This window comes from Girardinichthys multiradiatus, chromosome 1 (genome assembly GCF_021462225.1).
Source record: "Girardinichthys multiradiatus isolate DD_20200921_A chromosome 1, DD_fGirMul_XY1, whole genome shotgun sequence".
NCBI classification, from domain to species: domain Eukaryota; kingdom Metazoa; phylum Chordata; class Actinopteri; order Cyprinodontiformes; family Goodeidae; genus Girardinichthys; species Girardinichthys multiradiatus.
The window spans coordinates 11821176-11880638 of record NC_061794.1 but is presented as its reverse complement, the minus strand read 5'-3'; the positions used below and the strand labels follow the sequence as shown (position 1 = coordinate 11880638).

At 39.3% G+C, this 59463-nt stretch overlaps 2 protein-coding genes across 4 annotated transcripts; one reads left to right on the top strand and one right to left on the bottom strand.

Annotated features, from left to right (window-relative positions):
- Window positions 1-1123: 1123 nt before the first annotated feature.
- On the top strand, window positions 1124-18467 carry LOC124862697 (potassium voltage-gated channel subfamily KQT member 2-like). Its single transcript, XM_047356800.1, has 9 exons — window positions 1124-1128; window positions 1300-1449; window positions 2265-2434; window positions 8916-8933; window positions 9731-9836; window positions 12332-12463; window positions 12932-13000; window positions 13689-13782; window positions 15576-18467. Exons 1-9 carry the CDS (start codon window positions 1124-1126, stop codon window positions 16431-16433), a joined length of 1602 nt encoding a protein of 533 aa, XP_047212756.1. The 3' UTR covers window positions 16434-18467.
- Window positions 18468-25700: 7233 nt separating this feature from the next.
- LOC124873325 (neurotrophin receptor-interacting factor homolog) lies at window positions 25701-58226 on the bottom strand. 3 transcript variants are annotated; one of them, XM_047373889.1, is made up of 2 exons: window positions 57147-58226; window positions 25701-26066 (listed from the first exon to the last, which is right to left on the bottom strand). In XM_047373889.1, exons 1-2 carry the CDS (start codon window positions 57766-57768, stop codon window positions 25978-25980), a joined length of 711 nt encoding a protein of 236 aa, XP_047229845.1. In that variant the 5' UTR covers window positions 57769-58226; the 3' UTR covers window positions 25701-25977. The 3 variants fall into 3 exon arrangements, with proteins under 3 accessions (XP_047229845.1, XP_047229861.1, XP_047229854.1); XM_047373905.1 differs by having other exon boundaries at window positions 25701-26163; window positions 57147-58224; XM_047373898.1 differs by lacking the exon at window positions 25701-26066 and adding an exon at window positions 48273-48679 and having other exon boundaries at window positions 57147-58223.
- Between the last annotated feature and the right edge of the window lie 1237 nt (window positions 58227-59463).

The following is a 59463-nucleotide window of genomic DNA, read 5'->3' as shown; positions in this document are numbered from 1 at the left end:
GATACAGCACTCTGGGAACAGCCTATTCGTTCAGAAATTTCTTTCTGTGTCTTACCCTCTTGCTTGAGGGTGTCAATAGTGGCCTTCTGGACAGCAGTCAGGTCGGCAGTCTTACCCATGATTGGGGTTTTGAGTGACGAACCAGGCTGGGAGTTTTAAAGGCCTCAGGAATCTTTTGCAGGTGTTTAGAGTTAACTCGTTGATTCAGATGATTAGGTTCATAGCTCGTTTAGAGACCCTTTTAATGATATGCTAATTTTGTGAGATAGGAATTTTGGGTTTTCATGAGCTGTATGCCAAAATCATCCGTATTAAGACAATAAAAGACCTGAAATATTTCAGTTAGTGTGCAATGAATCTAAAATATATGAATGTTAAATTTTCATCATTACATTATGGAAAATAATGAACTTTATCACAATATGCTAATATTTTGAGAAGGACCTGTATTTGTCAGGCTAGATGACAACATTCAGTTACAAAGGTACTGAAGAAGATCTCACCACTTTTAAATTTTTCAAATGGCAGAATTTGGGGCATTTAGTAGAAACACAAACAGTGAGAGACAAGATAAGAATGATAAATATATTAGAAAACTGCTACAGACTAGCTGCTAACGACACTGAAGTTAGCATTAGCTTCCTATCAAAGCTACACCAAAGGGCTACTTCATAGTAGACAATTTCATCCCATCTTGTTCCTGTGACTGCAGGAGGTTTTATCGTCTCCCCTTTGTGAGCTGTGTGTATCATTACACCCCTGACACATTGTTTTCAAATTTTTAACAACAAAAATCAGCACCGCATGGTGTGCATTTGTATGTAGTCCCCTTTAATCTAATTCTCCTGAATAAATTCATCTTTCAAATGCCTGTGCTGTAGCTTGGCTTTTAAAAGGTGGAAAATGTTGAGCATTTCTGAAATTGTGTGACAAGGTATTAAACTGTTCTGCAGTCTCACCTAAAGAGGGACACCTGGCTACCCTGAATATTCACAAAGAAGCTGTTCTTTGACCACCTAGCTTCCAGCTTCACTTCCACAGAATTTGTTTGGAACACTTTAAGAGCTGTGCTTAAATTTTACCACACTGTTTTTGGTAAAGAAAACATGTGATATAACTGACGATGTAGTGACACTTTATCATAACCCACCACTTACAGATAAACATTTCTTGAATACTTGAATGTAAAAATTTTACAACAATTTGGGCAAAACAATTTGAGCAAAACACTTAAAAAAGGTAATATATCAAATCAGTATGACTAACAACTATGTCCGTTGTACTCCAGTTACTATAAAGTGCTACTGGCATCATATTATGGCACACACTTGTTTTTGTTACTGTTTCCTCTGCTATTGTATCTTTTTGTGTCTCCTCTACTGCTCACCACTCCAGTAGTGAAAATGCACACAAAGACAGACTTTGTGGGTGCTGCCCAAGAACTCTTAGGTATAGTTGCTGCACAGATACTAACAAACTGCACTGCAAGTTCTTGTGTTTCTTTCATTTCCCACCCTGTTTCCTTCTTTCTTTAAACAAAAGCTAAACCAAAAAGGGTCAAAGACAAGCACATGTGTTTTAAGTGAAGATTGGACTAGATAATTTTTTGAAGTATGTTGAAGTTCTGTCAGCGAACTGTACATAAGAAGAAAAGCTTCTCTCCCTCAACCTTTTACATTTTTTTTTCCTCAGAGAAGCTGCAGATATACACCCCCATTTATGTCCCTGCCACTGTTGATTTATGGTTTTGTTTAGTAATGTCTTTATCCAGTTAATTTGCTTGCTGCCTTTTTTTGCCAGATCAGCCCTTGTGAAACTGTTCAGCAGGCAAGCTGCATACTGCTGAGTACCTAACAGTTCCAGAGTATCTGAAAGAGCATACAGTAGCAGCGTGATATATTTTTAGTTTTTGCATGATTTGTGTTCACTTTTTTTGCTTTACATAGAGTGAGACCACAGCTCTTCCTTTTGGGGTCACAGTGCTACTTTGCTTCACATGCATGCCCGTTTGTAGCTTCCTGCTGCTTGCCTGACCCACTGAATGCTCCACTATGCTCGTATGTGGACATGGCTCCTTCTGCTGTAGGACATTGGCCTTTTTGCATTATTTCTGAGGTAAGAGAAATGGTAACTAACGTGCTAAATTAAAGGATTAGTAAGAAAAGACATGATAAATACATTTTATTTGTGATTTAGTTTGGGCATGATGTAAAGCAATAAATCATATTCATTAAATATTTATTCGTGTTACTTGCTCTGCATAGTCGTAAAGCCAGTCTGAAGGACAAGGTGTTTCCCAGTCCTTCCAAAGTCCCTGTGGTTAAGGGGAAAGCCCTCTCTCCGGGGGCAGAAGACGGGGTCGAAGCAAGCCCAAGCAAGGTCGCCAAGAGTTGGAGCAGAGTCAGGGGCAGTACCTCGCGCCAAAACTCAGATGGTAAGAAAATAACAGAAAATATACAGTCTAACAGAGCATCACAGTGCTGAGATGAAGTTGATGTTCATTCGTTTGAGTTTTTTATTTATTTAGATTATTGAACAAAAGGTTATTTGTATTCATTTACTGGTTATGATAGGAGTGACCTATCTCATATCATTATGAAACAATAAACTGTATATTTAGAGAATATATTGGTTAAAAGGGTAATTAATACAGCTTCAATATATATACTATGCAGTGCTGTGATTTTGCACCCTGGAGATTTCTTCAGTCTTTGCCTTTTTGTCACACTTTAATATTGCAGACCATCTAACAAATCTTAAGTAAACATGAGTAAATACAAATTGTAGTTTTTAAGTTATGATTTTATATTTTATGTTAAAAAGCTATCGAACCAACCTGCTGTGTAAAAATTTAAGTTGTTAGTAGTAACTGCCGTCAGTCATTTTCTAACAACTTGTTAGGGTCTTTCAGGAGCAGCAAAGCAGCTTTAGACCATCCCACTATCACCACCATGTTTGACTGTCAGTATGATCCTTTTTTCAATTACTTTGTTAGTTTTACCATCAGATGTAATGTAAAGTTCCACTTTTGTCTCACCATTTTACAAAATATTTTCCTGAAAGTCTTCAAAAAATGTTTTTGTAAGTTAGACAGACCTTTGTGTTCTTTTTGGTCAGCAGTGGTTTTCACCTTGCAACTCTCTAGTCCAGTCTCTTTTTTTATTGTTAAATCATGAACACTGACTTCAACTATAAGCAAATAAGGCCTGCAGTGCTTTAGATGTTTTTCCAGGTTGTCATAAGCTGTCAAAGTGCTCTTGGAGTAATTTCAGTAGGTTAGCTGTTCCTGGGAAGGTTCATCGCTGTTCAATGTGTTCTCCAATTGTGGATAATGACTGTCACTGTAGTTCACAGCCTTAAAGCTTTAGAAACAGCTTTAAAACACTTTCCAGACTAATGAATGTCAATAACTTTGTCTCTTATCTGTTCTTGAATTTCTTTAAATCTGGAGGTGACGTTTTGCTTTTTGAGCTCTTTTGTAATTTTTCGACTCTACAGGTCATAAGTGATCAGGCCTGGGTGTGGCTAGTAATAATTTACCAAAAATGTAGTTAATCACAGGTAATCTACGATTTAGCAAGGAAGACAATTATATTTGAACATACCATCAGATTGGTTTGGATTGCTTTTCAATAAACAAAATCATGATTTGAAAAATACTTTTTGGGTTTACTCTGGTTATCTTTGTCTGACAGTAAAATTAGTTTGAGTGACATTTAAGAGTGACAAGGTCAAATACAGAAGAAATCTGGAAGGGGAATCTTACGTTTTTAGCAATGTAAAAGAATAGTCAACAACAAACAGCTCAGTTTTCTGTAGGTTCCTCCTCCAGAAGAACTTGAATAAAGTTGAGCTGACAAAAACAAGGTAAAAAGAAAGACACTATTTCAAAATTGTTCCCTTGGCCTCTCCTTTTGTAAACTGTTTTAGCATGAGAAGATACAGCACTCTGTGGTTCGAGTTTACTCTTGAAGGGTGCAAGCATGTTTAGTATGTTTACTTGAGAATAACAGCCTGACAACTTGGTGCACATGCGGCAGACAACTAGATCCTGCACTCAAGGGGAAATATGCAACATCCTGTGCATAAGGTTGCCAAAGAGTAGTCTAAAGCCTCTCAGTTTACAACAGCACGGGTTTACTTAAGAAAAGAACGTTGTTTGATGTCATCAAAATTAGCAAAATTTTGAGTGAGTTAATGAAGACCCTTAAATTAAAAATTTATTTTAAACTGTACATGCCCACTTGAACGTTTTCACAACACTAAAGCAGCTGTCTTTGAAAGATTTGTCACACTCTGCTGAAAACAGATTGAGAAACTTCTCTTTACACACACCTGTACCTTAATGACATCCCATTCCTAATACATAGGCTTTCTCTGATATGGAGCTGGCCCTACTCTTTGTATCTATAATAGCTTCAACTCTTTAGAGTAGATCATTACACTAGGTTTAGGGATGTTTTTACAGGAATATTTGACCATTCTCCCAAGAGAACATTTGTTAGGTCAAGCACTAATGTTGGAAGAACTTGGTTTTAGTCAGGAACATGTGCAAGCTGTTCAAGTTCTTCACACCAAACCCACTCATCTATATCCTTCTAATGGAACAAAGCAGCTACACACACACTATATCCCCTCTGCAGCAAACTTCGCACTTGTAGCCCTGTTTATATGACGACTGGTATACCCAGACTCGCCAGTTTGATTACAAGAAAGAGAAGAGTGATTTGTCATTTCACAGAACATGTCTTTACTGTTCTAGAGTGCAGTGGGAGCGTACTTTGCATCACTGTACTTTGCATTGCACTTGGCAATGTAAGGTCTGGTAGCCTAATCCTATTATGGTACCACACTTAAATCTGCTGAGCTCCTGAGAGCGACCCACTCTTCAACAAATGTTTGCTTTATTTTATACATATGCTCTTGAAAGTGATGAAAAACCTAAGTTCAGTTATTTAGAGCAGTGTCTTAATGCTGCTGAAATTGTATATCTTAGCACACAGAGAGAATGACAGAACAAAATGCAATGGCGGGCTTCAATGTCTGGCCAAAGAGTTGCGGACGCAAAGTGTCTACACAGCAGAGCTGGAAACCTTTGAGAATTTCCAAGTCAAAGCAAATACAAATGTGTTGTTCAAAGATTATAGGATTACAAGCAATTGTTTAAAAAACATCATTGTGCCTTGTCATCATTTTATTTGAAGAAAAGACAATCCAATTACATCCCAGCAAGACTCTTTTATCCAGTTCAGTCCAATAAGAATCCCGTTCAATCCAGTCAAGCATACAGTAAAGACAAAATATCTTTCTTGTTAAGATCAAAGGGTCTTCTAGAATATATCAAGTTCAGAGGTCAAATAGAAAACAGTGAAAAACTGAATTGATGCGTCAATGGTGATGGCAGCCCACTGCTTGAGTGTTTTCATAAAAAAATTGTGTTAAACTCTTAACTCTTAGTCCTTTTCAAGAAAATGAGGTAACGGACAGGAATGAGAACATTCCTGAATTACTACTGCTGGTCTCCAAAAGGGGAAAATGAAACAAACCAAAGACAACAGAAGGCTGTTTCACAAGACTGGCTGTTTATATTGTGGACACCAGTCATCATTCTCTGCTAGACCACGGGTATGCATCCTGCGCTTGTGACCACATCTGGCACTTTGGCTAAATATTAGATAAAACTGACAGTATTTTCTAACTATTAAGTTAATGAAAAGCTTCATTGCAATATCTGAATACAAACTTCACCACAGAAGGATACTAATGGAACAAATATTTTGTATTTAGACTGTAAACTACATCCTTTATGTCTTCATTCTTGATAAATATTGAATGTTACATTCAATAAAAATGCATTTGTTTTCTTGTCAAATCAACTGAAATTAATTTTTTTATTTCTTTATTTTTTGTTATTTCTTTCCATAACTAATAGCATTTAACTACAGCAACAATGAAAATCAATTTAGTGTGAAAATTTATTAGCTAGCTGAAAACACAAAGTAGACAAATACACATAAATAAGGCCAACAACTTAAAGGGCAGTGGTAGTTCTTGCATGAATTGCACCCTGGGTATCACCCCACATGCAACAGAAAAATAAAAAACTTGTACACACACTCTTGATGATAAGGGAAAGTAGAAATCCACCAAATTCATATACCTGTTAGTTACTTGCAAAGTCATGGGAATGGGGTGACAGGTGCCTATCTCTGACTATGCCTATCTCCTTTAGTGATTGAGAGGGGATGTGGTTGAGGATACACGCTAGATAGGCTGACAATCCATCAAATTGCAACACGGGGTAAAAGACAAAACTTCTTTCATGTCAATTAGCAGAACCTTACTACGGTGGCTGACATGTGCAAACGTGCAGCAAACAGCACACACACACACTGCAAACATAAATGATGCAAACTTCAAAACACACAACACAAAAAACAAAGGCTTCTGCAAAAGAAAAATGCTGCAATCACAGAAAATACAGAGAAGCAAAAACCTGCAACCAACAAAGAAAATGCAAAGGAGAAATTCAACAGCAATTTAAGAAAAACTGTAAACTCGCTCCACAAAAGGACGTGCGCCAGACCACTAGAGGGAGTCGAACCACTAATAATACCAAAGTAAATATGCTACTGTTGTATAATGTTGTAAAAGATTAAGACCACTTGTTTAAAAAAGACATATAGGAAAACGTACCTTTTTTTCTACCTCCAGTTTTTTCTGGGCGTCCCGGTAACATCTTTGCTGAGGGGCTTGTCCCATTTGACTTGGTGGTCGACCCCCCGAATAGTCTGGTGCACTTTCACTTTGTGGAGGGAATATGCAGCTTTTCTTAACTTGATGTTGTTTTTGCTATTTGCAGCATTTCCCTTTGCATTTGTTTTGTTGGTTGTATGTTTTTGCTTCTCTCTATGTTCTGTGATTGCAGCATTCTTATTTTGCTGCATTAGTTTTTTGTGTTTGTGTGTTTTGGAGTTTGCATCGGTTAAGAGCTTGGAGTGCTTTTATGTGTTTGTAGCGTGTTCAGCCGTTTGTTGCATGTTTATATCAACTACCGTACCTTATAGCCAGTCCATCAACTGCAGCCTTAACTCCTTAGAAATTACCAGATCATAGCCTGTGACTCAAATACCACCTTCAGCATCAATAGCCACTAGTGGGTGTAATGGTACACATATTTTATGAACATTTAAGGTACAGCCCTGTCAGTTTGGTACGTACGGGTACCGAGCAAATAAAAAGTGACACCAAATCAAAACAGAGATGATTTCCAGCTACCACTAAACTGTGCTATTTTGGATCATTAAGGTTTCTTATTCAGCTGCATTGACAATGGAGAAATAAAGTTGGACCGAACCTAATCTTTACATCAGTGTTTTTCAATAGCAAATATTTATTTACAATAACTCACTCTACACTGAACTGAATTACTCACATTAAACAGTGTCAAGCAGATTGTTAACATAACAGCTAGAGAAAAATCAGCTGACATCCAAATTGGCTGCCTGTAGCATCCAGAAGCCCAAATTCCACACAGGGTACCAGATGCAAGTTTAAGGGAATCCTGTTAATAAGAGGGCATTTTCCCAACAACTGCACATGCTGCATTCACATATGGATGGGACACAAGGTTCTTTAAATATCAAAACAATTCCAAAGTGATTTAAACATGTTTGATTCTCAAATATGGACAGAAATCTTATTTAAAAAAATTAACTATTATTAACTATTATTACTTTAAATATTAACACTGAACATTTTCGAGTGGCTATATTGTCTACCTATCTAGGCATTAGCTATGCCATACTACCTTTTTCACTGAAAACAATAAAATCAAATGTGCAGTCAGTTCTATACTTTCTACTTTTTTGGGTTTTAGAACATAATAAAATCATATTAATTTCAGAAATTGAATTTGTTTTTTTTTCTGCTTACGAATAAAAAAAGACAAATCACACATTTCAATTTATTTTTCTTGATTGAAGCCTGCCGAAATTGTACCGAACTGTCACTTCAAAACCTGACATGTACAGAACCAGGATTTTTGTATACTGTTATAGTATAGTACAGTGTAACATATAGTAAATGTTCATATAGTATGGTTCATATAATTCATATAGTAACATATAGTATGGCGTTCAGCCATATCAACCCATATCAAAATCTGCCACTGTTATCAGTTCAGCATTTTAACAGCTCAAGACAGGAAGCTGTGTGGAAGTCTGCTGTATTCGTTTGTTCTAAAAGCAAATCCTTGTTTCCTTTAGTTCTAAACCCCCAAAAAAGAAAATAGAAAAAAATCACATTTCTTTAATTTAAGAATAAAATATTAGTTAAGTATATATTAAGCTTGGTAGTCTCTAGGATCATCCAGGATTAACAGCCTTAGACAAATGTAATTTTCTAGGTTAGAGGGCAAAAATGGCTGTTTGCATTTAAAGGGCAACTGACTCTTTTGCAAGACAGAACATCCATACATCATCCAGGGCACCGTATCACTGTCAACAAATATAGATCTTTTCTTCATCACCTCTTTACCTTTTCTGTTAAACAGTTTGAACCAACTCTCATCAGCTGTTTGTCTTCTTCTTTCACCTCATGACATGTTAAAGTACTGATTGAAATGCAGGAAGAAGACTTTGGACTGAAGAGTTCTCCAGGTTAGACAAGTCACCATGACATGTCTTCAGTTTTACCTCTGTTTTAATCTGTAATTTTCTTCAGTGAACAATGTTTTGTAAAGTTATAGCAGCCACTTGATCACTCTGAGACAGAAAAGGCAATTTAAACATTTATCAGAAGCTACTGAGTGGATTCCACATATTTACAACTGATTTGTCTACCATTGTCATCCAGCTATAGAATCCATAACAAATCTTTTCCCCCTCATGTCTCTCCTCTTTTTCTCTTTGCAGCAATTGAAGGTTTAATAAGTAAGATATTGGTAGTATTTTTATTGGTTGGCTTTTACATGGAAATTATCAAAAAAAGAAAAAGTTGTCTTTACGCGGTCTGAGAAAACTGCATGCTAAAATCTGTTGACTTGACATGAACCCCTTTATATTTTTCAGTTGTTTATTTTCTCTTGGTTTTGACTGGAGGCTGTAAAGGCATGAGTATAGCTGAGAGCATGGTATGATTCCAATACCTTTACTCAATAGATTTGTTGAAAAACACCAAAATAATGATAAAGCTTGCTTTTTCCCCAGCAAATGGAGGCTAAGCTAATAACGGGTTCAAGTCAAGCATTAAGATAACAACAAACTGACACAGATATGTTATAGCCAAAAGTCCCGCTTTATTTTGCATGAAAAGACCTCACTTTCACCACAAAAAATGTCAACTTATTTTTGCAATTAGGTCTTGACACCTTTATGACACCTTTAGCATGTTAAGTTTAGCCTTCTGGCTAATCTAAACATGTGAAATCTAATGCTGACATTCTAATCCAAGAATTGGTGGCAGGAATAGAGAACTTGTCATTAAAGGTCTCAGTAGTTTTCTTTATCACATCAGCACTATCCTTCAATTCTGCTGCATACCAGTCCTTTATTCTGTTGTTTCCTCAAAGCTCGCTCATTGCATTTAGAGCAGGCTAACTGGCTTAAAACCAATATGTAGCCTGTAAGGATAAAAGCAAGAGCTATGCTTTGCATTTGTTGTTCATAGTCCACATGTGAAAAATAGAAATAGAAATTTTCCTTTGAGTCTGTTTGTCTTTGCTTTCCAGAGGCAAGCCTCCCCGGAGAGGAAATTGGTGATGATAAGAGCTGTCACTGTGAGTTTTTCACCCAGGAATTACCTCCAGGATTGAAGGTTACGATTAGGGCTGTTTGGTAAGGTTGCACTTTACTGAGGATTTCCTTTTAAGGTTTTACTATTTATAACAAAACAGACCAATACTACACAACTGCAGACTCCTAGCAGACCCATACAGCTCTAACTCAAATCCCCATAGTGCTGTGAAAGTGTATTCTATCTCTTACAGATTTCTTCTGCCTTTGGTTTTTTGTCAAACTTAAATGTTTTAGAGCATAAAACAAATTTCCACATGAAATAAAGATAACCTGAAGAAATTTTAAAAACTGTTTTAAAATGATGTCTTGTTAATTAAGGGAGAAAAGCTAAGCAAAGCAGCCTGGCAGTATTAGTAAATATAATTTAATAATTTAAGATTTTGTGGCCTGTAATATTGACAGTAACCAAAAAGGAAATGGGTAGACATGCAAGCAAAGGTTTCATTATCAGTTATCAGACTCCAGACGGCTGTGTCAAGAGCTAATAGATTACATATATCGGACACCTGCTCTACTGCTACACCATGTTGCCCCATTGTTAAATCATGAACTTATTGTGATTCATTACATTTTTGGCTTAATTCAGCTAGCTGCACCCAAATATTATTGTTGTCAGACCTGTAGAATCAAGAAATCCCTAAAATAGAACCTGTCTGACAACATGAAATACAACAGGTTAAAAGATCACATAAAGCAAAACATCATATCCTAATCTAAAGAAATTCAAGCAGAGAGAAGAAACAAAGTCATTGACATTTATCAATCTGGAAAGGTTTATGAAGCCATTTCTAAGACTTTTGGATTCCACCGAACCACAATGAGAGCCATCATCAACAAATAGAGAAAACATGAAAGAGTGGTGAACCAACCCAGAAGTGGCGCATCAGCGACTCGTCCAGTAGGTCACAAAAGAACCCAGAACAACGAAACCAAGGTGCCATTACTGTTTCACATCAGATCAAGCTGTTTTAGATTGCTTGTTTTTCTTAACAACTTAAATCATAATTTTAACACAGTTTTTGTATTTAGGTTGTGTTTGTCTTATGTTAAAATAAGTATGACAGAAAAGCAAAAACAGAAGAAATCTGTAAGTGTTGTTTGTCATACCGCTGACCATGTCTACAACATTCCTCTAGCTGTCTTACATATTGTAAATATTGTAATTTTGATAACTGCGTTTTCAAGTATAGTCCATGCTAAGGTATTTATCACCATCTCAGCTTGATGTCTCATCCATAGATCAATATTAAAGGAACATGTTCAGATACGGATATTCTGGACAGACTATCTTTGAGGGCTTCTAAATAACTTGCTTGAGTTACATACCAGTTTATTGGTTGTAAATCTCATGATGAGACAATCCTTACTGCCTAAAAACAAGGTATCTGGATTTTTATTCATGAAGATGCTGCACCTCTTATCCAAAAGGTGTCTTCAGTTTTGATCTTGGGTTGGGAGTTCCAGGCCTATAAGTTGCTGGTAAAACAATATTCCTTTAATGGGTCACATTAGTCACTGACCGATTTAGCAATCCTGTGAGTTGTTTAGGTGATCGTAACTCTTCTTAAGAGGCCAATATGTGAACTCTCATTGTTACATGTTTCTGGGTGTTAATGGCTGTGAAACCATCTAGTGAGAACAGTCAAGGTTGTGTTTAACAGATGGAACCTGAGCTCCCTCCTCTGTTTAATTTGGTTTCTTCATTTTTAAAAAGATGGCTCTTTCACTCCTCTAGAACATCAAGTTTAGTCACGTGTGAAGTATGTGTGTCACTTCGATCCACCTATATTTTGAATACTGTGTGTAATTGGGATGTAGAGATTAGACGTCACACCTTCTATGTCAGGATAAGGTCACTGTCTTAATTTATTTGTATTCATATTTGACAAATACTTGACTCTGGAGATGAAGGTTTAATGCTCTATGAGTGCATGTGGGTGGTCACAGAAAGTAAGCCAAGTTCTGCATAGCGTAGAATGACATAAGTAATGCTGTTATTGGGTCATTGCTGCCCTATTTTAGTGGCATTCGCCTAATTTTTGTTGCAGTGCTTTAATTGTCGGGAAAATATGCAGTCTTGTCATTGCAATGCTGATGACGCAGCATGTTTCCGCATGTAGAGGAATATCCTTGGTACCATGACTTATAGTAAGGGATTAAACTGTGTTTGCTATTGTATCAAGTGCATAGGAAGACATTACGGAAGTGGTATTTATCGAAGGCATCCTATCTTTTGATGCCTACTGTGATAGGGCTATTACAGCTTCAGAAAACTGTTTTAAAATTATATTGTAAGTCAGTTTTTCATAGTGGGCTGGCATAGAAACTATTTGAAGTGTTGCTGAAAGAAAAACTGAAGTGCAGCTTCCAGATCTTTTGCAAGCTGTGTTCCTGTCAGTCTGTTAGGTCTGGGACACCTTACCAGAGCAGTGTTACAGCAGATCAGCTCTGCCAAGTTAAAATAACTGCTGTGAAGTGTCTGATAAATTCACCGTGTCACATGGTATGTGAAAACGAGTTGTCATTCCCCACAGTGTCATGAAGTTTCTGGTGTCAAAGAGGAGGTTCAAAGAGAGTCTGCGGCCATATGATGTCATGGATGTGATCGAACAGTACTCTGCAGGTCACCTGGACATGCTGTGTCGCATTAAGAACCTGCAGTCCAGGCAAGTGGACGTTCACTATTTAAGTGGCTTTATGTTTAGTCCTGTGATAAAGTTGAAATATGGACTTCACAGTGGATACACACATGTTGTGACACACACCATTGATTTGCCTGTTTCATTGGTCCAGCTACATGTGCTGTATTCAGATCTGTATTATACCTGCAGCTTTTATCCGGTATCACAGTACAATTCACTCCTTCACAAATGTATTCAGTTTAACATTGTCGTGTTCTTTTGTATTAGTTTTATCAGCCTCCTCAAATCCTGATGCCCTGAAGGTGTAACTTGCACAATAAAATATATTCCATCACTGAAATGCATACAGTTTTCATCCATGCAGCAAGTCAGACTCACCTTGTGTCCCTGTGTGTGTGTGGAATATATTGAAACTTGTTCTCCATAGCTGATGTAATTCACACTTTGCTTCATTATGCATTGCGCTCATATCGTCTCTGTGTGCCTTGCCAGGATAGATATGATTGTGGGGCCCCCTCCCCCAACAACACCTCGCCATAAGAAGTCCACTGAAGGTCCTAGGTTAGGTTATTAGACTGCACCTTTGGACCGTTTTACCAGCATTTATTCTCTGTGTATCATAGTTGAAATATTGGAGCAGTTACATGCTGTTTTGCCATTTTGACTGATGGACCCCTTTTGAGCTTAGGCCTCTTGATTTGTCTCATTAAGCTAGTTAGAGAACATATTGACTGATTTTAAGGCATCATTTTCAGGATGTTTGTTTTGTTAAAAATAGCATTTTATTATCTACCACACAGAAGAGAAGAAAAACCTAACAATTATGTAAAGAAAAATGTTTATGTTAATGAGCCACATCCTATGGCCTCACTCAACAGGGGTTTGAAGTGCTAGATGCTTGTTCTCCTAGTGGAGAGACAGATGAAGAGAGATTCCCCCATAGGATGCAATGGAACTGAAGCATGATCAGCATAGCAAAGGCATGCCAAGTGATGCATTTTGGCCCCAGACTAAATATGTCTTATTGCAGTCTCATAATGCATGGATCCACACATTTCACTAGAAGCCACTACTTTTTAAAACGCCATCATTTATGTGGAGCTTGAAGACGAGATTCTTTTCTCATTATTCATGTCAGACTCATCCACATTTTTGCATTTTTAACATTATAAATGGTAAATCTCTCAAGCTTTCTGGCTGACATGGAACTTTTTTTTTTGTCTATGACTTAACCTTTTTAAAATCCCAGAGTTGACCAGATAGTTGGTAAAGGTCCCAAAGTTGAAGGGGAGGCTGCAGAGGATCAGAGCATGATGGGGCGACTAGTCAAAGTGGAAAAACAGGTAGGTTAACGACTGCACTTTTTATTTATTTACATAATTTTCCACAAATATCAACACCCATAGAGAAAATGTATCCATCCTCGTTTTGCAAAAGTTTTGTATTTTTATTTTTAAAAACCTAAAAACAGAAAAAATACAAAATACAAATTACAACAAATTTCTTATAGTACATATTTATCAAAAACAATAAGTTAGGGGTTTTTTTTCTCCAAAAAGTCATGTAACATTTGCGGCTCTAAATGTGTTTTATTTATCTAAACCGAGTGCAAACAGGTCTCTTGGGATTGTAAAGGTTGCAGAACCCTGACCTAGACCAACAGACCTGGCAGGAATACCATTTAATTTCCCTTTGGGATTAATAAAGCATTTTTGAATTGAATTGAATTAATCATAGAAGCATCCAAAAACTCTGGAGGAGCTTCAGAGATACACAGCTGAAGTGAGAATTACTCCACAACTCTGGGCTTTTTTGAGGAATGGAATGAAGTAATGTTTTGTTGAATAAAGCCATAAGACGTTGTAGTAATTATTATGATTATATTACTTAATATTTGACCAAATAATAATTTGGTATGTTAAGTGCTGTCCTGTGAATACCAGCCCAATATGGCTGTGGTATTACGACAATAGAAAAAAGGGTGATTCAAGCTCTGGCATTACTGAACAGCAAAACACTGCACAAATGGAATAAATTCACACAATTTCTTAAAATACAAGAATTTATTAATCCATGTTTTAATCCATGGCTGGGGGCTAAACAAAGCACACCTTCTTCCACATGTTTACAGCAAACATGTGGAAGAAGGTGCTTTGGTCAGAAATTAAAATCACACTTTTTGGCCTTTTTGCATAAAGCTGCGTGGCTGAAGACTAACACTACACATCACCCCGAACACACTATCCACTCTGATAAAACATGATGTGGGGATGTTTTCCTTCTGCATAGAAAGGGAAGCTTGGCAGAGTTGATGGCAAGCTGGATGGAGCTAAATACAAGTTAGTCATGAAGGAAACATGTTAGAAGCTGCAAAAGACTAAAGACTGGGCAGGAGATTGACCTTCTGTCAGAACAACTACCCTGAATGTCAGGTGTTAGAATGGCCCAGTCAAAGTCCAGAGCTAAGTCCAATGGAGAATTTTGTGACATGGTTTGAAAATTGAGGTTCACAGTCCCTCTCCATTTAAATCTGACAAAGCTTGGGTGCGGCGCTGGTGGTGTGGTGTTTAAGTGCCGACCATGTGCAGAGGCTGTAGTCTGTAGCGGCTGCCCCAGGTTTGAGTCCCGGACCCGGCGACCTTTGCCGAATGTCTCCCCCTCTCTTTGCCCTCTTTCCTGTCTACCTACTGTCAAAAATGAAAAATTAAGGCTTGTAGTGCTGCAAAAAGAATATATATATATATATATATATAAAAAATCTGACTAAGCTTAAGCTTAAGCTGCGTGGGCATAAAATGTTCAGTAGCAACATTATTAATTAGTTACCTAATTATAGATTTTTACATTTTGTAGTTTATGGCGCAAAGCTGGTAGAGATATATGCCAAAGGCTTGCAGTTGTCACTGTAGCAAAAGATGGGAACTGAAAACTAATCCATACCATGTATCTGTTCACAGTTATGCATTTCTTTGTATGGGTCTACCAACACCAACATAACAAAATGTCCAAATTTTCAAGGGGTTTTATATGTTTGTGAAGTATTTGTATGTGTATCTATACGGTTTATTTTCGTGTTGATTAAATTATTCCAGTTCTGAGTTTAAACTTTGTCTCATGTGTCTTTGTCTTCCTGTAGGTGGTCTGCATGGACAGGAAGCTTGATTTCCTGGTAAATGTTTATGTGCAGCGTATGGGCATCACTCATTCAGAAACAGAGGCCTTTTTTAACTCCAAAGAGCCGTATCCAGCACCGCCTTACCACAGCCCAGAGGAGACCAAGGACAAGAAGGATGAAGAAGAAGAGGTGAAGGTGGAAAAGAAATTCAAGACAACTTCATCAGCAGCAGATGTCTCACGCTCTGATGGGTCTCTGGGAAAGAAAGATCCTTTACTTGGTCAGTCTGTGGCAAGGTCAGTAGGCACTTCATCTGGCACCAACAGCCGCCCTTCTACGTCTTGGCAGCAACAGCTGCAGCATCCTCTCAGCCAGCCCGCCTGGGGCAGCAGCTTGGCCAACACCCCTTCACCAGTCGGATGTGGTGGTGATCAGTCGCCCACCGTCTTCCGCCTTCCTCCTCCACCTGCTCCGATGCATGACAGATCCTCCTGTGGCCCGTGTGTGAGCGGCAGGGATAGCAGCTCACAAAGCAGAAGGCGCTACAGGAGGCACAGGTGTCATCAGGATGCCACCGCCGTGGAGAGCGACACCTCTCTCTCCATCCCATCTGTTGACCACGAGGAGCTGGAGCGCTCCTTCAGTGGCTTCAGCATCTCTCAGGCCAAAGAGGACTTCTTCGGGCCTTCTTGCTTTACAGGTTCAGGAGGAAGTGGAGCAGTGGCTGAAGCTGGAGGCGGACATTCAATCTGCGCCAGGGTCCGACCTTTCATAGCTGAAGGAGAGTCAGATACAGACTCTGACCTGTATGCGCCATCACCTCTGTCCTTCACCGGAGAGGCCTCCTGTGGAGAGAGGGGCTGGCCAGGACTCAAGTAGGTCAGAGGACTGCTCTGCCCAGGCTGGTCAGGCTGGTGGTGACAGATCAGTGCCAAGACGATATCATCAGACCTCCTATCCAACTAACTTACTGTCCACTATGATGATGTTTTAGTCAATTCTGAGTGGATGCGAATAAGAGGTTGTGCATTATGACAGAGGTCATATTACTATAAGTGGTAATCAAATAACCTCATAAAAATCAGAGGTCATGTTTTCTCACATCTTATGTTTATAATCAAACATTTCATAAGCATTGATTACTGATAATTGCTTTGAATACTTTGTAGATCTTGAAAGATGGGAAAAATGTTGAGGCCCTGTCAATACTAACACGGATATTTACAAAAAGAAGATTTTTTGCTGTACAAGTAGTTCTCGTTCACATGAAATATTCTTGGTGAAAAAAAGCTAACATTTTAAAAAACGTCATTAGTGGTCTAGCTGTGTGGAGAAGATAATTGATTATTCAAAACAATGACCCAGAAGCCCTCTTCCTGCATCCCCACCAACGTTTTCTGTGCTTCTCTATAACTTCAAATGTCAAGTGGTAAGACTGAGAGGAAATGGCAAACATTGTCAAAGCAAATACTCATTTGAGTGTTTTTAACTGGAATCCCAGGCCACAATGATCCTGGTTTCTTTTCATCAGTTCTACGACACCTATGTTTTTTAGTTTTGTTTTACATTTTAGTCAAGAAAGGTAATGAGTGAACTATAAAACGTTTGCATTCTGCTAATATTTAACATTATTTAGATTGCCATCGAGTTTTTAAATGCATAACACCTCGTTTTATGTTACATAAAAAAAATACTGAGTTTGCACAATGAAAAGTTGTGAAAATCTTATTACTTGGTTTACATAATATCTTGTAAATCTCTATATCTTTGAATGACTTGAGGTATTATGATGCCAATCCCTTCGCTATGGTAATTGATTAGATTCTTGCAGAGAAAAACAAAAATGCTTGCTTACATCATTATTAATTCAGCCTAAAGAAAAAGCAAAAAAAAAAAAAAGCTCCCCTTGAAGTAATACCAATATTACCACAACGGTAAAACTGAGAACCTCTTGCATGGCATGTTAAATGGTTGATTTTAGGACTGTGTTAGGCAGGCTATAAACCAAAACAGCAACAAAAAGTCAGCTCAAGTACATTGTTTTAATGTTCTGTAGAGACAGACAAAGTGGTGCATAAAACATGAAGTAAAACCAGATATGCATGCATGAGGGGTTTCAAGCTAGTGTTTGTAATGCTCCTGAAAGGGTTTGCTTGAATTCCAATCTTGCAAATGTTGCCTGAGCTTGCAACATTTTACCAACACAACATTTTTGGGCAGACTTGTGCACAGTTAATGTGCAATGTTAAATACAAGCAAAAAAAATAGGGGCTGAATTTGATGCAGCTTGTAGATTTCTATGGGTTTTACACCAAATACATTGTTGAAGTTGGAATGAGAAACCTAGGAAGTCTCAGTTACCTACTTGGACATGATGATGTTTATCCTGCACTGCATTGATCTTTCATGTAGATTATCTGATGCTACGTCAGTTCTGCAACAAAAGAGGAAATGCAATAAAAAAGCTAACAGGGTAATTGAGATCCATCTTTAAACAATCAAAGCCTTATTTTCACACCAGAATCCATTTTATAAGTTCATAAATTAACTATTTCATAAAAGAGGTGAGAGTCAGTGGTCATATGAGATCTTGTGGTTTAAAATCACAGGTTAAACATTTTCAGCATAATTCCATTTGGCATGAACAGTTCCTATTCGTACTAACCAACTCCCAACATTTGAACATTAATACACAGAAATTATAATAAGAAATATAATTTAGTGGGCACTGTCCCTAATAATCCATATTTTACCAAAAGAAAACAGACATAAAAACTGACAGGCATGTTTGTAACTGAATAACAAACGGATTAAACCTAAGAGGTTTGGCTACCAGAGAACTGATTCATGTTGAACACATGATGTAACTGCACCTTCATCTTCTTCCACAATAAAACTTTGTACAACACTGAACATTTTGAGTTTGTTTCTGTTGTATTTTTGTTGAGAAATCTCTGTTCCAAAGAAAGTGTGCACAATTCTGTAATAGTTTCAATGTTTCACTAGATGGCAATCAAGTACTTAAATTCAGCCTGTGCAAGATACTGCAATGCTACTACTACAAGATATTACTTTCTATTATAGTCTGCTTCCAAGGAGCCAGATCGCAATATTTTTCAAAAGTGTTCTTGCCAAGTCATTTGCCAGGCTTTCTGAACTTTGACTTAAAAAACTATTGATGCAGATAAACAGAATATGAAAGTCATATCTTGCAGAGAAATTAAAATTGGGAATTATCTCGCTGGAGCTAAAATTCCATTCTCTTATCTTTGGTATTTTCACTGATTCAATTAAAGATATAAAACTGATCAGGAGAGAACACATTCATTCCTAGAGTTTAGGAGCTTTTCTGTTTTGCCTGATTCGTTCAGTGCTTAAAATTACAATGCCTAGAAAAGGTATTCATACCTCTTGAACGTTTTCACATTTTGTTACATTATAATCACAAAGCCTTCATTATATTTTACAGATATTTTTGTTATAGACTACACACACTAATGCATTATTATATAGTGGAGGTGAAATGTTATAAATGACAAAATGCCACACTTTGAAGATCTCACACAGAATTGTTCAATCTATCATCCTACATCTAAAACAGGTTGTGTCAACCTGTTTTAGATGTAGGATGATACATCTAAAAGGTTTGGTACCTACTAAGAGAAGCAGCCATTATACCTCCCCTAGAGGGAGCTGCAGAGATCTACAGCTCAGTTGTGAGAATCTTTGGCCAGGGCAATTAAAAGCTGTGCACTCCACAAATCTGGCCTTTATGAAAAAGTGACAGGAACAAGGCCATAAAAGTCCTGTTCAGTTTGGGACAAGCCATGTGGTCTCCATGCAAAATAACAAAGTACATCACCCTGAACACACCTTCCTCTCATAATACATGGTACTGGGCAAGTCTAGAAGAAAATCTATTAAAAGCAGCAAATGACTTGAGACCCTAAACATACAACCAGAGCTACAATGGAATTGTTTAGATCAATGCATATTAAGGCATTATTATGACCTAGTTGAAGTCAAGACATAAAAATAATTGCAAATCTGTCTTATAAATTGATGTTCACAAATGCTCTTCATCCAATCTGACCATGTTTGAGAAATAAAGAAGAATATGCCAAGCTGATAGACATACCCATAATTTAAAAAGATTTAAAAAATAATGCATCATTTCCTGTCCATGTCAGAACTAGGCACTGCTTTTGTTTGTTAAATAAAGCACATAAACATGTATTTATAGATTAAGGTAAGAAATTTGAGTTCAAGGGGTGGGATTACTTTTGTAAGGCACTTTAATTGGCTTAACAAACAAAACATACTTCTGAAATAAAGAGACTCTGGATTTAAAATAAGATTTAAAAAAATAAAAAAAACTATTTCCGAGAAAAGCTCATATCCACAGAGGGCCTGAAGAGCCACTGATCAGACCCCTTTAAAAACATAGAGTCTGCTGGAAAAACTTGAAGAAGTGAGGGGTGAATCAGGCCTTTTACACAGAGACAGTGTTTTATGCTGTCATCAATAAAACATTATTTATTTACTGCTGTCACCAGACAGATTTTTATAAAACCTCTGGGTATCGTTAGCAAAGTGGCGCGGGACATTTTCATGCTTGAAGCTCAATCTCAGGTCAGCCAGTGTGCTAAGCATTGTAATGCCATGTGGTGATACAAATTACAACTGATCTGCCCATTTATAAAGGTCAAAGAACATAAAGAGTCAATTCTATCACTTGGGTCTTTGCGAGTTGCATGACCAACCACACGAACCACTAAAGGACAAGCTGTGCATATTAACATTTGCATCAATAACTAGATTAGAAAACAAAACATCAAGAAGATGGAGTTTAGCTAAACACCATTTTTTTCTTTAGAGCAATACAGACATGGGACAGTTTCTAGTATCTACAATAGGGTTTTAAAAAATGTAATTTGAAAATTACAAAATATTTGTCATATTGTTCCTGTGGTTTATTTTGTTTAATGAGATGTCACAGAAAGAGTGACCACAGTGTTCTGTGGTTGTACTGAGCATAGGATTACTCAACAGTGCCTTTCCCTCCTGTTGCTGCACAATGCCAGTCAGCTGGCTGAAAATGCACAAGTGACAAAGACTTCTAATTTGAAGAATGTCAGGGATATTGTCAGGGCTGTTGGATAGGAATGTCAACAGCCTCGTACTTCGCAGTCCCCATGATTGCGAAGTCATCAGTAGATCAGTGCTTCTTTGTTCTTTTTGTGTCTCTGCTCTGTTCTCTCAAACCCCCAGTCGGTCGTGGCAGATGGCCGCTCACACTGAGCCTGGTTCTGCTGGAGGTTTCTTCCTGTTAAAAGGGAGTTTTTCCTCTCCACTGTCACTACATGCATGCTCAGTATGAGGGATTGCTGCAAAGTCAACGCCAGTGACTGTCCACTGTCTCTACATGCTCATCCGGGAGGAGTGAATGCTGCAAGTTACTGACTGGATGAAATCTGCTGGGTTTCGTCAGATAGAAAAACTTTTTATCCAATTTGAATAAATAACTGAATCTGACTGTACTGTTCAATGGTTAGTTATTAATTGAAACGTATGCGCCTGACTTGAAATCTTTATGATTCGATTGAATTGACTTAGCCCATTTTAAAGTTACCCACCTTTCACACAATGCAAAAGGAAACAACACTCTCCAATTATTTTTACCTCTACCTTCCTCCGTCCCTGTTGGATGGAGTAAAGGGGAGTCAGGTTTGGCCTAAACCAGCTCAGTTATGGTTGAGGTGCAAACACACCCTCCATTTCTGCTACCTGTGCGACCCCTTCTCTTTTCCAATGGTTATAATCAGTCTGACAGAGAGAGGTACCACCAATCCTTGTGGTTTTTTGTATAACAATAGCCACCAGTGAGCTCTACATGGACACACTTTATCAGTGTATTATTTTACTTGGTACCCCTACACATAGCCCATTCTAAAATGGCCAAACTCTAACACTCAGTAGTTTAAGCTAACCTCCCCAACAACCCTATACCATTCCAAACCCTTTGTGAAGTGCCTTGAGACGACACGTGTTGTGAATTGGCGCTATATAAATGTCAGGGTTTGGACTTTGTGTTTAGTCACTTTTTATGTTTATATTTAGTATTTTGGTAGTCGTGGTTTTTCGTTGTCCGATGAGCTAACCCCTCCCTCCTACTTCCCTATGTCTAAAGGGATTGGTCATTCCAGCTCTCCATCCAACGGGTCCGTACTTCCCTAAACCTGAAAGATCTTACTAAGTAGGTTCACTGAAAGTTCTGTTTAAGCTGGTGTCGGGAAATTACTCGCCTAGCCTCTGACAGCCTTCATCCAAAAGTCTCGCCCTTCTTCAACTGGAGGTCCGGGCGACCGAGTAGCCTATCGCAGTCATCCACACCTTCGACAGTCACTTTTGTTCACGGCTGCTCATTCCCTAATTTTACAACTGGCTCTTGGTATACGGGCTAGGTTAATTTTAGTAGCACAGCACAAGCTCCAAGGGCGCTGTTTTAACAAACTTGACTAAGGCAACCTATAAAAACCTCCTAAAATATCTTAGAACCAGGCAACAAGACTTTTTACCACCACTGAAAAACCAAAAATACGGTGACTCAAATAATTGAATGTCCACAAATTAACTAGAATTTTATATGCTTTCTTTAATTAGTAATGCTTTTGCAGGGGTCAGTAACAGCTTAAATTCGGCAACACAAAATAATTTCAATAATAGAAATGAATCAATCAACTCAACCTGTCTTTCCCTGATGTTGAAACTAGTGAGTTTGGAGAGGCTTTGAAGACGGAAGCTCATCCATGCATCTGATGAAGGAGATTCTTCTGATAACGACAAGTGGTTTCTTGAAGGGAATACGACTTTATCTTCAGTTTTCTTCCTTTAAGTGGCAGGCACTGATGCTCCAGGCTTTGATGATTAAACAGGATCTTTGTTGTTATACAGGTCCTTCTCAAAATATTAGCATATTGTGATAAAGTTAATTATTTTCCATAATGTCATGATGAAAATTTAACATTCATATATTTTAGATTCATTGCACACTAACTGAAATATTTCAGGTCTTTTATTGTCTTAATACGGATGATTTTGGCATACAGCTCATGAAAACCCAAACTTCCTATCTCACAAAATTAGCATATCATTAAAAGGGTCTCTAAACGAGCTATGAACCTAATCATCTGAATCAACGAGTTAACTCTAAACACCTGCAAAAGATTCCTGAGGCCTTTAAAACTCCCAGCCTGGTTCATCACTCAAAACCCCAATCATGGGTAAGACTGCTGACCTGACTGCTGTCCAGAAGGCCACTATTGACACCCTCAAGCAAGAGGGTAAGACACAGAAATAAATTTCTGAACGAATAGGCTGTTCCCAGAGTGCTGTATCAAGGCACCTCAGTGGGAAGTCTGTGGGAAGGAAAAAGTGTGGCAGAAAACGCTGCACAACGAGAAGAGGTGACCGGACCCTGAGGAAGATTGTGGAGAAGGGCCGATTCCAGACCTTGGGGGACCTGCGGAAGCAGTGGACTGAGTCTGGAGTAGAAACATCCAGAGCCACCGTGCACAGGCGTGTGCAGGAAATGGGCTACAGGTGCCGCATTCCCCAGGTCAAGCCACTTTTGAACCAGAAACAGCGGCAGAAGCACCTGACCTGGGCTACAGAGAAGCAGCACTGGACTGTTGCTCAGTGGTCCAAAGTACTTTTTTCAGATGAAAGCAAATTCTGCATGTCATTCGGAAATCAAGGTGCCAGAGTCTGGAGGAAGACTGGGGAGAAGGAAATGCCAAAATGCCAGAAGTCCAGTGTCAAGTACCCACAGTCAGTGATGGTCTGGGGTGCCGTGTCAGCTGCTGGTGTTGGTCCACTGTGTTTTATCAAGGGCAGGGTCAATGCAGCTAGCTATCAGGAGATTTTGGAGCACTTCATGCTTCCATCTGCTGAAAAGCTTTATGGAGATGAAGATTTCATTTTTCAGCACGACCTGGCACCTGCTCACAGTGCCAAAACCACTGGTAAATGGTTTACTGACCATGGTATCACTGTGCTCAATTGGCCTGCCAACTCTCCTGACCTGAACCCCATAGAGAATCTGTGGGATATTGTGAAGAGAACGTTGAGAGACTCAAGACCCAACACTCTGGATGAGCTAAAGGCCGCTATCGAAGCATCCTGGGCCTCCATAAGACCTGAGCAGTGCCACAGGCTGATTGCCTCCATGCCACGCCACATTGAAGCAGTCATTTCTGCAAAAGGATTCCTGACCAAGTATTGAGTGCATAACTGTACATGATTATTTGAAGGTTGACGTTTTTTGTATTAAAAACACTTTTCTTTTATTGGTCGGATGAAATATGCTAATTTTGTGAGATAGGAATTTTGGGTTTTCATGAGCTGTATGCCAAAATCATCTGTATTAAGACAATAAAAGACCTGAAATATTTCAGTTAGTGTGCAATGAATCTAAAATATATGAATGTTAAATTTTCATCATGACATTATGGAAAATAATGAACTTTATCACAATATGCTAATATTTTGAGAAGGACCTGTATGTCTCCAAAGACAGTAGTTTCCAGAGGCTGAAGAGTTGAAGGAAACCCGGAGACATAAATGAGGTTGATTCAGAACTTCCAGAAGCCTGAATCTTAGAGCAATCAGCTGTTCACCGATCAAGTTCACTTCTGTTGTCTGGATAAAAAGGCTTTAGATGAAATCAGATTCTTAATCTTGAGGCACAGTCCTTTCTGAGCTCACGGGTTGATCCTCTTTTTTAATGCAGTCGATCAGTGGGGCTGTGTCTCTGTTCCTTTTCCATCTGAGCTTCTTTTCTCCGTCCGATCTTGATTGCTGATCTTCTGCGAGGAAACAACCCCGTTTCTGCTCTCAGCATTGTTTTTATAGCGCTTGATGCCTACACCGGTAAGGCCCTTATTAGGCTTCTTAATTATTGCGCAACCTATTCAGGCTCAGCTTCTTGATTATTGCTCAATACTTTAGTCATGGTCACTGTGACCTACTGATTCTACTTCTCAGCCTTGGAGATGCCAATAATAGCCACACTGGTCTGTAGTCGCATCCTCTCGTCACTCCTAGTGATCCTCCAGTTTTTTCCCTAATCTTCTCAGTTTTAAACTTTACACAGTATTACATATTTCATTCTTCAGCTTTCAGCATTCACTTTAAACACCGTTGCAAAACAATCACTTCATTCTTTTTATTCATGCTTTACAAATGATTGTTATATTTCTTTCATATATAGCTGATTGAGAATGTCAAACCTTAATGTTTTTCCTCTAATTCTCAGTTCTTAACCACATTTCAAGCATACATCTTAACTTGTTAATCAAAGGCTACTAATTTTATTCAATACATGTGAAAGAATATAAAATCATCACACATCATTTCTTTGGATATACTTGTTTATATTTTTTGCAAAAGATAAGACAGATAACATGTGGCTCCACACAGGCCTCTCCAGTCTCTCAGCTCCAGAATATGAGAACAGGCTTGATTCACTCCTCACTGCTTCAACTGTGTGTTTTAAGAATTATCGCATGGATTACACATAAGGATATAAGGATATTTATTGTAATTTTTATGGAGTTAACTGTGAGGAGTTACTAAATGTTGCATGGATTACATTGAAAGATCTCACCTTATTTTGACAGGTTTTTTTGGTTACTTCCTCTTACTCCTGATTGTTTATTTCCTCCTAGTGTTGTCACTCTCCTTGTTCTTTGGTCCTTTGGTTATTGTTGCTTTCTTAGTTATGACTTAGTATGGTTTTCTCTGTGTTACTATCATTATTATTCATTATTGTAGTGCTCTGGTCTCCTTGGATTTCCTAGTTCAGTTTCCCGTTTAGTATCTGTGTTTATTTAGGGTTAGGTAATTGTTCTCTTTGCACTTTTTTGGTGCGTTAGTCTTACTTTCTCTGTGCTAGTTGGTCCGCCCACAAACCCCATTGACAATAAATAAAACTGAATTGAACTGAATTGAGCATTTCTTTTAAATGATGAGAAATGTGTTTAAGCCTTGTCAGTATACTGCAACAGAAAACTGATGGATATGTAGGATAAGCAATCAATGAAACCATTACTGACCTGATGATTTCAGAAGTCCTGATGAACAACCAGTGGAAACAGACCAACAGGATGCATTTTGATATAAAACTGTTTTACTAATAGAAAAATGCTGTTTACAAAAAACCAATTTGTACTCCCATTACAACCCTTTAGTTTTTCACTTCAGAGACAAAGGAGAATATGTGACTAAATTAGCTCAGATAAAACAGAGAACTTTAATAATGCAAAATAACTGTCTGCTTTTACAGATGAGTGGACGAAATAGCTGGATGTCCTTGATTCCAGTTGTGTTTGTTCATAGCCCTGGTGGTTTCCATGTAAACACCTCATTTCTGTATGGTGTGGAGTAATATCAGCAATAAGTCTTCAGTGTCCACCAAGGGCAAACACAGATAGGTGACATTCCTTCCTCCCTCTGCAACACGGGCCAGGGTCATTAGTGGTAGAAATAATATTGGCCAACATATATCTCAATTACAGTCATTACACAGTGGCTGCATTTCAGACGAAATCTGTGGATGAGGACACAAGGTAATCTGTAATGCTTTACTGATTTGTGACTGGTATGGGCTGTTACATGCTACAAAGGAATATTGCTCTTATATGAAAATAATAAATATGAATGCATACACATAAAATTACACTGTGATATATAGAAAATACAGGTTTTATGAGGTGATTTATAGGTAAACACACGTGAGGTCAGACATTATGTTTGTAATACATTTTTCCCGTCAGGTGTTATGTGAAATATTCTACGGGAATAAAAACTTTTCAACTTGGCATAGGTAGTATTAAGATCCAAGCCAATCTTCAAAGCTTTTACCAGAAACCGCACAGTTCATCCATTTATTAGGACAGAGAGAGAATGTGAAAATTTTATTGATGTATAAACAGACAGGAAAAATTAGCTTAATTTATTAGTTGGGGTGCAGAGTCATTGTCTGTGACTGAAGCTGTGTTTGAGAGTGATGATAGAAAGCTAACTGCAGAGATACGTAGGCTACCTATTTACATTTGTTATTATTGTACTTTATGATAATTTTGTTTTTTGGCACCTTTTATGCATTAGCAAAACCAAAACATTACAATGCAATTTAAAGTGCAAATTACCTACCTACCTACATATATATATATATAGCATACATAAAACAGACATAACATTATGACCACTTGCCTGAGGTGCATTGGTCCCATATTTGTTGAGGCACTGACTCCACCACACTTGTCAAAGTGTGCTGTGGTATCTGACATCAAGATGACCTGTATGTCCTCTAAGTTGCAAGGTGGGGGCTCTGGGGATCAGACTTGTTTGCCTCACATACATCTGTGAATCAGACTTTTCCGTCCACCTCATCCCATAGATACTTGATTTGACTGAGATCTTGCGAATTTGGTGACCATGTCATTAATCTCTTGCTCTGTTCCTTAAACCATTCCTGAACCATTTTTGCTTTCTGACATTGCACTGTCTTGATGAAAGATGCCACAGCCATTAGGAGATATCGTTTCTATGAAATGGTACACATTGCCTGCAAAACTGCTTAGGTAGGCAGTATGAATGGTAGAACCAAAGGCTTCCCACTGCCTCAGTCAGCTTGCTTTTTCCCACTGTAGAGGATTTCATGGTTGCTTTATGTCATATGTATGTGTCCAAAATCAGTCATCGTTAAAATTCTCATTGACTATTGAAAAATCAGTCTGAAGGATTAATTATTTTACTTAATCATTGACCCGACTTATTGCATAATTTAATAAAAAGAAATCACAGGATTTTACATATTTATACCTGAAAAACTAACTGCTTAAAGAGAAATGTCTCTCACAGGAATTTAACTTTCTGGACATTGTTAAATAAGTTGGTTAAAGATTTAACTTTATCAAGATTTCTAGTATGTCTCTGAAGTGGAAGGAAAGGGTTCATGGTCTAATTTTAGGATGACCTTGTGTTAAATTGGGGGTTCACAAATGTCTAAAAAGAAAAGAAAGGATGATCTTAAAGTGAGCCACTTTTTATTTGCCAGCTTCACCACCATTAAATCTCCACAGATAAAACTAATAAGAGGACACTGTCGGAGTTCTGGGAGTTGTTGTCCACCTGTTTGCCTGGTACTAACCATTTCCAACCACTACATGGCACCAGACGCATGGTAGGAGCTGAGCCAACAGGTGTTCTCCATCAGCCTCATCAGGAGAGGAGCATAAGAACCCCAAGCTGCCAACACTCCAGTGACTGAGTGTTAACCTACAGTGGTAGGTTAACATGTGGGTCAAAGCAGCTAGAAAAACAATGACAGAACACTCAGGCCAGTGTGACCCAGCAGATACACATAGGAGGACTCTTTCAGATCATAGCCTCCGGATCCAGTCCCACGGAAACTCACTTCGATCCCCCCTGGAACAACAACGCCACACCAACCAACAGATAGAACAGATGTCCTCATTACTCCAGCATGCTCTGAACAGCCTAAACCCCACTGCACCAGAAGGTCCCGCTGAGTCTGCCCTTTCACAGCCACTTCCTCATTCCCGTGACGTCATTTCCCCCAACCGGAGACGTTTTCCGGTGAGGTTGGTTGTTGTGGAGGTTTCCTCCTACAGTGCTCCCTATTGTTTAATCGCTCCCTGCAGTCCTTCCCCCATGATAATGTTAAGATCACCTTAATTTTAGAACTTATGATTGGAAAAGCATTAAGATGGGCGGAAGTTCGCTTTTCCGATCATAACCGCTTCGGTTGTTCTTATAATGAATTTATATGTGAATTCAAGCAGACATTTGAAAAAGAATTAGATCAAACTAATACAGCCCGACGTCTGAGGGTGTTAAGACAGAGGAATAAACAAATTCCTGAGTTTTCTATAGAGTTCCGTACTTTAGCAGCTGCGTGAGGTTGGGACACATGCGCTCTTAATGTGCTTTTTCCAGTCCCTGGATAAATCTTTGAAGGATGAATTAGTTTTCTAGATGAACCTAAGACTTTGAATGGGTTAATAGCATTAGTGACTCGAATAGATAATAGACAGAGATGGAAGAAGGTCACGTTTGGAAAGGATTGCTGTGAAACCACAGGCACCTCTGAGTTCACCTGCAGCACCTCGTCCTGCACCACCATTACCATCTCCAGAACCTGAACCCATGCAGATTGGTCGAACTTGACTCTCTCCTAAGGAATGCCAATGAGGAATGGAATCCAAACAATGCTTATATTGTGGAACTCATGGACACTTCATCACCTCATGTCTGGTGCGACCAAAAGAGAGGGTCTGCCAGTTGTAGAGGAGAACCTGATGGACCATCACCACTCCACTGTCAATAACAGATTCACCATACCAGCAACCATCTTGCTTTCCCGAGACTCACTCCATTTGTCTGCCCTTATTGATTCTGGAAGTGAGCAGAATTTAAATCGACCAACATCTGGTGGAGCAGGCTCAAATCAACACCGAACCACTTCTGTTCCCACACCTAGTTTCTGCCATTGACGGTAAGAGCCTGCAACACATCACACACAACACCAAACGTCTAAAATTAATAATCATAGGTAATCATTGTGAAATCGTATCCTTCTTCGTGTTTCCCATTTCTCAGAACCCCCTAGTGTTAGGATTCCCCTGACTCCAGAAACACAATCCACTCCTTAATTGGTCTAACTGCCAAATAACCTGCTGGTCCACTAACTGTCTCTCATCCTGTTTACATTCTGCCGTTTTTCCCAAGCAACCCAAATCTGATCCTGGAACAGCTGAGTACCCAGATTTATCATTAGTCCCTGAAGAGTACATGGACTTAAAACAGATCTTCAGTAAGGCCAAAGCACTGTCTTTACCCCCTCACAGACCGAATGACTGCGCCATAAACCTTCTCCCTGGGGCTCCCCTGCCCTCCAGTAGGCTTTATAACATTTCACGCCCTGAATGACAGACTCTAGAGAAATATATCACTGAATCCTTAGCTGCGGGTATCATCCGCTCTTCATCTTCCCCATTGGGGGCTGGGTTCTTCTTTGTCGGAAAGAAGGATGGTTCCCTACATCCATGCATTGACTACAGAGGCCTCAACCAAATACCCTCTCCCACACATTTCTTCTGCTTTTGAACCAGTTCAGGAAGCAACCATATACTCCAAACTCGACCTCCGTAATGCTTACCATCTCGTCCGTATCTGCCAGGGGGACGAATTGAAGACAGACTTCAAGACCCCCTTGGGGCACTTTGAATACCTTATCATGCTTTTTGGTCTCTGTAACGCCCCTGCAGTATTTCAGGCCCTTGTAAATGATGTCCTGAGGGACTTCATCAATCATTTTGTCTTGTCTCTACATAAGGACGTAAAAGATTAGGCTCAACCCTGTGCTTTCTGTGCCAGAAACAAATCCTCTAATCAACCACCTGCGGGATTATTGCAACCACTCAGCATTCCGAAGCGACCCTGGTCACACATTGCCCTCGACTTCATCACCGGACTCCCCACTTCGAAAGGTATGACCACCATACTCACCATACGACCGTTTTTCTAAGACCTGTCATCTCATCCCCCTCAGAAAACTGCCATCGGCCCTCCAGACAGCTCAACGTCTGGTAAAACACGTTTTGAGACTCCACGGCATACCTCTGGAGATCCTCTCTGACCGCAGATCACAATTCACAGCAAATGTTTTGAAACAATTCTGTTCTGCAGTTGGAGCTAAAGTGTCGCTAACCTCAGGATATCATCCACAGCAGATGAACCAAGAACTGGAATCCACTCTCTGTTGCTTAACTTCAACCAACCCCACGGACTGGAGCCAATTCCTGCCCTGGTTTGAGTACGCTCACAATTCCCACACATCTGCCGATACTGGTTTCTCCCCTTTCGAGGCATCCTTGGGCTACCAACCACTCTTGTTTCCTGCCGATGAAAAGGATATCTCTGTTGCTTCAGTTCGTCACCACATACGTAGATGCAAGCACATCTGGACAGCCACCTCACAAGCCCCTGAACGCACTGCAGCACAGAACAAGAGGTTCGAGGACAAGAGACGAGTTCCAGCTCCTAAATATCAACCTGGCCAAATGGTTTGGCTTTCGTCACATGACATTCCTCTTAAATCAATGTCCAGGAAACTCGCCCCCAGGTTCATCGGCCCTTACGAGATCGAGGCAGTCATCAGCCACTCAGCTGTCCAATTAAAGCTTCCCTCGAGTCTCTGTATTCACCCCACATTCCATGTTTCTCAATTCAAACCTGTCATCATGAATCCTTCTTGCCCTCTGGCCGAACCCCCTCCACCCACCCGGGAGGCCGCATAAACTGGGGCACCCAGTTTATGTGGTCCGACGGATTGTAGACTCCTGTCGGCAGGGTCGCGGCTGGCAGTATCTCGTTGACTGGGAGGGCTATGGTCCTGAGGATCGTACCTGGGTGCCCCGGTCTTTTATCTGCGATCCATCTCTCATCTCCGACTATCTCTCCTCTCTTCCTTCCACCTCTTCTGGGATGCCAGGTGGCGGCCGTTGAGGGGGGAGTACTGTCGGAGTTCTGGGAGTTGTTGTCCACCTGTTTGCCTGCTACTAACCATTTCCAACCACTAGATGGCCCCAGACCCATGGTAGGAGCTGAGCCAAGAGGTGTTCTCCATCACCCTCATCAGGAGAGGAGCATAAGAACCCCAAGCTGCCAACACTCCAGTGACTGAGTGTCAACCTACAGTGGTAACTCTAGCTGGCCAAAACAAATCTCTTTGTGTTTACTTCTGAGTACTCCAGTCCAGAGTTTCAGTTTACAGTCTGCTTATGCAGAAAACCCAGATTCGCTCTTTCCAAGAGAACGTCTCGGATTATCTTCTCAGTTGGCTACGTTCTGGTTCCAATGCTCCTCAGGCTACCCTGCAAACGAACCTAGCTCAGGATTACCTGGACCAATTCACTCACTTCACACAACCCCAGAGTTTCCATCCAACTTTCCCCCTCCCTGGCAGATCTTCAAGTCTTCAACTGTAAGCAGAATTATACCAAGATCTATAACTCTCAGCAATATCAGTCACTTACTATTTATCCCTTCTCCATACAGCAGCGAGTTCCAGTGGGAAAAAAGTGGGTCAAAGCAGCTAGAACAACAATGACACCTTACTGTGGTCCGAAATTTATAGTTGTCCCTTCTCTCTCGTAATGAACACTGAATCTCGACAAGTTAAGATCTTATATTCCAGTCTCAATCATACAAATCATCTTAGCTAGAGTAGAACTTCAAACATAAACATGATTTAAATTTAACAATGATAACTTATATACATTTTTCCAACACCTACTTTAATTTGTGTTGCATTATATCAGAATATATTTTATATAACATTATAATAAGCATCTATCTACATGTTTTGTGAGGTAGGTGCTGGACCAAAATCCAGACAGGACTGGAAGCATCATGGTGAGTAGAAATGGTTTAATGAAAAAATAAAAATACAAAACTTACAAGCTTGTAGAAGGAGAACAGAGCATGGAGCACAAACAGAGGACTGGACTGAACTGCAAGGAAACAATGGTCATGGTAACAAAGGATCCAGTGGAAAACAAAGAGAACCAGTGAGTATACTCACCGAGTCGGGGGTAGAGAAAAGACAGGCAAACCAAAAGAGCTAATTAGAGGGAATGAGTTGCAGCTAAGGCAAAGAGAAATGTAGAGTAGCTGAAGGAGGAAGAACTAATTAACTAGAAAGAACACAGCAGGCAGAAACATAAGAAACCAAAGAAAGAATCTGATAGACGTCTGATAGGAAATAACTCTAGATGTTGAAAGAACAATAAAACACAAATGAACGGACTAGTAAAAAAACACCTAACAATAATAAGCATAATCATATAACTTAAGAGGGCAAGACCTAAAGAACACAACAAACAGCAAAGAATAGTCAGAATCCACACACGAAAGATATAAAAAATCATTCACCTCAGGACACATGTATGGGACACCACGCTCTGATCGAACAATTTAAATTTTATAAGTCTTTCATTCTTGGATCCTAGGTGTTATTATTCATTTTCAGTTTTAGTGTAAAAAACTTTTAACCCCTCTGTCTTTAGCTTTTCTTTCCATTGTCGCTATGGCCAGGTCTCCATAAAATAACCTGTTACATTTCTTTCCTCTCAGTCTTCTGTCCTTCCTTTACCTGCTTTTATTATGAACCTTCATTAAGGATCAGCCCCCCAACAGACTTTTCTGTTCTTAGCCAGTGAGCTGACCCAGCTCCACTCAACATACCTGTCTCTTGTTACTTGAATCAGGTCCAAATTATAAATGTCAGCGGTGGCTGTTCACTGATCCTGCAAAGGCTTCCTGTTAACTGAAATCTATCGTTGCCCTTTGGGATAAATTTTATCTCTTTGGACCCGTTTCACTCGATCTTGACTTTCTTTTCTTTGTCTCTGCCTGATGGTGTCTTTCTGTTGGATCTTTTTATGTTTCCTGCAGGAATCAAAAGTTAATAGTACGATGTTGCCCATTCAGAATGAACAGAAAATTTAGCTGTGTATGTTTCAAGTGTATATGAGTAGATACTCCTTTTCATTTCTGGTTTCAAATGCATCATATATGGCTATTTATCTGCTTATAGCTTCTTAGCTTCAAGAGAAGCTAATTGAGTCTGATCATCTTTTCAGCAATCTGACTTCCCTACAGACAAATGTACTCAATGGACTGCTTTGATATTTTCTGTATGACTACTTAGAACAACCTAGCAAGCCAAGCCTCTATTTCCCAAACTTAGTAATTTATCTTAGTGCACTGGCTGTCAAACAACTGGACTGTGGTTGGTTATCCTGTTTTACAGGACAACTGGCCCCATAAGGTAGTTAAACACCATCTATATTTACAGCATAGAAAAGGGTCTTAAAAGTTTTACAAGCACCTCCTCTGTCAATACTATGGTTTCTGAGTACCACCCTACTGATGGATATTTACAGTAAGGATACAACATGACTTGATCTTTTGTGTTTCCTTTTTTTTGTTAGTTTTGAAAAGCATAAGTAGAATTGATGTTTTTTGGAAATTCATATTAAAACAGTAGTGTCCAAACATTTTGCCACATGGGCCACAAATTACAAAGCTAAAAGTAAGTTTGGGTCACAAAATCTTTACATTTTCTTACTAAAAATGTCAGAATAATTTAACAATAATGCAGGAATGGGTTTTCCAAATCATAAAAAGGATCTTGCATATTTTCCATACAAAAATAGAGGAAAATAATTCTTAAAATGTGTGGGTTAATTATTCTCAACTTTGCTCATCTAGCAACATTATTTAATGTATTCTAAAAAACAAGAACTCTTCAAAAACCCAAAGCAAAATTTAATGGATGGGTTCTCATTTGGTGCTTTTACTCAAGTCTGCTTCTGAATAAAAGTTACTGGATGTTTGTGATTCTATTCACAAAGGCATCAGTAAGAATTTCCCCCTAAAAAATAAAAAGTGTTGAATTGAACAAACAGTTGTTCAGTTGTACAAAATCATTCTCTGGGCGCAAATTATCCCCAGGGTAGCACTTTGGAAACTTTTGAGTTAAAAGCCGAGGTGAGAAGTATGTTTCATATGTACACAGTAATAAAAAGTTCAGAGTTGAAAAAAAAAAAAACAAACAGAAAGCTCCCCCTAAATTTGCCATTTCAGGTTGAAATGTCTGAGGGTTCAAACCAAACGGGACCGCCAATCCAATATGTACGCTAACAGTCTACACCTTAGAAAATGGCTGAGTCAAAACATGTCTTCAGGAGCACTCCCTGCACCTTAAAAGATCTCAGCTTCCTTAACAGGTAGAGTCTGCTCTGACCCTTCCTGCAAAGAGTGTTATTGTTGTGACTCCAGTCCAGTTTATTGTTCTGGTGAACACCCAGGACCCATAGGAGTCCACTATTTCAATGTCAGTTCCCCAGATCCCACTGGTGTGGGTGTGGTAGGTCTGCGCCTGCGGAAATCCACCACCAGCTCCTTAATTTTCCCCACAATGATAGAGAGGTAATTCTGCCGGTCCCAGTCCACAAGGTTCTGTGTCCACTCTCTGTACTAGTAAGCATTTTTACATTGTGGAACTAGGACCAGGTTTAATTGCATTTGCTGTAATTTCCAGATCCACGTTCAAAGCTTTTAAGTTAATACTTAGCACTGAGGTCACTAAATATTTCTTCATTGCACCCAAGCAAGATATGTGATTGAACAATGCATGGTTCTGCTGTAGTTTGCATTTAATGGCTGACATCAAATCTTGTTGAATACCCCCATTGACCAACAAGTTACCACCAGTTGTACTTGAACTACAATTTGAGAACCATGCCTGTGAAAAGTCTGTCTAAACTTGTATATAAGATCTGCACACAGATAAGACCAATCAAGCAAGTGAGGCTTGCATCTTTCTGAGCAGTCCTGAGGCAAATCTGTCATATATTTGGAAATATTCATATTGTCATTATTAGCTTATATAAATCCGACCGGGGGTCTTTCTGCATGGAGTTTGCATGTTCTCACCGTGCATGCGTGGGTTCTCACCGGGTACTCCGGCTTCCTCCCACAGTCCAAAGACATGCCTGTTAGGTTAACTGGTCACTCTAAATTGCCCTTAGGTGTATGAATGAGTGTGTGCATGGCGGTTTGTGTGTTGCCCTGCGATGGACTGGTGACCTGTCCTGGCTGTACCCTGCCTCTCGCCCATAGACTGCTAGAGATAGGCACCAGCTGAAAAATTGAAAAATGTATAAGGAGAAAAAAAAAGCAACTTAACACTGGTAATGAAGTAAACTTCTTTATATGGAGGTATTTGGTTGTGGATGGCCTAATTACAAGCTAAATGGATGCAGGATCAAGGTTCTCTGTATATTTGCAGAAAGAAAAAAAAGAAATTCAGAAAGTATCACTGTAATTGTTTAACGATGCTAATTTGACGTTGAAGTTCTTGTAATATGTTTCCTCTGGTTATATTGTAAAAGCAGTCCGTCATTGAGTCATACCTTTATTTTGAAAGCGGGTCTGTAAACGTGAATGCCTCTTAGAAACTGAAGTATTCTCTCAGAGTCAACAGGATACAGTAAACTATCCCGACTAACAGCGCTATCTACCACCAAATCCACAAGCCTCCTGACTTCTTTAGTAACAACTTGACAGAAGTTAAGTTAGCCGTTTCTGCTAGCTCCTTTTCAATACCAGGCAGCCATAATGAAGCTCAGCAGTTACTTCCTAGAGGCTTGACCTCAGGCAATAGGAGAAAAGCTAATGCAGTGAAGCTGTTCCAAAGACCACCCCCTCTGTCTCAGTCCCATCCCATTTGTATTTACATTTCCAGCTACATGTTGAGGAGGAAAAGACAATACAGAGAGTAATATAAAAAAGGAAGAGGGAAATAAATGGGCTCATAGAAATAAATTGGGTAAAAAATGCAACAGTGATATATTGGAGGGGAAAATATATCACTGCTTCAGAAATAAAAGGACAGCAAAATAATTTGAAAATTAATATATTTTTAAGGAAAAAACACGTTTTAATATTTGTTGGGACCCACAGCCATGGAAACAACATTAAAACTCTGGTACAAACCTTTCTGGAACTTTCAAAATAAATTGCATTTAACTGACTTCCAGCAACTGAGGAAAGGGGGGTAGCAGCAGACCTCCCATGATGCCACTGGCTGTATAAAAGCACCCCCTTTCCAATGGTCCGCTCTCTACCACCTGGGATTCCGCTGAGAGACTGGCCAGAGAGGAACAGCACGCTAATGTCTCTTTGCTGGCAAACAGACAAACTCTTCAACTGGATCCAAGGGTGTCATAAGATCATGCGATCATATGCACAAGATAAGTAGAAATAAATCACTGTCTGCGTATCCAGTGATTTTCATTAATGAACGGGGTAATCAAGGTACAAGCATTGCTTGACTGTTCTCTCCGAGATCTGCAGAAGCGAACCGTTTCCAGAGTTCCCAGCACGATGCCGAGTGCAGCAGTTTCCCAAGGAAGGACAACGGAGACCGTATTACGGTAGTTAACGTGCAGTGTGGTCAGCGGACAGAACGGGCCGCCAAGCCACTGCTCCGGAGGTTAACAGCTAAACGCTTCGTTCACAGAGCTCTCTTCAAACTTCGTCGTCGCCCGGACAACTCCTCAGCATGGTTCATACGAGGTTAGGTTTTGGGCAGAGATAGAATTAATAGAGAAAGATTAATGATCTAAACGTTTTTCATTTTATGAAGTTTGGTTTTGTTTGTGTTGAACTCAGCTATCTTGGTGCTAGCAGAATATATGCAGCACACATGCTCAGTTTGTGTTCTGTGTTGGTGTGTTTTTAAAGTTAAGACAAACTTTATTTAAAGGGGTGATTTTAACACAGAAGATTGATCATAAGATGCCACCCGCGCTTATGCATTTTAACCCTTTTATTGATGGTATTTTTAAAGGTGTGTGATTGATTCTGGTTCTAAGCTATCAGCCTCCTCTGTTAGCTTCAAGTGCTAACAGCTAAGGACACGTGCTTGCTGCCAAATAATATTTACCCAGAAAGGTTTAGTTTTCAATCCAGTAAATAATGTGTCCCTAACATAATTTTACTAAATTTGATAACTAAGTAAACACCATTAAGCCCTATTTCTACAGAAAGATTTGGCTCTTTTCCAAAATATGTCCTTAAATGCTTTACCATTCCCTTAATAATGGGGTGGGGTTTGTGGGTGGACCGAAGCGCAGATAAGAGCTTGGCAGCAGCATCTTTTTGAACACAGTCTGCGGCTTTATTCGAAGGTTGAACGAACCAAGTAGCAAATAAGCTCATCAGGTACAAGTAAGGAACAGCTCAGACTTACTTGAGTTTTACTGCAGGAAACGTAGCAAACATGAACTAAATCAGGGAACGTGATCGGAGGAACCAGCAAAGGACAAAGAAACAAAACCAACTAATACACTGAGGGAGAACAAAGGCAGGTAATCAAAGGAACAAAAACCTAACCACAAATAAAAACACAGAGATACCAGATGGGGAACTAAACTAAAGAACCCAAGGAAAACAGAGCACAGTAATAATAATAATAATCATAATAATACTAATAATAATGGCAACAAAGAGAAAACCATACTAAGTCATAAGAAAAACTAAAGGAAGAACTAAAGGAGCTATGAACAAGGGGGGAGAAACACAACCAAACACTCAAAATACCACAAAGCCACCACAGAGTCCAAAAGGTGACACATCCTGACAAATAATATTTATTTAAATATTATTTCAATAAATAAAGGCAGCTAATGAGACCCCGTTGAGAATTGGTCATCCAGAAGGTTGGTTTTATTCAGCAGATTATTTAAAACATTATTTTATTAAAATAATATTTTTTTACCTGATCTTGCATTGTGAAGGGTTGTCTAAAGGTATGCTGATCACTGCCTAAGTTAGTTCCAAGACTAACTTAACTTCATTTCCAGATCCTTCAAGATAATCCTTGGTTCTCAAGCATAAACATTGCATGGTAATGTTGCATTACTCTTTTGGTTATGGTTTTCAATCATCTTTAATCAACTTGTTTATATTGTACATAGCCCATTAGTCTTTGTTATTCTTTAATTCTGCTTGTTAGTTTGGTTGGATTGTTTTAGCATAGAAAAGAGTTTGTTGATTGAAATATGTTTGACTATGAGTTGACTTATTTTTGTTAATTCTAGTATTTTAAGAAATTGTGTGAATTCATTCAATGTGTGTGCAGAGTTTTGCTGTTCAATAATGTCAGAGCTCGTCTCACACCTTTCCATTTTGTCCTAATACCATCGCCTTACTGGGCTGGTATTCACAGGACAGCCCTGAACAGACCAAAATATTATTTGATAAAATATAAAAATATTAATATTAAATAATATTCTCAGATTCATAATCACAACATATTTACACATTTTCATATGTTTGAGTGGTAATACATTTTAAAGAAAAAAAGGGTAAGGAAAAATACAACAGTAAGAAATTCACTTGTATTAAATAAACAAAGGAAAAATATGATTTAAAAAATATTGGTTTGAATAAAAATAGTGGATTAAAGTAGATATATATATACCCTGGTCCTTCTCAAAATATTAGCATATTGTGATAAAGTTCATTATTTTCCATAATGTCATGATGAAAATTTAACATTCATATATTTTAGATTCATTGCACACTAACTGAAATATTTCAGGTCTTTTATTGTCTTAATACGGATGATTTTGGCATACAGCTCATGAAAACCCAAAATTCCCATCTCACAAAATTAGCATATTTCATCCAACCAATAAAAGAAAAGTGTTTTTAATACAAAAAACATCAACCTTCAAATAATCATGTACAGTTATGCACTCAATACTTGGTCGGGAATCCTTTGGCAGAAATGACTGCTTCAATGCGGCGTGGCATGGAGGCAATCAGCCTGTGGCACTGCTGAGGTCTTATGGAGGCCCAGGATGCTTCGATAGCGGCCTTTAGCTCATCCAGAGTGTTGGGTCTTGAGTCTCTAAACGTTCTCTTCACAATATCCCACAGATTCTCTATGGGGTTCAGGTCAGGAGAGTTGGCAGGCCAATTGAGCACAGTGATACCATGGTCAGTAAACCATTTAGGATGTCAATAGTGGCCTTCTGGACAGCAGTCAGGTTGGCAGTCTTACCCATGATTGGGGCTTTGAGTGATGAACCAGGCTGGGAGTTTTAAAGGCCTCAGGAATCTTTTGCAGGTGTTTAGAGTTAACTCGTTGATTCAGATGATTAGGTTCATGGCTTGTTTAGAGACCCTTTTAATGATATGCTAATTTTGTGAGATAGGAATTTTGGGTTTTCATGAGCTGTATGCCAAAATTATCTGTATTAAGACAATAAAAGACCTGAAATATTTCAGTTAGTGTGCAATGAATATAAAATATATGAATGTTAAATTTTCATCATTACATTATGGAAAATAATTAACTTTATCACAATATGCTAATATTTTGAGAAGGACCTGTATTTATGTCTGATTAATTGATCAATTATAGAATAAATCTGTTCTTTTTATTATTTTATTGCATTTATTGGAACACTAATTTATATTTGTAGCTATCTTCTGGCCCAGTAATCATTTTATTGAGCCACTTATTTATTTCTGTATTTATCCTTAATTATGGCAGGATTGGTCCTCCATACCTATGAAAGTGGCACAATTCAGATTTTTTTGGACGTGAAAAGATCGGAATTTGGGCGTTCTAACTGCCGTCTAAAAGTGAGATATGGGTCGCATTTGCCTTTAGTGTGAACGTAGCCTAAGAAACACAGGGAAAACACAAGGAAACAAAAACTAAATAGTGACAAAAAATTTAGGGTCGGGCGTAACACAATGTAAACTGAACACAATGCACAAAATAAATTAAAGGTGAGAGTCTTTAGGCACTAAGATGCAAATATAAATCAATACATACAGATCTGTCACTTCTGTAACTAGACATGTATGACTCTCCTTTACGGCTCTCATTCGAGGCACATAACACACTAACTATTATGGTGACAAGAGTCTATGGGAATGGTTTTCCATGCATCACAAGTTGGAGCTTTTTAACTTTGTTTTGGTCTTGCTGTACTGCTTGTGGATTGACATTTGAGTGATGTATCTTCAAGGTGGGATGGTATATCTCACCAGAAATGGTAAATGGACTGAACTTATATAACCTTTCCAGGCATACAAAGCGCTTTACATTCACCCAGTCGCTCACATATTCATACACACAGATTGGTAGGCAACTTGAGGTTAAGTGCCTTGACATATGGCAAGAGGCAGTTGGAATCAAACCCACAACCTTCTGATTGCAAGATGAGTACTCTTCCTACTGAGCCACAGTTGCCTCAGAACTCACCAACTGAACATGCATGTGATCCACCTCACAATCTTTCCAGTAGGTCTCCCCTATTCTCATTTCAGTACAACAACCCCCCAATGGTATGACCAGGCAGTTCGGGCAAAAAAAAAAAAAAAATCCTACATTAACATCACTTTTAAGCGAAGGAGTTCATCTACTGTGAGGCTCCTGAGCACTTGATCTCCTCCTGTCCTATATGGGCAAAAGAGAGTGTCCATTAGTAGACATGGAAATACTGGCAGAGCATCTCAAATGAGGCAACACTCCCGCTTATCATTACCAGCCATCATCTTGATCAATCACGACTCACTCCAGGTCAATGCTTTAATCAGTTCTGGCAGTGAAAAAAATCTAATTGACTTATCCCTGGTTCAGCAATGCAGAATGCAAACTCAGCCATTGTCATCTTCTATCTGAGTTTCCAACCTTAGATAAGAAATCCCTCCCATGGATAACTCACCAGACCGTTCCTACAGAGTTGTCTCTGGGAATCTGGAGTCTTTGGGAGTCCCTTTCATTTTTTTGTCTTTGCCACCTCATACACGCCAATGCTTTTGTGCCACCCATGATTAAAACAACACAACCCTCATCTAAACTAATCTAATTCTAGAGTCAAATCCTGAAGTGCTCGTTTGCTCTCCTATACAGTCAGCTGGTTCCTCCACTCTGCGGCAGCAAATGATGAGTATACAGATCCCCCTCTCCAATGTTCCTAAGAAATATCATGACCCCGAACAGGTATTCAACACCATGCCCTTTTTTTACCTCCACAAAGACCATCCAATCATGCAATCAACTTATTTTAGAGTACCTCCTCCATTAAATGTTTACAATGACTAAAAAATGTGTCTTTTACATCAATACTTTTGGTTTACTTTTATTTACAGAATTGTTTTAATTAAGCCACATTGAAGGATTTTTCAGCATTTACAGTCTGTTTAATGCCATGTCACAGCCTTTCTTTCAAGTTTAAGTCCCACCTTTGACTAGGACACTTCAAAACCTATTTTTGTTAGTTTTTGTTGTCTTTTGAGCCATTCAGGAGTTGATGGGCTGGTGGTTTGGATCAGGGTCCCGCTGCATAACCCAAGCAACAGGTACATTTTTCTTCAGGATTTTCTGCTTAAGGGCATAATTTAAAGTTACAGCAGTTACAGCAAGTCATCTTGGTCCTGAAGCATCAAAGCAGCCCCAGACAATCCCACTACCACCATCATGTCCGACTGTCCTTATGTTGTTTTTAGCATTTTACATTAATGGGACAAACACCTTCCAAAATGTTCCAGTTTTGTCCCATCATTCCATGGAATTACCAAAAGTCTTGGAGAACATCAAACTGTTTATTGGAAAACGTGAAAGGGGATTTTGTGTTGTTTTTGATCAGCAGTGGTTCAAGACTTAGAATTCTTCCATGACTGCCATTTTTGCAGTATTTTTCTCATTGTCACAAAAAGATCTTGTTTTGGGTTCTTTTATGACGTTTTGAATGAGCTGTTTATGCGCTCTAGAAGTATTTCGGTAGGTAGGTCCATTCGGGGAAGGTTTACCACTGTTTCATTTTATCTTAATGTGGAGATTATGGCTCTTACTATTGTTTGTTGGTGTCCAGAAACATTAGAAATGGCTTTGTAACTCTTTACACACTGACAGTGCATTCGTTTCTCATCTGTTCTTGAATGTCTTTCGATCTGGGCATTAACTATAGCTTTTGAGATATTTTAGCCCACTACATGTAATCAGAAAGATACTATTTAACATGTTTCTTCATTCTACAGGTCTGGCACTAATCAGGACTAGGTGTGGCTCATTAAATTAAATTAAAAAAAAAATCTAATTATAGTTCATTCTTAATTTAAGCAGGGCTGTAAGTGACAGGATCTGCCTGTGTTGGGTGTTTTAGGTTTGAGTTCTTTCTGCTTTTTCTCCACTGTCCTGTTCTTCCGTCGCTGTTATTTCAGTTCATCATTCTATTTTATGTTTAGATTACTCTCTTGGATTCCTGTGTTTAGATGTTTTAGTTCATATTTCCTTGTAGATCTGGTTCCTCTCTCTTTATGTTCCTTAGGTGGCCCCATTGTTTCCTTATTTCTGTTCACTTAGATGTTTCTGTTACTTCCCCAGAATACCTGCTCATCAGTGTCATCATTTGGAAACTGCATTTTGTAGTTACTCAGGTTATCTCTGTCTAACAATAAAACCTGGTTGATTATATGAATCATCTAAGCGTGTTGAAAAAACAAAACAGATGAAATCTTTTTCAATGCACTAAACCACATATTTACATACATACAGTTCAAACATATGGACATATGTTTTCTGCTATCTTCTTACACTTTTCAGACAATTTTAACTCAGCCTCTCATCCAATTTAACAAAACACTTCAAGGTAATGTGATGATATCCACAATGTTCTGTTGAAGCAAACACTGTTTCCAGTGGCAACAAGGTATGTAACCCTGACTGATGCTTCAAAATCCTTAAACAAGAATGTGAAACAACAAATTCCATGTAATTCATTTCCTGTAAGTGAAATATTGGCCTGAATTAATCAAACATAACAAGGAAAGATGAAGCCCGGTAAAACCTTCCAGAACTTCTCAGGGCCTTAATAATACATGGAAGGATAGTATTAAATCATCAGCTTTAAGAAAGAAATATGGTTTAAAAAAAAAAAGAAGTTCACCCAAACAGTTCACCTAAATGCTAAAAATAAAGAGTAGAGTATATGGTAATGTAAAAAATTAAAGTAAGAGCAGTTTATATCTATAACTTGTAGAAAACCAAATTTATTCAGACTAAACTGTGAAGCCTTTGGAAACAAATTAGTAAGGTTTATAGTGAAAAAATTTGCATGAATGGAGCAATGACTGACTTAAGGATCAGTTAGAAAGTATCTCAAACTCAGAAGAATCCTAAACCAGAGTAATTGCCACATTAGGCTAGAAGAGTTGTGGATGAAGTGGTGCATCTCCTAAACATGATCTCTAGTGTGCTAGCCTGGAGGACAGTGGATTGAATCTGGGACTATACGGTTAATCCAGTCTAGGTTTTGTGAAGTCAGCTCACCACTTGAATGTACCAAATCATCAGTTTTATATATATTTTTCTTTCTAAATAACACATTTCAAGAGTCGCTGTACGGTGGTACAGTTCGTAGCAGCTCTGTTGCCTTGTAGCAAGAAGCTCTTTCTGCATGTTCTCCCCTTGCATGCTCCAGGTACTCTGGCTTCCCCACAAAGTCCAAAAAACACTACAGTTAGGTTAATTGGTTAATCTAAATTGCCCTTAGGTGTAAGTTTGTGCATGCATGGTTGTTTGTCCTGTTTTCCTCCGTGTTGCCCTGTGATGAACTTGTCCAGGATGTATCCCTCCTCTGGCTTAATTTCTGCTGAAGGACAGGCAGGTATCGATAATGGATAGATGGACATTTCAAGAGGACAACGTGAAGATATTATTTGCTTGAAAATGTAAAGTAGTTAAAAAAGGAAGCAATGTTATTTTTAAACAGGGATTAGCCCGCTGCTGAACAGACCTCATTGAGAAACTGTGGGAAGACTTTAAACAGTGGTCTGCCTCTCCTATAAATAATTCAAAAATCCTATCAATAAAAAAAATCAGTTCTCAACAGAAATGAACGTTGTGACATTCTGTAGGCTTGTTGAAATGCCATTGAAAAGATGTGCTGTAATAAAACATAAAAGGTGGCTCAATAAAATATTAGTGTGACTATTTTTTGGCCTTGCAATTAATTCTGACAAGTTTTTGTTTTATTTCCTAAAAGTAAAGTTTTTAAATATTTAAAGTTTCAGCCAGCAACCACAATTTCATGTTTTTTTACTGAACATCTTTTAATACATCTGTGTTACAAAAGTATTTACACCTCATGGACCTTTTCGCATTTTGTCACAGACGTCACGATCTTGTCTTGTTAGATCAGCACAAAGTTGTGCATTATTGATGTGAAAGGAAAATAATACAGTCGGTTTCTACCACTTCTTCCATAGTGGGTTGCGGGGAAGCTGGTGCAGCAGTGTATGGGCGGGAGGCAGGGTACACCCTGGAGAGGTTGCCAGTCCATCACAGGGCAACACACAAACAACCATGCACACACACACCTAAGGGTAATTTAAAGAGACCAATTAACCTAAATGGCACATTTTTGGACTGTGGGAGGAAGCCAGAGTACCCAGAGAAAACCCACACATGGGAGAACATGCAAACTCCATGCAGAAAGACCCCCGGCTGGGAGTCAAACCCAGGAACTTCTTGCTGCAAGGCAACAGTGTTACCAACTGCGCCACCCTGCAGCCCAGAAAATATTTTTTTGACAAATAATCTGTATAGCCAAGCATGCCTTTGTTTTTAAAAGTCAACTAATCAGTAAATAGAGTACATCCATTTTAATCTCAGTATAAATTCAGCAAACCTGATGAAACGTGGCTGTCCACCTAAATTGATAGGCCTGGCAAGGAGAGCATTAACCACTAAAGCATCCAAAAGGCCTATGGTAACTGTAGGAGCTGCAGAGATCCACAGGCAAAAAGAACATAATGTTGAAGACAGACCTGTTCGTGTCATAGAGCATATGTGAAGCACAAACCCCTGTTAATGACATCATTTACTCAAATAATTTTTAATAATGTTGATATCAAAAAATATTAAAGGCACTCTGTCAGAAAGGTTAAAGAGGATATCATTTGATGCCTGATAAATGACACTTAAATGGGAGATTTTCAAGTTATTATAAAATCCAAAAATGTACATTAAAAGAAACGTGCTTTTGGTATTTTAGTTCCCTAGAAAACATTATCTCAAAAGCATACTGTGTGTTCACATAACCCTTTTCCCACCTTTTCAGTTTTAGAGTTTAGGCTTGTAGCTCATTGGAATTATTTTTATTTCCATGACCAAAGTAAAAAAATAACATGTAAAAAAGAAAGCCCAAAGAGGACAAAAGTGCAGCTAAAAGTTGATAAAGAGTAATGAAATTATGCACAGAACACCAAACCTGAGCATCAGTGCATAACATTATCTCCTGCAAGTCTCCAGTTTGAATTTGAGTTCATAAATCAACCATTTATACGATTTGACAGTGAGGAGCAGGAAGTCATTGGAATTATTGTTTCAGAAGCAGTAACATTACATGGATACCTAACATACCAGCACCCTACCCTGATATATAAAATAAAATTCTAAGAAAAATTATTCAAAATTGTATTTAAGAAAACCTGAAATTCAGACAGCATTCATTTAGACTTTGTTCTGATTAACATTGTTACCCTGAAGCACATAGGCATCAACATTCTGTTTTGTCCAAAAAACTGTTTCACTAGTACTCTAATAATTTGTATTACTCGACTGAGCAGTGGTTGTGTAAAGCATACAAGTAAAAGAGGATCAGTCTCACTTTCCTGCAGAAAACAAAATTGTGTTTTGATTGTAAGGGTTTCTGTGCCACAGTAACATAGCTCATACTCTGTCTACAGTAAGGGCCTGATCTTCTTGCGTGTACAAAACCTCACGCAAACCTGTTTGCGTCAGCAAAGCTGATCTACAAACAAGGTGGTAAGCAGATTGCGTGTGCAAAATCAGCGAAACTGTGGGCACAAACTTTTTAGCGTGTCTGCCTTCATGAATATGCAAAACATATGATAATGATCCAAACGGGCAAATTAATGGGAGTAGGATATGCATATGTCATTCCTTACCACCCGTTATGTGATTTTTAAAGTCTGAAACTGTTTGCGGGCGCAATTTTTGCATGTGGATTTAGCACGTTTGAAATGCAGGTGCTAACTGGGACGCTAAAATGTCTGATGTCACTTTGGCCAAAAGGAGGCATAGATAGACAGACAACAGGGAGAGAGAATCTACTGTACATGTGCCAACAGATTTGGATGGTCATATATAAAAATATAAAAAATAGATGAGAATAGGGGATTCTATGTAGGATTATCTAAGGTCTGATTTGGAGCCAATCACAAACAGAAGCCATGATATTTCTCCTAAGGTAAAACTCCTTGCAACACTTCATTCAACATCATTCCAGCGTAACATTGCTGTCAGGGCTGAATGCACACAAACCTGATCATGGCAAAATGCGCACATAACTGATTAAAGCGCGCACAGCCTGTAATCGCACATCATGCAAAAGACCCACTGTGCTTTGATGTTGATAATATAATTAATAGGAAAGAACTAAAGACATTATAAGGCAGATTAAATCCTTCATTTACTAACTGGATGCTAAAAGCACTTCTTAGCAAGAGAAAAATCACCATTTTAAGGCAGCATTATTGACAGTAACGTTATGTCATTCCAGGGCAATCGGATCTGGATCAGTTTGTTTAAATATGAACATATGCCAGGGGAGGGTTTTGTTTATGCAGTTAAAAATTAGTTTGTGTCACCAAAAAACTATTTAAAGAATCAAACAAGTTGTATATTGTTAAATATTGGCAAAACAAACAAAACGAATTTAGTAAAATCATTGGATAATTAATTTTATTTTTACATACATAAAGTTCGACTGAACTTTTTTGCAGGACAGTTATGTGATGCTCTGTTTTAAAATTAGCAAAGCTATAACATACAGATTGCCAACTCCTACAATGATCAATTTTAATGTTGCTAATATTACGTTCAGGCTTAAATATGTTGGCTGTTTATGATAAACTCCGAACTCTTCAAACATGTACTCTCAAAAAACAACAGAACCCGGTGAGTCTCCGAAAATAATTAAAAGATCAAGGGAGACAAAATAATTGACAGATTTGTATTTTATATTGTTAATGTTGATTGGCCAATTTGTTGCGAGTTACGTTGAGCAAGAAAAGAGATATAATCTCGTCAGGGCAGATGACAAACCTGCAGTGAGTAGCACAACAAAAGTTAACTGTAACAATCCAGAAAAGCAAGGGCTGAATAGAACAGAAGGAAAAAAAAAAATCAGCAACTGGATTATTTATAATGATGCAGTTTAACAATCTCTGCATATTTCTAGCAACACAGCAGAGGATCCGTTTGCGTTTCCTCTTGTTCTAGCCAGTAGCACTTGCAATTTCCTCATTGAAATAGGGCGGTCTGCATCTGTCTTCCACCTAGAGTTGCAGACCGTCCCTTGAAAAACGGAATCGTCCCGTATTGAGCTGAAACGGGACGCACGTAGTCCCGTTTTATTAGGTGGATCAAAAATCTTCTAAATTAATAAATGATGGGGTGCTTAATATTTAACATTACGGTAATTAGTCATTACCAGCCATATCCTGCTCTGTGACCAATGAGCTGACAGAATATTTCGGCTCATCTCATTGGCCAGCAGGTACCAGTTGCTAAGGATAGATACAGGTGTTACGTCGATTCGCGTTTTCCCATCAGATACGGTTTCCCCAGCGTCTCCTCGCCGCTTACGTGAAAAAAGGCCCGTGTTTGTTCAGCGCTCGTAACCAGCGCGCCGTGCTTCCGCCGCAGGAGATCTACGGACACCGTGAAAGCTCAAACAACGTGTTTTTCGGTAAAGTTGTCCCACTTTCTTGCAACTGTGCTCTCAGATAGATAGATAGAGGATAGATGTCATTATTGATTATTATTTAATAAACAGCTTTAGACCCATAGCATAACTTGATTGTATTTACTTGAGATGGAAAGTAAATAGCACTATGTGTATGTGTAATGTGCTGAAAGGATGACGAAGATTTATTGCACAAATAGCCGGTTTATTATAGAGCATGAGCGGCTATTCTGAATTGTCACTGACAGAAAATTATAAATAAATGCTTAAAAATACGCTGGATGTCCCAGGCCATAAGGCTGCCACGAGGGGGCCAGAGGATGCCAGGGGCTATCAAAGGATGCCACGAGGGTCACTGTTGTACATTTACTTTGGCTATACTCTTTAGTGTCCACAAAGACTAATTAGTCTGCCTCAAACCTAGCAAAATTGTTTAGATTTTGTACATCAATTTCTGAGCAGAATGTTTCATAGTCCTCCTTTTTTTCAAAAATTAAAGTTTAAAGTTCAGTTGGAGAGCTGTCATCGTATTCATCCTCCCAGTTCTTTATGGCCTCGAGGGTTTCAGTTTGTTCAGTGTTGTCCATGTCAAGTAAGTGTGACTACCCTCAAATGTTGTTTTTGGCAACAATCAGCTGCAGTCTGGCTGTCAGTTAACATGTTGCTTCCCTGTGGAAAAAAAAAAAGATTGTTTGTTGAGGGTATTGAGTATGTAGATGCTGTTACCTGTTAATATTGTTAGAGAATTGCAAATTAGCCTGAATTTTATACTATCATATTTGCTTTACATAATCAAAGCTCTGTCAATCCCATATTATTGGATGAAGTTCGAGGACTGTGTGATTACAAGAGAGTTGCATATTGGGCAATGGTAGTGACTCCTGAATGCTTGTCTGCCTTCCTTACAGAAGCAGGCTACCACAAATTTCTCTTAAAAACAGATACAGAATTGTTAAAAAAAAGCATTGCATACTCTACATAACAATAACATCCCATAAGAGACTTAAATAACATTCAATAAAATCATACCTTGATTGTTGTCAGAAAAATAAATTGCTTCTCTCAGATGCTTTCTTAAAAGGTGACCACAGTTTCCAAGTTGCTTTTTTTCCACAGAAGACACACTGAGCAGCAGCACAGGCCAGGAATGAATCAACATCAGAATAACTCTACTCACATGTAAATGTGAACTAAATATGTCTATATGACTAAATGAAAATGTAAATACACAAACATTTGGCTTAAAGTTTTTAAAAACTGTAGCTACATTTATGTTCAGACCAGTTAGTTTTTATCAACTTTCTGGGGCATAAAATCCACAAATCAAACCTCCGCTTTTACAGTGATAGCTTAACTGAAAACTGCGTATGTTTTTGCTATCTAACTTATTTGTAGTTATTAGACAATAAATTCTTGAGACATAGCCCTATATATACACTGCTCAAAAAAATAAAGGGAACACTTAAACAACACAATATAATTCCAAGTAAATTAAACTTCTGTGAAATCAAACTGTTCACTTAGGAAGCAACACTGATTGACAATTAATTTCACATGCTGTTGTGCAAATGGAATAGACAACAGGGGAAAATCTTTGGCGATTATCAAGACACACTCAATAAAGGAGTGGTTCTGCAGGTGGGGACCACAGACCACTTCTCAGTACCTATGTTTTCTGGCTGATGTTTTGGTCACTTTTGAATGTTGGTGGTACTTTCACACTCCTGGTACCATGAGACGGACTCTACAACCCACACAAGTGGCTCAGGTAGTGCAGCTCATCCAGGATGGCACATCAATGCGAGCTGTGGCAAGAAGGTTTGCTGTGTCTGTCAGCCTAGAGTCCAGAGCCTGGAGGCGCTACCAGGAGACGTGGAGGAGGCCGTAGGAGGGCATCAACCCAGCAGCAGGACCGCTACCTCCACCTTTGTGCAAGGAGGAACAGGAGGAACACTGCCAGAGCCCTGCAAAATGACCTCCAGCAGGCCACAAATGTGCATGTGTCTGCACAAACGGTTAGAAACCGACTCCATGAGGATGGTATGAGGGCCTGACGTCCACAAATGGGGGTTGTGCTCACAGTCCAACACCGTGCAGGATGCTTGGCATTTGCCAGAAAACACCAGGATTGGCAAATTCGCCACTGGTGCCCTGTGCTCTTCACAGATGAAAGCAGGTTCACACTGAGCACATGTGACAAACGTGACAGAGTCTGGAGACACCGTGGAGAGCGATCTGCTGCCTGAAACATCCTTCAGCATGACCGGTTTGGCAGTGGGTCAGTAATGGTGTGGGGTGGCATTTCTTCCATGTGCTCGCCAGAGGTAGCCTGACTGCCATTAGGTACCGAGATGAGATCCTCAGACCCCTTGTGAGACCATATGCTGGTGCGGTTGGCCCTGGGTTCCTCTTAATGCAGGACAATGCTAGACCTCATGTGGCTGGAGTGTGTCAGCAGTTCCTGCAAGATGAAGACATTGAAGCTATGGACTGGCCCGCCCGTTCCCCAGACCTGAATCCGATTGAGCACATCTGGGACATTATGTCTCGCTCCATCCACCAACGTCACGTTGCACCACAGACTGTCCAGGAGTTGGCGGATGCTTTAGTCCAGGTCTGGGAGGAGGTCTCTCAGGAGACCATCCACCGTCTCATCAGGAGCATGACCAGGCGTTGTAGGGAGGTCATACAGGCACATGGAGGCCACACACAATACTGAACCTCATTTTGACTTGTTTCAAGGACATTACATCAAAGTTGGATCAGCCTGTAGTGTGTTTTCCACTTTAATTATGTATGTTACTCCAAATCCAGGCCTCCATTTGTTAATAAATTTGATTTCCATTGATAATTTTTGTGTGATTTTGTTGTCAGCACATTGAACTTTGTACAGAACAAAGTATTAAATGAGAATATTTCATTCATTCAGATCTAGGATGTGTTATTTGAGTGTTCCCTTTATTTTTTTGAGCAGTGTATATTACATTTTGTGTCTATTACAACTATTTCTTATCTCCCTTGTGTAAACAAGCGTCATACCGCATAGTAAGCTTTTCACTGAAACTTTAAACAGGATTCAGCATTCAAACACATATCTGGCAACCATTTCAAATTGATCCCACATGCATATCCAGAAATAAAACCTCAACTCATTTGCCAAATAAATGCACTTTATTCTATCAGTCAAAAAACATCTTATCTGTTTCTATGTTTTGCAGTTGCGCTCGCACACCCTAATTTACAGACACCCTACACACTGGCATGGGGGCCGTTGTCTAGGGTGCATCATGTGTTCTTAGTACACCATTATAGTTTTTGTAGCCTAGACCAAAAATGATATACAGAAAATGATACTACCATACGTTCGTAGCTTACTGTTAATTAATCCTTTCATGAAATATGGGGTTATATTGTATTTTGCGAACTGATCTAAAACAAATCATAAAGCATGAACACAAACAGAAGAAGTAATTCAAGTGCCAAAGACAAACTAAGCAGAATGAAACAGAGCTATGGACTATTGAGCTAAAGAGATCAAAAAAGTATGTCTGTCAATATTTTTCTATTAAAAATAGAACTGACTTTTAATTTAAGTTTAGAATGTTGGTTAAGAAACAACCAATAACTGCATCATTGTCTGCAGCTAACAACTGAGTAACAGGTTAGAGCTTCGAACAATACATGGAGAATGACCTATCAGTCTGGCTCCCTCCGGCACCCTGTGGCACCCTCCGGCACACTGTGGCACCCTCCGGCACCCTGTGGCACCCTCGTGGCAGCCTTATGGCCTGGGACATCCAGCGTGTTTTTAAGCATTTATTTATAATTTTCTGTGAGTGACAATTCAGAATAGCCGCTCGTGCTCTATAATAAACCGGCTGTTTGTGCAATAAATCTTCGTCATCCTTTCAGCACGTCACACATGTAAGTCATCAAGTAATACAATCACCTTATGCTATGGGTCTAAAGCTGTTTATTAAATAATAATCAATAATGACATCATTATTGAAAGGTAACAGGCTATAACAACAATGACATCCCATTTGCCCATAATCACCATTGGCATCACTTCCAGTGGCAGCTCCACAGACACTATTAACAATAATGACAACCCATTTGCCGATAATCAGCATTAGCTTCCACAAAAACAGCGGCAACCACCGTGGCAAGCTTGTATGGCTGGTCTGGCACCTTCTGGCATCCTCGCGGAATCCCCTGCCACCCTGCGGCAGGCTGTGGCAGTTCTGCTGCCACCGGAACTGCCAGTTCTGCCTGCCACTGCCAGAAATTGAGCTCTGCCCTGCTGTGCTAACCATTGCTGGGGCAATCTTTGAAAATCACATGCAACACGCCCACTTATCGCACGTGCAATTTATTCATACTACACGCAAATTAACACCCAGTATTTGGGATCTTTGAAGATCAGGCCCTAAGTTTCCCCACAACAAAATGCTTTCTGGCTCACTGAAGACACTTCAAGAAAGTACTACACATGGTGGATATAAACGGGAAGACAAAATACTCATTCTGTAAACTGTACTCTTATACTGTTGTTAATTGAGCTCAGAGAGAAAATATGCTGCCAAATATTGTCGGTAAAGTACATGAGGAACATTGAGAGAAAGCATTTCTGTTTTATTCACACAAACTGGGAACACCAGCAGATATTTTGTACTGTCAGAGGACATAAAAGTAAAAACCATGGTTAAGCAATGAATACTTGAGAAAACTCTATGCTCACAAACAACACATATGGTCTGTCTCATGACTCTACAAAAGCTGTCTGACATGAGAGTGGCATGAACCCTGTTATGTCCTTGCTCCTCAGCATTGGGTTGTTACTTTCCATGTGGGCAAAAAGAGATGAGGGGAAATCAGCATTTTTTTATTTAATAAATATAATCTCACTGACTACAGGATCTTTGGGCAAAGTAAAAAGGCTCACTCCACCTTTTTATGTGTTGCCAACAAAGATTTCTGGTTCTAAATATTAGAATAGTTCCTATTTAAGAACTCCTTTGAGCCAGCTTAGACATAATTAAACAATAAAAGGTGACACTGATTAACTTTATTCTAAATGCTATAGGCAGGTAAAGTAATGTGTATAATGTTGGTCCCAACAAACAGCTCATATATATGAAATGGAAAATACAACAAATAAATCCATGAACTATATTCTCCTAGTAAGATCCAGCAGTGCTAGGGAGTACTGCTCAATCCACAGTGGGTGTCGGGGAAGAACACAATGGGGATTTTAAGGAAGTCTTGTCAAGCTCTGCAGCACAATTATCACTCATCTATCTTTAATTTCTCATCCATCAACAGAGAGGTATTCACCTTTGCAATTATTTTCACAGCTGGGGTCTACATTCCTGAAATTAGATCCTGTGCCCTTCAAAAATGATTGATGTGGACAGGAAAATGGAAATAAAACAAACCATATTTTGATTGTTTACTGCACCCTGTGGGGGAATAAACTCATCTTCAAGTGAGATCTGACTCAGCGGTGAAGTGTTTGGTTAAAATAATGTCACACACTGTAACAGTTTATGAGACTACTTCTGGTTTTCATTCTGGCATGCATCATTTTTGGTATAATTTCAAATACAGGGTCTTTCCGTCCCAGAGATTCTCTGTGGTGCTAGGGTCTGGCTCTGCTGTGGACATTGCATGTGTTAGGATTATCAATCATGCTCTGTGAGCCACTCCATCTTAATTTGTGCTGCCATTGTCAAGTAGGAATATGCCATTGCCTTCAGGCAGGAAGAAAAAAAAAACAAAAAAAACCCAAAATGATAATCTACTACAGGTCCTTCTCAAAATATTAGCATATTGTGATAAAGTTCATTATTTTCCATAATGTCATGATGAAAATTTAACATTCATATATTTTAGATTCATTGCGCACTAACTGAAATATTTCAGGTCTTTTATTGTCTTAATACGGATGATTTTGGCATACAGCTCATGAAAACCCAAAATTCCTATCTCACAAAATTAGCATATCATTAAAAGGGTCTCTAAACGAGCTATGAATCTAATCATCTGAATCAATGAGTTAACTCTAAACACCTGCAAAAGATTCCTGAGGCCTTTAAAACTCCCAGCCTGGTTCATCACTCAAAACCCCAATCATGGGTAAGACTGCCGACCTGACTGCTGTCCAGAAGGCCACTATTGACACCCTCAAGCAAGAGGGTAAGACAAAGAAAGAAATTTCTGAATGAATAGGCTGTTCCCAGAGTGCTGTATCAAGGCACCTCAGTGGGAAGTCTGTGGGAAGGAAAAAGTGTGGCAGAAAACGCTGCACAACGAGAAGAGGTGACCGGACCCTGAGGAAGATTGTGGAGAAGGGCCGATTCCAGACTTCGGAGGACCTGCGGAAGCAGTGGACTGAGTCTGGAGTAGAAACATCCAGAGCCACCGTGCACAGGCGTGTGCAGGAAATGGGCTACAGGTGCCGCATTCCCCAGGTCAAGCCACTTTTGAACCAGAAACAGCGGCAGAAGCGCCTGACCTGGGCTACAGAGAGGCACCACTGGACTGTTGCTCAGTGGTCCAAAGTACTTTTTTCGGATGAAAGCAAATTCTGCATGTAATTCGGAAATCAAGGTGCCAGAGTCTGGAGGAAGACTGGGGAGAAGGAAATGCCAAAATGCCAGAAGTCCAGTGTCAAGTACCCACAGTCAGTGATGGTCTGGGGTGCCGTGTCAGCTGTTGGTGTTGGTCCACTGTGTTTTATCAAGGGCAGGGTCAATGCAGCTAGCTATCAGGAGATTTTGGAGCACTTCATTCTTCCATCTGCTGAAAAGCTTTATGGAGATAAAGATTTCATTTTTCAGCACGACCTGGCACCTGCTCACAGTGCCAAAACCACTGGTAAATGGTTTACTGACCATGGTATCACTGTGCTCAATTGGCCTGCCAACTCTCCTGACCTGAACCCCATAGAGAATCTGTGGGATATTGTGAAGAGAACGTTGAGAGACTCAAGACCCAACACTCTGGATGAGCTAAAGGCCGCTATCGAAGCATCCTGGGCCTCCATAAGACCTCAGCAGTGCCACAGGCTGATTGCCTCCATGCCACGCCGCATTGAAGCAGTCATTTCTGCAAAAGGATTCCTGACCAAGTATTGAGTGCATAACTGTACATGATTATTTGAAGGTTGATGTTTTTTGTATTAAAAACACTTTTCTTTTATTGGTCGGATGAAATATGCTAATTTTGTGAGATAGGAATTTTGGGTTTTCATGAGCTGAATGCCACAATCATCCGTATTAAGACAATAAAAGACCTGAAATATTTCAGTTAGTGTGCAATGAATCTAAAATATATGAATGTTAAATTTTCATCATGACATTATGGAAAATAATGAACTTTATCACAATATGCTAATATTTTGAGAAGGACCTGTATATTTATGTGGTTAAGTGATTGTCATTTGTTTCCCAAAGTTCTCATTGAATTGCACATTTGGGAGAGCTCTTACTTTCACTTTTAATTGTTTCCCTGAGAACTATTGCTGAATTAAAAAAAAAAATTTATTTAAATATTTTGTTAAGACATTCTTCTTGTAGATAATGGTTTCCAACTAACTTTCAAGATTTTAATTATATTTTGGATGGTTTCAGAAGTTTCAGCTGTCTAATTTTTTGTTTTCTTGATGCCATCTGACCAAAGCAGCTCAAAAACAATATAATGTTTCCCTTTATTTTTCTGACGTAGTTGTTTTAGAAACGTAATGACAATAAATCAGTTGCTTTGTGACGGCTTGTTTTCAAATAAAACAAAGTGATCACCCCAGGGGTATTATACAATCACAGTGCAGTTTATTAAGTACATACCTTTCGATTACTTCTTAACACAAATAGCAAATCAGCCAATCACAGGGGACAACTCATTGCATTTAGACATCTAGATGTGGTGAAGATGGCTTTCTATTCTGCTGAAAGGAACATCAATAATAGGTAAGGACTGCAGTGGATATTTTGGGACATTTTTTCCTCCTGACAGCTGAAACACTGAACATGAATGGCAGTACTCTTTTATTTGATTATAAAGACCTGGCCAATAAAACCTGGCATAAATCCTATCATAGGTCTTTTTAAAATCCAAATGTCCTGCCCATGGAGCACCATGACCCAAATTTAGCACTTGATCCCTTAGACTTTGTGGAACCACTAGTTTTTTGTGAACCTGGTTTCCCCCCATGAAGATAAAGCAACCCATCCCTAAGGATATAATCAACCCCATCAGGCTGTTTACCCACTTCTCCATCAGTGATAGAAATTGCTTGATCAAAAAGACCCTTCAGTGATTCATCAGACTGTTGTAATCTCTGGAAGTCAACTTGTGAACCCACAATGTCCCCCTCAAGATCCGGCAATCTCAATGACGTTTACCTAACTGTGCCTACCATTTTCTGAAGCCTTCTTTGTTGTTTACTTTTCCTCACTTTAACCACACTCTCAAAAGGAAGATTAACATTAAAGGGCAGTTCTTGCAGAAGATTTACTTCATCGGTAGTCTCAATGTTTATTTGCTGGCCTGCCTCCATAGCCTCAGGTGCAGGTTCAGAATCCTCCTCCCCAGCTAATTGTTTAGCTTGTGTTTGTGATCTGGTTACAACATACACTGGCTTACAAGCCTGAATCAGTTCTGGTAAGACTGGAATATCCTGACCCAAAATAAACTTTATATGCAAGACCTTCCACTACACCAACACTTAAAAGATAAGTTTGGTTTGCCACCTCTAGATACACTGCAGCAGTGGGGTAAGTTTTGTGATCACCATGCACACAGAAAATATCAAGGCCTGGGCCCCCTAAGGTCTGTACACTTCCTGTATCCAAAAGAGCAATGGATGGCTTTCCATTTATTCCAACCTCCATGACTTGTTTCTTACCTTCAAATTGGTTTTCGGCAAACCCTGGCCTTGGTACAGTGCAAAAATATGCTGATTTAGCTTTTCTCAATGGGCAGTCTGGTTTTATATGCCCCTCTTGACCACAAAAATAGCAGACAATCGGTTTGGTTTCCAACTTAGGCTTATATGAGAATGTTTTCCCCCTTTGTTTCTCTACACCTGTCATCTGACCTAGACCACCACCCAAGCCAAATCCCACAGACTTACCCTGCATTAAGCTGGCCTTCTGTTGAAGGTTGTATCGGAAGGTTTTTGGTCCCCGTCTTGCAGCCAAGAAGTTTTCAACAAGTTCTGCTGCTTCTTGTGCCGATGCTGGGTTCCTCTCTTTGACCCATATTCTCAGCTCTGGTGACAAAGAACTGTAGAACTGTTCAAAGATGAGAATCTCCCCAATATCATCCTTTCTTTTTCCTTGAGGTTGCATCCATTTCAGGTAAAGGTCTTTCAGATGGTTATAGAACTCTCGGGGGGTTTCATTTACATGGACCTCCGGCTCTCTAAATCGTTGTCGGTACATTTCTTCATTAATCTCATACTTTGTTAAGATGGCTGCTTTTACTTCAGCATAATCACAGGAATCCTCTGCAGCCATGGCCACATATGCTGTTCGGGCCCTACTGGTGAGATGAGGTACCAACCTTACTGCCCAGTCCCTCTCGGGCCGCCGGTATGCTGTTGCTAACCTTTCAAAGGTTGTCAGGTATTGTTCAATGTCATCTCCCTCCTCAAAACTTTGGAATATCCGATTGAGTCCATGCTCTTTGTACTGCTTCTGAAGAGGGGCCAGCTTGAGCTTTATCTTCAGTCTTCTGCTGCTTCCCCAGATCATCTCTCAGATTGCCAACTTCAACTTGTATCTGGTGCCATCTCCTTTCTTGCTTACTCTTTTCTTTGTCCCATCTTTCAACAAAGTCACTCTGGAACTGAAGACATCTTTCCAGCAATGTTGCTCATGTCCACAGATGTTGTTTCATCACTGGACTGACCTGTAGCTCCTTCCTGCTCTGGCTCCTCCACTGGCGCTGCTTCTGCCACCTTGAGGCTTTTCGTCTGCTGCTTTGGACCCATAATTAGCACTTATCTGGACATCGGCGTTGCATCCCTCTTCTGACACCAAGTGTTGGTTTGCGATGAAAAAAAATCCAGACAGAATCCAGCAATTGTAGAGCTCTGACTTTTTTTTTATGCCGTTCTTCAAACATCTCATTCCAGTTCACAGCATGACATACATTCCAACAACAGGAGGGAGAGCCTCCTCCCTGATCTAACACACCTGGCGTTTAAAGCATTGGCTCCTACCTGGACTAATTAAGGGGTGGAGTCAACCTTACATTTCCAGATAGAAAAACATTTGTACTAAACTATATTCCTAGAAAAATATTTACATAATTACAACTAACAACTTCAAAACTAAAACAAAAACAATCTGGGCCCAATTAAAATCCAGAAAACATCTCCCTTCTCTCTCAAACAATGGATTTTCCCAGTGAGGCTGATTGAAAACACCAGGTCCTTGTCAGCACTGCTCATGGGTGCGCTTCCATGGCAACACAAGACCAGGTGACCTCAAAGAGAAGAGAGAATGATTAAAACAAAATATTAAATAAAGCAAATAACTTCCTCCCAACAAAAGCAATACATTTACCAACTAAATAAGAATATTGGAAGTACAAAAAACAGCACCTGTTAGGGAGGGGGTAAATCCCTCACAATACTACAACATGCAGGGTTGAAATCTTTTGATTATTTGCCATTTGTCATCAATGTCTAGTAGACTGGAAATGACTCATTCGTTTAAATCCAGTGTGCTGAAGTTGAGAAACATCAAACACATTTGTGCGTGCCTGTCTCCCCGCTCTATAAGCATCTTTTCCCTGGGAGCACAGCAAATGCTTGTTTACTCTGAGAGGTGAGAAAGTTTCTCCATCTTCATGAAGGACACCCATGGTCGGGGAAATATGTCCGTTTTGATTATTTGGCTTTGGCATTCATCCCCAAACACTTTTAGTGGGACCTAGATTATAGAACCATGCAAGATGGTCTAAATGGTCATCTGCTCGATTAAGTACTTTGTCAGACAGGCGTTGTGAACTGCAGGGTTGTCCTGCTGGGAGACCCAGTCCTTATTGCACTGGTGAGGCCCATCTGTCAAGAGAGATGTTGGCTGCAACATCTCCACATAGCCAGCCTGGGTTTGAAGCCCCATGCACAACCTGAAGGTCCAGTGTTTTTTTACTTAAGGAAAAAGTTCCCCACATAGACAAAAACCTTCAGTTGAATTTCCATTTCATTTCACTATAGCTTTAGAAGCCTTCAGGATTGCCCATATTATTATTTTTTTTCATCAGAGCATAAACCTTCTTCTACTCCATTTTTGGTGTTCGCTTGCATAGTCAAAGAGATCAGGTTTAGACATGTAGCCTTGGAAAACTTTTTTTTCCTTTAAGCTGTCCCCTCACAGTTGCTGTCTTATTGTTCGCGGGCTGCAGTCAGCATCTGTCAGGGCCTTAATTTGGGTCAAGGG

Excerpts from the sequence above, each read along its gene's own strand:
- LOC124862697 (XM_047356800.1), top strand. Across the intron at positions 12,464-12,931 it reads ATTAAGAACCTGCAGTCCAG|GATAGATATGATTGTGGGGC; the intron begins GCAAGTGGACGT and ends GTGCCTTGCCAG. Across the intron at positions 13,783-15,575 it reads TAGTCAAAGTGGAAAAACAG|GTGGTCTGCATGGACAGGAA; the intron begins GTAGGTTAACGA and ends GTCTTCCTGTAG.
- LOC124873325 (XM_047373889.1), bottom strand. The coding sequence starts at position 57,768 with ATGATCTGGGGAAGCAGCAGAAGACTGAAGATAAAGCTCAAGCTGGCC. Across the intron at positions 26,067-57,146 it reads GAAGGCCAGCTTAATGCAGG|AGGGAGGAAGGAATGTCACC; the intron begins GTAAGTCTGTGG and ends CCCGTGTTGCAG.